Consider the following 72089-nt stretch of genomic DNA (forward strand, 5'->3'; position numbering starts at 1 on the left):
TGATATATGATCAAATATTTCATTTGGCTTTGAACCTAATATCATAAAGATATGATAGGATGTTGTTGGCAAGATTTGATAAGATTTGATTTGCAACAAATCCTCTTGTTTCTCCTTGTTGGTGCGCCCTTTTTGAAGGGATTTTGAGGATCAAAAATCTGATTGCATCATGAATCTCTTGATCACTACTTGTGCGCCTAATAGTATATATGTTCCTCCTAGGGTTTTGTAAAAGGCCTAAGCTATTCTCTCCTTATTCCTGCGCCACTTTTGTGAGGTTTTCTCTCTGAAAACTTCACTCTTCTAAACACTTTTACATAGTCTCCTTTCATCACACATTGAGTGCATAGCAAGCCTTATTGTGGTGATCAGCCGGCGGCTTTACTGGAAGGAGTTCCTGTATCTAGACGCGGGTGGTGTGGATCAACGTTAGAGGGTCTGAACCCTTCAAACCTACCTTGATCATCTTAAGTTTTCACGTACAAGGTATGACATACGTCTTAAAGTATGTATCTTGACATGCATGTGTATTCCGCTTGCGGAAATTTTTTTGTTTTTCCCTCTCACATGCTACGGCCTTCAAGGCCAATTCGAACTTTCACTCACCACGAGGAGATCTGCATAAGGCTATTTCTAAGGGTAAGACAACCCACCTAAAGATCCTCAAAGGGCTGTTTTCAGGGGAAGTCCTTACTGGCATTATGGCTTCAAGAGGGAACCTCAAGGGCTTTAGGTAATAACCACAAAGAGTTCCCCTTAGGGCTGGCACCAAGGAAGACCACACATCCGTCATACTAGTTACATTCATTGGACTGATCCAAGGACTATTCAATCCTATCTCATTTATCAGTCCCTGCCTTATCTCTCAACTATCAACAAAACCTCAATCCTAATCCTCAACCATTACTGCTATGCCTCTAGCATATATATGATTTTTAGCCAAAATGAGAAAGAAATCTTGATTAATCTTGGAGAAAAAGGGCTAGAATTACTATTAATTTGATAAATCTCAATCAAAGTTTGTGCAACTGATTTCCTTCTAATTTTGTAGGAAACAGGACAAAAAAAGGCACTTTTAGAAGTTCAGGCCAGAGTCCCACGCTAATAGCGTGAACATCCAGAGACATCCACGCTCATAGCGTGAAACTCACGCTAAGAGCGCCATATTGCGAAATCGCAGCACCGTGTTTTTAATAGGGTAGTTTTGGAAGATGAAAAGGAGAACTATAAAAAGGATGCTCAGCACAGAATTAGGTATACGGGACCTAAGGAGACCGTCGTGCGTCAGAAGGAGAGCTCCGGAGAGAAATTCTTATTCTTGTTCTTGTTCTTTTTTCTCTTTTACTTTATGTTTTTATGAATATTGGATTTTTGGCCATGATTATGTTTGGCTAGTTTATTTTTTATTGTAGTTAGGGTCACAAACCCTATGTGAACCCTTGTTACGACGGATTGGTTTATTTATACTTATTTATATAAAGTTCTTTATCTTTACCTTGTGCGAAATTTATATTTTCTTTATTAGAATTGATCAATCTGATAGTTGAGGATAGTTTGAGGGTTAGAACCCTAGATAGGAATATTGGGGTTTTCATCCTGAAAGGGGGTAGGATAACGGTTCGTATGCATGCTAGGAATAAATGTGTATTGAATTGCAGATGTTTGATTATCGTGTTCATTGCTTAATTCTCATGAGGGGTTGCTAAGGGATTAGGATTCCAATTGAGATTAAAGGGTTAAATTGCCAAGGGATTGAAATTTAACTAATTAATTTTAGATGATAATTATCTGAGTATTTATATAATTGAATATTTTTAAATCAATCCAAAGTAATAAGTGGAGATCATAAGGTGAGTGCGCTCTGGCTACAATGCTTTTCTCATTTTTATAAATCAAATCATTCTTGTTGTTATTTTTATTCTTCATCACAGAAAAATTACAAAAACAAGTCTTTATTTCAGTTCTCAATTTTACACAACTCGACATTATCTGTCACAAACAAACTCTTGTGAACTTTTCCATTCTTGAAAGGAATATTAATTGATATTCGACCCAATCCCTGTGAAGACGATACTCTACTTACTTTCTATATTACTTGTGCGATCGGTATACTTGCCGGGAAGCATCAATTACCTCATTCATTATTTTTATATTTATCAATTATTCCTCAATTACTCTTAAACAATCAAACTTCAATCAATAATCATTAGTCAATCAAAACATTTATCAATACATGAGCACACAATTACTATCATCATTACATATCACAACTCATAAACCATTCCTCCTCAACGGAGTATAGTGCAACATTCAAGGGGATCAACCCCAAAGTCCGAAGGTTTACCTTGCACTTGAACTTTCCTCAAAGCTTTCCTTTCCTCAATTGAATACAACCCCAAGGATTGGTCACTCCACTTGGTCCACTTGCTTCAATCCTAGCCATACAAGGGACACCATCAAACATACAACCAACCGAGGCTAACAATGCAAGAAAATTCTTAATTTCAAGCATAGATTTCTACAAATATCAAAGTATACTAAAATGAAAATTTAAACTCATTTCTCCCGTTTATTTATCATTCCTAACAAAATTTCCAAAAGAATTTAGCCTCAATCTTACTCAAACTCATAAAACCCACAAAAAATACTATTCATTGTCTTCAAACTCTACAAAACTCCATGAACACTAGGTTGGAGAAGTGTAAACTTACCACAATAGGTCACACAACCAAGAAATAGAGGTCTCCTAAGCTCCCATGGATGAAAACGTCCTCAAACTCCTCCAATGACCCAAATTTTTGAAATCTTTGGAAGAAGATATGTCTCTCCACAAAGCTTCCCACTCAAAACCAAGCTTGGATTCACAACGAGGGGAAGATTCTAAGTGATTTTGGCTTTGAAATGAGTTGATTTGGTTGGAAAATAAGGAAGTTAGGGTTTGAGGCTCAAAATGGTCTCTCCCTCTCTTTTCTCTCTAATGGTCGACGAAGAAGAAAAAGAATGAGGGAGTTTTGTGTTTTTGACACTTAACGTATGGTAGGTTGCATTAACTAGGTAAAAGCTTATCTATCTACTCACCTCCATTCACTACCAAACTTTACTCAATGAACTAGAATGTTATTCCAATCATATTTCTAACTTTACTTATACATTTTGGGTACTTTTTCCTACCCACATTTTTATCCCTTAATTCTCACTGACTGCACTTTTGACCTCAAACGTGCCCTTAACTCTTTAATTTTAGTCTCTTACTTAATTTTACCCACTTATACATGCTTAATTACAGGTAATTAATTAAATTCTTAAGTTAGGGGTATTACATCCAAATAATTTCAGTTTTACTTTCTAATTTCTTATATTTTGCTTCAATTTTAAATAACTTTTAAGTTTGAAAAAATGGATCAAATAGACTCTAAGGAGGTATTTGAATTAGGATTTTAAAAGATTATTTTGAGATAAAAATTCTTATAGATTTAAAAGACTATCTAGAATTGTAGTAATTTTAAAGACTTTTAAAAAATATTTTTTTTACAATCAAGATCGGTATCATTTTGAAATGAGATCAATATCAGCACAATTTAAAACAATTTGCTATGACTTAAATGACTTTAAATGCACAGGTTTATTCTAATTATAGTTTATATTTAAAAATGAAGTGATAACCAAAAAATAACAAGAAGCATAGAAATCACTACTTATACTTATGACATCACGTGTTTCTTGCAAGTTCTTATTTTCTCTAACTCAATAAATATTCAAAATGCAAAACTACATTGAAAAGTCAAAAAGAACTAGTTTACAAACAAACAAAAAAAGACAAAGAAAAGAACTATGCCAACATATTATCAAAGAAAGTTTAGGGTTGACAAAATAACAATGGTGAACTCAATAATGAACAATCTGAGAAAATCTAAAGAGAAATAGGAGAACCCAACATTAAAAGTAAAAAATACGTATGCCAAAAGATTCACAAAAAATAACCATGAATTTTAACAGTATAGTAGTACACTCGCTTAGATTCTATAGCAATGTTTCGCAACATTCCATGATAATTAACACAAGGGCCATTTTCTCTTCAAGCTAGTGTAACAACTCGTCGCCAAAGGTTAAACTCAGACATATGGCATTGATTATGAAGAAACTTTTGCCCTAGTTGCAAAGATTGAGAGTCTTATTGTTCCTTGATGCCCATTACAACTGGGGTATAAATCAACTTGATGTAAATAATACTTTTCTTAATGGTGAGTTAGAAGAAGAGGTTTACATGGAAATCCCGCCTGATTTTGACTCTACGGATGGAGAAAATAAAGTTTGTAGGTTAAAAAAGGTCTTGTATGGATTTAAAAATTCTCCTTGTGCCTGGTTTGGGAGATTTATAAGGTTATGATGACCTTATAATACAAACAGAGTCAAGGAGCCCACACATTTTTCTTTAAGCACTCCCAAGATGGGAAGCTCACTGTGCTCCTTGTGTATGTTGATGACATTATTATAACAGGTGAAGATATTATGGAGACATGTTCTACAAGCATGATTAGCTTCTGAAATTGAAATTAAAGATCTTGGGATATTGAGATATTTTCTAAGGATAGAGGTAGCTCATTCAAAGGAAGGAATCTTTATCAGTCAGATAAAATATCTCCTTGATCTTCTTAAAAGAAACAGGAAAACTTGGGTCTAAACACTCTTGTACTCCTCTTGAGCAAAATCACAATATGGGTTATGAAGAGGAGATCCCTCCAGTTGATAAAGGGTGATATCAACGACTAGTTAAGAGATTGATATATTTGGCTCATACTAGACTAGAACTAGCTTATGTTGTTAGTATTGTGAGTCAGTTCATGCATAATCCAAAAGAAAAACATATGCGAGTAGTGGAGAGAATTCTTCAGTATCTTAAAGCCACTCCTATTAAATGACTGTTATTCCGATGTGATGACAATCTCTCTTTAGAAGTTTATACTAATGTTGATTATGCTGGATTCGTGACTGATCATCGATATACCATTGGTTATTGTATGTTTCTTTGTGGTAACTTAGTGAAATGGAGGACTAAGAAACATGATGTGGTTGCCAGTTCAAGTGCAGAGGTTGAATTTCGAGTTATGGCTCTAGGTATTTGTGAATTATTGTTGTTGAAAATTATACTTGATGATCTCAAAATAAGATGTGAAGGAACTATGAAATTGCTTTGTGATAATAAATCTGTCATTTGTATAGCTCATAATTCAATTCACATGATTGAACTAAGCATATTCAGGTCGACCGCCATTTCATCAAAGAGAAACTTGACAGCATGTTGATCACTACTCCATACATTCCTTTTGGGCGTCAATTAGCTGATATTTTGGCGTATGGACTTCTCTTAGAAAGATTTCAAGAGCATACTAGCAGGCTGAGAATGATTAATATTTATTCCTCAGCTTGAAGAGAAATGTTGTAAATAATTGTAATTTAATATTTTATTTGTTTTTCTATTCTATAATCTTCTTTGGGCTTAGCCCAATAGGTTATTCAATCTCTTTAAATAGAGATCTTTTTTTACTATTCATATACAATTCAATTAATATAACCATTTTTTTCAACTATTAGAGATATAAAACTATTAATGTAGCTTCACTCATCAACTTAAGCTTTGGATTGAATTGATTCTTTACATTGTATCCGAGTCTCGGTGTCGCAGTTTCAATTCTCACTACTCCTCATTTAATTAATAATTAATTAAGTCTTGTGGAGTTTCTTAGCACAATTAGGCTGAGTCTGATGCATCATCCACCCTTCAAGTCGTATAAGGGAGAGTGTTAGAGAAATATAAAATCATTAATGTAATCTTGCCCACCAGTTTAATTTTGGGTTGAATTTAAACATTGTTAATTGCAATCTACATTGCTGTAATGGTAAAAATCTCAACAGTGCCTGCAATTACGTTTACAATTTAAACAATGTATTCTTTAATGCGAGAAATCTTCATCTGAATGATGATATCATTGGAGTGTTTATGAGATTCTTCCATTAAAGACCAATTTTCAATAAAACAAAGTAACTCAATCAACTAATGAAGCACTATTTCATATAAACTCGGGTACAAAATAAGCAATGAAGTGAAATATCACACTTAGCCCATCGAACCAATATTTTGTCCCGTGCTTCTTTCCCTTCCATTCCCTTTGTTTTAGAAAGCCAATCAATTTACTTTTTAGTGGATGTAAAGTTTTCCATTTGGATACCAAACTGGAGAATTGCCTTTGTAGAGGCTCCATCTTCTTTTAATGCACAAGCAGCAGCATCTTTTAGCTCTTCGATTCTTTTGCGAATCCCATTTCCTTTTTCACCCATCATTAGATCTTCTATCACCTTGGCAATTTCCTCTTTTTCCACTATGCCATTTTCATTAAATTTTGGCCTTAATGCCACTTTGAGGCCCTCGAATAACAAAACAGCATTAATTCTCTGCTCGGCAAACAATGGCAAAGTTATCATTGGCACTCCAAAAACAATGCTCTCAAGTGTTGAATTCCAGCCACAATGGGTTAGAAACCCACCAGTTGAAGTATGACTAAGGATTTGTGTTTGGGGTGCCCAAGAAGGAACAACTAGCCCTTGTCCTTTGGTTCTCTCCAAGAAACATTGTGGTAAAAACTGTAAAGGGTCATCATTTGTAGCGCCAAGGTAAGCTGCATTTGCTGAATCATTAGGTGCTCTCAAAACCCACAAGAATTTCTGACCACTCAACTCCAACCCCAAAGCAAGCTCATTGAGCTGTTCTTGAGACAGTGTGCCTCCACTTCCAAAGGACACATACAAAACCGAATTGGGTCTCTGGTTCTCCAACCATCTCATACACTCTGACCCATTTGATTCACTACTTGGCCCAGTTTGTATAATTGGTCCAACAAGATAAACAGGGGTTTTCTTATTGCCTCTGTTATGTTCCTGCAAGGTTTCTACAGTACCTCCCTCCATCTCTGAGAAGCTATTAACCAAGAAACCATCAGCAAGAGAAAACCTCTTGGAACGTTGAAGAATTAACTCATAAGCAAGAATAGATCGATCTTGAAAAAGCTCTGGTAGATCGTTGCCATGAATTGGTACACAACCTGGGATCTGTATAGCCTCCTTGTGATCTCTGTATTCACATGAAACTTCCTCATGCAATGTTGGCAAATACAAGAGCAGTGACAGTGCCATGGCAGAAAGAGGGAGGTATATGTAGGATAAAAGGTTGAACTCCTTTGCTATTTCTAGTGCTTCATTTGCAAAGGGATCAACAATTAAAGCAACCATTGGCGTGGATGAACACAGTGACCTTAACGCCTCGCGGAAATATGGCATGGATTGTGACACTGCAAGTTGGAGTTGCACTGGTGGGGCAACATCTTGTGGCAAGTCTTTTTTGTTCACCGGATGGAGGAAAGTGTAGTCTATGTTGGAAGGAAGAGATTCAAGGAAAGCAATGGTGGCAGGGACTGGTGTATCAATGGTGGGGAAGATGCACGTGACATGAAAGTGGGGATGGAGATGAACGAGTCTCTTGCAGAACTCAACAATGGATGCTTGGTGACTAAAAGCAGGTATTGAAATTGCTGCTATTTGAGTTGCTTTTGCCATGGAATGATGGAATCTCTATTGCTCTGTTCAGGTTTATGGTTTAGGAAGATAACTATATACACGTACAAAATTTCACTTATATTCAATTAATGTAAGCTTGTCGATTCGACTTGAGATTTTAGTTTTTTAATAGTAGCACATATTGACAGCTATTTGCACAGTTGGCTGTTGGGAACTTCAAATTTGCTTCCTCAGTGCTATATATTTATATCATGAATAAATTTTTGGTGCATCTATGTATTCAATTAGATATACTTTTTTTCTAAACAAATTTTTTATTTTAATGTGATGGAAAAATATATATTTCAAAAGTGGTGAAATTTTTTTCAAATATGAAAAAAAAATGTACTAAATTAGATATATCTAATTTTATCCCTATATCAGCATGGCACTTTCCTAATACAAATTAATTTCGGATATGTTAATAAGTCATAGGTTCATGTGTCCCACAATTTAATACATCATACAAAAAAAAATAGTAGAATGGTGGCTTGTGGCAATCCATACAAAATATATAAGACAAAAATATAGTTTTATTCAAAGTTGTGACCCTTTAAAAGAATAAAAATGAAGCACTCAGGCATCAACAGACACATGGAATATACGAGATGCCAAAATATGAAAGAGAAATTCTCATTACTTTTGGACTTTTGGACTATGTTGCACTGACACCAATACGGGGGACATGAGATACGATACGATACAATATTTTGACACGTTAATTTTAAAAAATGTTAAATTTTGACACGTTAAGACACGATTTGATATTATATAATCTTTTTAATTTATGTAGTATATATTATATTTAATATTTAATAATTTAAAAAAAATAAAGCTAAACTTATAATACCCATCAATTTTGCAAAGAAACATAAGATATCCCAAATATTTATATTAAACTCAATAAAATAGTAATTATAATACAATGAATCTAATAGTTAGAACTCAAAATGCAACGCAACTTATACTTTGAACCTTTTTTGAGTCTTTGCAACAAGTATTAGAGTGTCGAAAAATGTCAGACTATCGATGAATGTCAGAAAATGTAGAACGATATGTCAAAATTTTTGAATACGAGTGTTTCATAGCTTTTGAAGGCTTTGCTCCACTTGGGTGCTTAGACAATAAAAGTTTTTTTTTTTTTTTTTATAATATGAAAGCCAAAAAGCCCAAGACAGAATTACAAAGCAATCATACCGAAAAACTAACTGCTGATAGATCAGCTAACAAGTGTAAACTAACTCCTTGAGGTGTTTATTTTTTGGGCTATGCCCTCCTTGTTTACTTAAAAAAAAAAAAAAAAACTCCTTGAGGTGGTGCGTTTGAATATCAGCTAACAATAAAAGATTTTTATGTGCACCACTCAATGCGTAGCATTTTCCTCATGTGGAATGCTATTATTTAGCAATTTAATAACAACTGTAATCTTATAACTTAACTAATATTTTTAAAGGGTTAAATAAAGATTTTTTTTATTTTTTATTTTAACTTTAGAAGCACCTCAGTATTTCACAAACTTGTTTTTCCAAAATCAAAATAGAATTTAAAACTTTTCCCGTTTATACTGACGTTTGACGTCTAAAAGCTATTTCTGAAATAGTATTTTGGATTTCCAAAAAAAAATGAAAATAGTATTTTGGTTTGGGAAATCAGATTTTCATGTAAGGTGACGTCCAAATAATTTAATTTTAATTTTTTTAAGTTTCAATATTTAACTTTATTTTAAATAAACTCTTAAGCTAATAAAACTGACCATGTGGACAAGGTTAAGTCAACATTTAGAGTCTATTAGGACTTTTCAGTTTTAATCTTTAACTTTATTATGTGAATAGGTTTCTTTTCACTTAATTTTCCATTTTCTAAAAATCCTATCTGAACAAGTTTATAAAGGTGACAATATAAGCAGTTTTTATTAAGAAAAAAAAAATTGCTTGCGATAGTTAAAAAAAGAATAACCACGTTTTTTCTGAAATGAAAATAAGAAAACTTAAAAACAAAAAAAAAACACTAGGGTTGTGCATGACAATCATTCTATTCTCTGTTACTGTTTCTGAAAAGAAACAATTCTTTTCTATTTCTGCGCCTTGGAGTAGTTTCTGAGAAAAAAAAATTGTTTGATAACATATTCTATTTTTATTATAAGAATGAGAATTGCGTTTGACAACACAACAAATAATATAATAAAAAATAATTCCTCTTAAGCATAATTTATTTCGGATTATCACTTTCCTTTCCGAACGGTGGTAGTGGTGGAGGCGTACTGATGGTAATAGTAGTGACGACAATGGCTGCGGTGATGGTAGTGGTGGTAAGGGTGGTGGCGGTGGCGATGGCAGTGGCTGCGAAGATGGTGGTGGTGGTTGGTGACGGTAGTGGCTGTGGCGCTGGTCATGGTGGTGATGGCAGTGGCTGCAGCGATGGTAGTGATGATTAGTGACGGTGGTGGAAGTGGTGGCGTCGTGGTAGTGGCAATGGTGTGGTGATGACGATGGTGGTGGTTACGGTGATGGTAGTGATGGTGGCGGTGGTAATGACAGTGGTTGCGACGATGATAGTGGTGGTTAGTGACAGGGGTGTCGTGGCGGTGGAGATGATGGTAGTGGTGGTGGTGGTTACGATGATGGTAGTGGTGGAGGTGGCGGTAGTGGCGATGGCGGTGGTAATGGCAGTGGCTGCGACGATGGTAGTGGTGACGATGACGATGATGATAATGGTGGCGGTGGTGATGGTTATGGGTGGAGGTGGTGGTGATGACATCGTGGTGGTGGTGGCTGTGATGGTGGCGGTGGCACGATGGTGGTGGAGACGACGACATTGGTGGTATAACGACGACGACAGATGGTGGTTGTGGTCATGTCGGGATAATGGTGGTGATGATAATGATGATAATGGAGGAAAGTGATTGAGAGAAATAAATGTTTCTCATTTTGTGCACGGGAGCAAAAAAGCAGAAATTTTTTGATTCGTTTTCTCTTCCCCAGCATAAAAATTCAACCGGTTCATCCCAGGAACAAAAAAATAAATCGATTTTGTCATACGAGTTTTCTATCCATTTCTGTTCTCGGGAACAAAAATTAAAAAAAAAATTCATTCCGTGAAGATTGTCATGCACACCCTGGGAAACTGAAAATCAACTCTAAGAAATTTGTTTAACAGTTTTATATTATTTTACAACAAAAAGTCGGTTTGGAAATTTTTTTATTTATTCTTATGAACTTTCCTTATATTATTTATAGGGAAATCTATTTCTTATATTGCTACAAAAAAAATATGTTGTCTACCACCAATTATAATTATGTTCTCTTAAAAGTACATAGTTATGATATTAAAACTTTTTTTTATAGTTATAATATTAAAGCTATTTTTTTTTCTTTTTTCAGAAACTGTCGGCTAACATGAAGAGAAAAAATAAATTTCATATTATAACTATCTACTTCCTAGAGTACATAGTTATAATCGGTGGAAAAAGAAGATTTTTTTTATAACAACAGGAGAAAAAAGGACCCTTATTTATATACGAGACTAATTTTTGCTTGGCTATTAAGATTTCCACCCTCATTAATATTTTTTAATAGACTTTCGATAAAAGAGTTAAAATGCTAAGGGGTGCCGTGAAATGCTCAGATAAAAGGAAGACTAGTCCATGGTTTCTTAAGGATTGTGAGGCTCCCGACCACTTGGTATCAGAGCCTAACACCGTGTCATCCCAGATGACAGGCTGCCTGCCTGATGAAGCAGCTTTAAGGAAACTCTTTGAGTTTCTTCCAGAGAGAGGGTAAAGATAGTAATGATATTATATGAGGTGAGTGGGAGAGGAACTTCTCAAATCATGGATAACACAAACACTGAAAATACCAGCCTATTATATTACAATCTTCCCTGACCCTTCCTAAACACATTCCCTCAAAAATATCCTCAAATATAGAAAACCTCATAGAGTACTCTTATGTTCCTAAAGATGCAAAGATCCTTGAAACAGTACCACAGTTGCTCAGTCCTTATAATATTTTCGAAAGATAGAGATCTGTGTTTAAAAGTATCAGTATGTGGATTTCCACCAGGAGACCAACAATGAAAGAATATGTCCAGTCTTCCAGAATGGATCAGTGTGAACTACAAGCCACTTCTCAAGAATAGTATGTAGATCTGGAGATTCCTACTGATTTAATCACTCATTGGAGGTAAGAAGGCTATACTGCACTTCATTTTGGTGCTATAAGACTAATCCTTTCACTCCATGGAAGGAAAGGTCTACCAGTTACAGCTTGTATTGCTCTGCTAGATTCTAGCTTCATCCATTATGAAAACGCTGTCATTGGAACTGCACTGACGAATCTTCATGCGGGAAGCGTGGTTTTAACCATCTTTCCAAATTATAATGTGAGTCTGAAAGATAGAACTTTGCCAAAGAGGTTGAAAGTACATATTCAGCTCACAGCTGATCAAGTATCTAAGGCGTATGCAGCAACTCTTCACCATCAGATGATCTACATAGACTTCAAGATCATGTTATAGATCTTCCCAACCTGCCTAATAGCCACAGTGATGCTTTGTTTGTCATAGCAAAAAATCCAGAAGATAAACCTTCAATCATCCAAATTTCGAGAAAGATATCTCGAGAGGAACTGGCAGAATTGATTCCCTTAGAATGGCTGACTGATTATGAAAAGATTCATAAAGCCAGCAAGCCCATCCAATCCCATGAGGCAAGTTTCAGAAGATCGGTTGATGGAACTTTTAGAACAATTTTCAAGAAGCCTGATGCAGTAGCCAACAATTCTACTCTTCCAATCTTTCAATCTATGATGATATCTCTATGTTATACTGAAGATTAGATCCCTGTTTATGGGATAAGGCTAGATGGATCTCCCATCTTTACTGATCGTATTGATAGTCATTTCATATGGGATGTAGATCCTGATATGTGTGATCCATAGTGTGATTGTTGGAAGCACACTGGAGATACTTCAGATGAAGAAGAAGAAGAAGAAGAAAACACAAGGAGTCGTAGGTGTTACAAACCACCTCCTATTGTCCAATGAAGATCTGACCCAGATAATAGTCTATGGGTAGGTCTTAAGACATAGAAAAACCTGAACCTCTTTGGATCTATAAGAGAGGTTTAGAAATTCTAAGAGAACAAGGATTACTTCCACCAGAACCACCAAATGATCCTGAACTTTTGACCTGGTCACCAAAAAGTACCTTTTCAAGATGCCAGCCTGAACCTTTAGTATCTACCCAACCGATACCATGTATGATGTTTTCACAAAGTGATTTTCCTCCTTTGGAGAGATATACCAACCCAACCACCAAAATCACTACCAAACCTTTAATCACCCAAGGAGAAGTCCTTCCAGATGGGAAGTTAAAACAGTTAAGCCAAGCTGAAAAAGTACTCAATTGGCAGACTGAGAATGCTTATGCCTAGAATTTTATTATCAAGAAACTTGATGCTAAAGTTGAAAAGATTTATAATTAGATGGATACTGTTGAAGACCATCTGCAACATCTCTCAAAAATGATGAGTAAGCATTATGAGAAGAACATGCAACAAATTGCTCATCTTGAAGAAGAAGTCAGAAAGCTAGTTTTACTCCATAAGCCAACATGAGAGATATGGAGATAAGGAGGCTAAAGGCAGAAATTCAAGATCTAGAAAGAATTATTGAACAAAACATCAGATCTCAACAGAAACCAGAACCAGTGGAAAATTACAAACCTTTTTTTTTTTGGAAATATTCCATCGGTTCATCGCTTCGCGATTAGTCCGATTCGGGGCGGGTCCAGGATTAAGGCTTTAAACCTTTTTTTTCACCTTCTATGCCAAATTATTATTCTCCTTTCCAAAAATCACCAGAATTCTGGACTGACCCACATTCTCCAAAACCTTGGACTTTTCCAAGCAGCCAGCCTTATGACCAAAGAACCAGAAGAGAGAGCAGAGAAAGAGGAAAACAACCTTCTACTTATAGAAGACATTCATCTAGAACTAGAATGGAAACAACTCCTTCCTTGTCCTCAAACTCTACAGACCGTGTTGATAATCTCAACTCTTCACAAAGAACTTTTGAAACTTTAGACCTCAAAGACCAATTAGCCATAATCTAGACAGAACCTCAAGATACAGATGAATCCCAATCCTCTGAAACAACTAAATCCTCCTCAAATACTTAGAGTTCTAATTCCTCTGAGATCTCTTCCAAAGAAGCTTTTGAATTAAAATCAGATCATTAAACTCCTTCTGAAACCACATATGAAACCCCTGAAGAAGAACAATTCGATGAAGTGCCAGATTCCTCTAACCTCTCAGAAAAAGAATATGCTGACATTACTGGCATACTGAAGGCCAGAACTACAGAATCTAGAGTTGAGTCATACTATGATATCCCTGAATCTGAAACAGGAGATGTTACTAGCAGAAACCGTAGTAAGAAGTCAACTACTACAGGACCTTAGTTTACACTTGATGACATTTCTCCAAACCTATGGAGAAAAAGACTCTTAGAATTTGGGGCATGGATTGATCCAAAGCTTTTAGTTGCTGATGCTGATCCTTACAAAGTAATGGAAGAGTTCTGCTCTAGAATGATCGGTTCTCTCAAGGAATGGTATCATAACTTGGGAAGTGTCACACAAGACCAGCTTCACCAAGTTGGTACTACCTCTGGTATTGTAACACCCCGTATATATCCGGTAATGTTATCATAATATCGTATTAAGCTGCGCTTAATTAAAAATGCGGAATTACTTTTTCTTTTCAATTATGATGTCATTAACATTACCAACTTGCTTAATAATCAATTAATAAAACATTGCCTGTATGCAATTGTAATAAAACAGCTAACTGAAATACCTCATAGAATAAATAATATAAGTGTGACTCTAGTCACGGAACTACAACAATGAAGACCGGACCATCTAACAGTTATACAACTCCAATCTAAAAGTACTAACAGAGAGTGTCATGGACAATCCCCATGCTCACTCAAATAAGGCAACATGCCCAACATCAGTCTCAACAACAACATATCATAAATAGCGGAAAACATAAACAGCATCTAAATCCAGTCATGCTAACATATAAGCAGAAACAACAAAATCAGCTAAGCTCCGGCCTCCCGCCGCCTGAGGCATCAGTACCCATACTACCTGATCCTGAAATAAGCATTCCCCAAACGTGTGGTAAGATCTCTAATCTAGAAATCTCAGTAAGTCAGTGAGTCCTCAAGGATCTTCTACCCCAAGCTCACTTACATGTGCAATATAAGTTCAAAAGCAATTTATCATTTATCATTTCTAAAACAATGCAATGCAGCAGATAATCATGCCATGTGTGTCAATACTAATCTACTGGCCAGAGACAGTGCAGGTATACGTCTATCACCTACACACCGTGCAAGTACCAAATTGCATTCACCCCGGTACACCGTCTTGTATGGCGCTACATACTCAGGCTTCCCGTCAAGATGAAACAACACATGCATATTAAAAGCCATTACATGTAAATTTCAATCAACATATCAAATATCCAAAAGCATGTACACAGCATGCATAAACCATACCCCCATGGGACATGGTGGAACCACAACATGGCTAAACCGAGGACACGAAAGCTTACCTTGCAAGCTAACTCCAAAAGCCAAGAGTCCACAGCTCAAAGTCCAAACACAGCAGATTCACAATCTGTTATGGACCAACAATACATCAACAACATGCACCACAAGCATACAATATTAAGACAACACCTTTTCATTACGTTTTCAAGTCTTAAAGCTTCTAACAAAGCCACAAGCCCTTAATCCCATGATTCTGGCTTAATCCATTAAATACAGAAGTTCAACTTCATCAAACTAGGGTCCACAAACCCCCAATAGCCTACCCAACAACAAGTTATCATCTTATAACCTTAACATGCATCAAGCTTTCATTTTTAAGCATTAAACTCATGATTAAAGGTTGAAGATCATACCACAAGCTTAAACTCAGCAAGAATGACCCAAAGAGCTCACCAACAACCCTTCCAAGTACTGTTTCTACAGGTACACGAAAATGGACCAACAAGATGAGTCCTTTCCTCACCAAGGAAGCTACTTGGATCTCAAAACCACTAAGAACAAGATGAATCTCCTCCAAACTCTCCAACTCAGAACCAGAACCTCACAATAAACTCAGAAAGATGACTCTTTTCTGCTCACAAGACTCACACTCAGGTATTTCCCATTCACCCAAGGTGTTTTGGTGAGGAAACTAGAGGAAAATGTGGCAACTTGGCTGAGTTTCCAAGGAAACAAGGCAAGGCATGAAGGAGGATGGTCAGCAGCTCCAAGGCACCAACTTTCAAGTTCAAATGGCTGAGTATCAGCCTAGGTTAGTGTGCAAAAGTTGTATTTATAGCCCAAGCCACTTAAACACACAGTATTAACTTTAATTGCTACGCTTAGCATTTTAATCCCAAACTTTGGATTATGAAACTACATAATTTTCTAAGATTTATTATATTTTTCTTATAATTTTCTGAGCACTTTTCCGGTACGCGCTTTTCCAAGCCAGTACCGGTTTCCAGCACTAGTTCTCATTATCTGGACTTGAAACTCGTTTTGCAAGTCCTACATATTATTCTAGTAATTATCATGCACCTACATTAATTTTCTGGGGTACTTTTTCGGCACGCATTTATACCGACTAGCAGAACCGCTATCTGCACTTTTCTTCCGAAAAGCGACTTTCAGTATTCTTAATCACTTATTACGATTATTAAGCCTCATAAATAATTATTACGGTCAATTATGGAATCATTTCCTATTTTCTCGTAATTTATTAATTAAATACCTTAATTAACGGTGCGGGTTCTTACAGGTATGTTGGGAGTTCTCCATCAAGAATTCATTGGAGATGAAGATATTATAGATAAAAAATACAGGCAAGGATTTTTAAAAATGAAGTGTTGCTCTTTAAAGATTAAAGATCTAGAAATGAATTTTAAAAGAATGATGCAGAGATTCTACTTGTTTAAGGGGTATAATGATCCAAGCCTAAAGAACACCTATGTGGCTTCTCTTCCTAAAGAGATTCAACCAGAATTAAACAGTATGGTGATTGCTCAAGGCAAAGATTTCACAGACCTTACTATGTCAGATTCACCAACTGACTCTAGAAGCAATAGATAAGCTCTGTAAGTAGCACAAGTATATGACTGATATGATGAATCAGAGGTCAAAATATACTCAAGCTAGTAAGAATTCTTACCTGGAGATAAAATGTAAAGATGGCAACAACTGTGATTGCAAAACAAAGAAAAAGACTCATTTTAAGAAATTCAACCAGAAGCAGAAAGGTAAAAAATCCCAAAAACAATATAGATTCTTCAAGAAAAAGAAATTTTGTGGGAAGAACAAGGGGAAAAAAAATTTATTTGTAAGAAGAAAGGTCATTATGCAAAAACTGCCCCAACAAGTCAGATAAAGCAGTAAAGATGATAACTGCTTTAAACCTTGATGAAGGAGATGCAGAATCCTTTTATTCTGAACAAAGCACTGAAAATGAGGATACAGTCTTTGCACTACAAGACTCCTCTTCTGATTCAGAAATTTGTGATAGCGATGTTCCAGTTTTTGCAATAAATGAAATTTTTTATCTCAGTCCAGCTATACCAAAGCCTAGTGTAGAAGTTCACATTTTGTCATCCAAATTAAGCCATCCCAAAAAGGTGATTGCCTATATGGATATTGGTGCCCAAAGATCAATGATGGATCCTAAGATCTTACCTCCTAAAGCATGGAAGAAAGAGACAGCCTGCTTTGTAGCAGCTGATGGAAAGGTTTTCAGAACCTACTTGGTCACTAAGCAACCCATAGGGATAAGATTTTTCCCTGAATGTATTGTCTGGACCAGTGTTATTGGGACTCCTCTTCCCAATAATGATATTCTAATCGAAATGGATGTCTATACCAAAGCTCACAGACTTCAGATCCTTCCTTAAGGAATAAGGTTCAAAAGAGACTTCAAGTCTTATTCAGAAACCCTGAGATTGTATGCTCTCTCTGAAGCTCCTCCTAAACTAGAAGACATTAAAGAAAAACTGCAGCCTTTGTGTCCAGACAATCATGGAGGCTTCTCTCATCCTAAACCACTGTGAAAGAATGAAGATTTTTTCGTTCAACTTCCTTTCAAGCTCAATGAAGATATCAATCCAACCAAAGCAATTCATCCAGGAATGTCTCCCTCAGACCTTCAATTAGCAAGACAGGAATGCCAGGATCTCCTGAAGCAAAGGTTGATAGAACCTACTAGATCCCCTTGGGCATGTCAAGATTTTTATGTTGAGAAAAGATCAGAAAAAATTCGAGGCAAGAAAAGATTGGTGACTGATTATAAGCCTTTGAATCATTTCCTGCAATATGATAAATTTCCTATTCCAAAGGTTGATACTCTTCCTATCCTTTTTAAAGATGCTCACATCTTTTCCAAGTTTGATTTAAAATCAGGTTTCTGGAATCTTGTATTAGATCCTGCTAACAGATACAATACTGCTTTTTGTATTCCAAATGCACAGTACCAGTGGAGAGTTCTTCCATTTGGTCTCAAAGTCGTTCCTTCACTTTTCCAGCAAGCAATGACAAGAATTTTTTATCCAATCTTGGATACAATTCTTATTTATATTGATGATGTTCTTCCTTTTTCCAAAAATATGGAGGAACATAGGAAACTACTCAACAAGTTTGCAGAATTAAATAACAGATATGGAATCATGCTTGCTGAGAAAAAGATCCATATTGCTCAAACTGAAGTTGATTTTATGGGAATGCATTTTTCCAAAGGAATGTATCAGCCGCAACCACACCTTGCAGAAGAACTTACAAGCTTTCCTGATGAAAATCTCACTGTTAAACAGATTCAACAATTTTTAGGAATTGTTAATTATGTTAGAGATTTGATTCCTCATGCAGCCAAGTATACCAATCTCTTGTCAAAGATTTTAAGGAAAGATCATCCTCCTTAGAGTTCAGAACAGACCAAAGCAATCAAAGAAATAAAAAAGATTGCTCAAAATCTACCAGCCTTGAAGATTCCTAATACTGGTAAAAAAATTCTTCAAACAGATGCTAGTGATTATTTCTGGGGAGCTGTTTTAATAGAAGAGATTGATGACAAGAGATATTATTACGGACATGCAAGTGGTCAATTCACATATGCAGAACAATATTACCATACCACTTATAAAGAAGCATTGGCAATCAAAAATGGAATCAAGAAATTTGATTTCCATCTCCGTAGTCATAATTTTGAAGTCCAGATGGATAACTCATCTTTTCCAAAGATTTTGGAATTCAAAAACAAGATGCCACTAGACCCTCAAATCCTTAGGCTGAAAGATTGGTTTTCATGATATAATTTCACTGTAAAACATATCAAAGGAAGCCATAACACCATCCTTTATTTCCTATCCAGACCTAGAGTTCCTATTTAGGTCATCTCTAGTATATCTAGTGTTCCTTTTCCTTTAATACTCATGCACGAACCATTACCTAAGACAACCAAACACAAAAGAGACTATCCTCCAGAATTAAGACAACCTACCTCAGTTCACCAAATCCAACTGTTTGCAAAAGATTATTATTTTTATTACCTCTATGAAACCATGAGAACAAAAAATGTTACACCCTCAGCTTTTCATCCATAAATTCCTTACTTACAGGTGTTAGAAGTTTTTTGTGATGTAGATTTTGAAATTACAGAAAAACACTTTGGTGCATATGTGACACGAGCTGTCGAACTCGCACAAATTAATTAAATCAGGTTTATTAAAATTTTGTAGTAAAGCGTCAACCTGAGTCGTCTCTCAATGAACTTAATCGCTCAGTTATAAAAATAAAAATAAAAATAAAAATAAAAATAAAATGGAAACGAGATGAAAATGGAAACTAAATGAAACAAGAACTAAATGAAAACGGGAATAAAATAAAAACGGAAACCAAATAAAAATGGGAACTAAAAAAATAGAGAAAATAAGGAGAAACGAAAATTAAAGAAAAACGGAAACTAAAATGGGGGATTTTTAATATTATTGTAAATTTAAACGGAAATGAAAAGTAAATTAAAATTAAAATTAAAAAACAATCAAATTTAAAGAAACAATCCAAGAATAAGGATTTCAAGGATATCCATCATTGGACAAATAATTACCAAATCGTGGTTGACCCTAATCGAATTGGAATCCCTACATTCGCTGAGGAACCCCTCTCTAGACTATCGTCTAGCGTTTGGTCGAATAGGCGCGTCTACTCGCGCAATCACGGAGTATCAACTCGTTCGACTTAAGTTCATTGGGTTAATCAACCTAACCATTAAATCTAATGGTTAATGTCTTTCCTAAGAACGCAATCGCGCATCTCAGATTGAACACCCACAATCGCGCGATGTCAAACCGAGTTGGAAAGAGAAATGAATTTGGTTCAAAATGAGGCGCAGGTCCTTAGGATTCAACCATTGAATCCTCAACCCTTGGGTTGATTAAAGAAAAGATGAAAGAGAAAAGATGAAAATTCTATTGATTACAAAACTGTAAAATACAAATTCAAACGAAAGATTCTCACAAGGTCCCTACTCTCGCCCTACCCCTAATCAAGCTGGGGTTCGCGCTCTCCAAATCCAACCCAAAATAAAAGGAAATAAAACAGAATTAATGGCTCTGGGCCTCATGCACATTGGGTTCAAAATTATAACTTAAGTCCAAACGTCAAAATAAATTTCCAGCAAAACACGTCCATCTTGGGCTCAGGTTTCGACCATATATCCCTCCGAATTGGGCTTCGGTGGCTGAAATAGATATTGTAGCCCTTTCTGTTAGCTGCAAAACGAAACAAGAACGGAGTCAATTGGACATCTGTAGAGTGAGATATGGCCAAAATAAGAAAGTAGTGTAAATCTAGAAAATTATGACGAAAATCAATTAAACCCAATTAAAATCTATAATTCTGATTTGACCCAAAAGACCTTTATTTAATTCAAATAAATTGTAAAAATACCAACCAAGAGTAATAAATAAGTGTAACAAAATATGTGTTATCAATATGGTGTCTCACGGTAAATTACTCAGTCCCTTTTGCTCTTAAGGTACAAAGAACGTATGCGATTCTTATGACTCCTGACAATTCAGATTACTTTTTATGGACCTTGTTAGAATGGTTTTCTTCTTTGTCATGATGTAGAAAAGAATTTCACAAGATCATTCTATCCAAGGAACAAGAAGGTAAAACAAGAAGAGAGATTTCAAAGATCACTGCCATTTTTATCATCCACAGGCCATATTGGCAAAGGCCCGATGGACTCATATGGTCTCAAAATATTGCATATATATGGGGATATTTCAATGACTATCCATTAGATCCCTATTCCAAGACCGCTCTGTTAAAACATGTCAAAGAAGTTAATGGGTTTGAAGATCCAAAGTCCCAACCATTTCAGCCAAGCTCATCACATGGCCCAAGCTCCTCGCAAGGCCCAGATCCAATGCAGATTAAGTTGGTTTTTGACCCAGAGACCACTCAAGATCCGGATACTGATGTCATAGATCCGAATGCTGATGTCATGGCAGAAATAATTGAAGAAAAGGCCAAACCCGAAGAGCCTTGGTGGAAAGAGATGTACGGTGATGTCCACTCAAAAGAACGAAGGGCTCTAAATTTTTCCATTAGTATCGACACCACTGAAAATGAGCCAAGTTGAAAGACATGTGCATGGTTGTAATATAAAGTGTGTGCTAATAATTCAGATTTCTGAAAAGTTGTTTGTCGCTTGTATTACTATGTCTGGTGCAGTGTCCTTTGTAAAATTATTATGCTTGTTTTTATTATCGTTTCCTTCCCTATAAAAGGAAACCCTCAGAGTTTGTATAGGCAGGATGAGTTTGGAAAGAAATAAAACTTGTGTGCTTTTCCTATGAGTTTCTAAAGAGTTCTCTCTTCTCTCCGAAAATTTAATATAAAGTTTTTACTATAATTACTAATCTCTGGATGAAAAAGTTAGTATACTCTACTCTTGCCCTGCAAAGGGATCCTGTGTATTAGAAAATGGACTCTGAAATGATCCAGTATTATGGTCCTCTCATCATTAAGGATTCATGGATGATAGTCTCCGATAAAAGAGCTAAGAGGCTAAGGGGTGCCGTGAAATGCTCAAATAAAAAGAGACTAGTCCTTCATTTCTTAAGAATTGTGAGGCTCCTGACCACTTGGTAATTAATATTACTATACGGACAACTTAGTGCAAATAAACTTAGCACATATGTCTCCTAGGGAAATTTTTCGGTCTTTGAATAAACCCTAAAAAACGAATATCAATGTGTCAGCATCAAGACAAAAGCTAGGCTCTCAGGGAATTTATGCCCATGTCACAAAGTCAAAAAATGGACCACACATGAAGAGACGTGCAGAAACCAAATTTCCCCTGCTCGTAAGAATTGCAATGCAAGTCAAATGAAAACTGTGGAACAATTCAACTTCAAAACCAATTTAACAAATGTGTCGAGTGTCAAAGATACAATACATCTAAGTACCCAAAAAAAAAATTACAATACAGTACATCTATGAAACCATACTATAATGACACATCACCCTGACAAAGAAAGCAAATTACGAAAAACACACACGAAAGATAGCCAAGTAGAAAGATCCAAATCAAAAAAGAAATTAAGAAAATTTATTTTCCTAAATCCCCACCCAAATTTTCCCATTGGCTAGCCAACTTAGACAGAGTCCGTTTTGAAGAACCATCTTTCAGTGCATTAGAAGCAGAATCTTGTAAAACCTTCATTCTTTTGCGCATTCCTTTACCTTCTTCTCCGTCCATTAGACACTTTATCACCTTTGCAATTTCCTCCTTTTCCACTATGTCATCCTCGTTAACTTTTGGCCTTAGTGCCACTTTAAGGCCATCAGTTAATAATACTGCATTCATCCTCTGCTCTGCAAAGAGTGGCCATGTTATTAACGGCACTCCCTCTTGAATACTCTCCAAAATCGAATTCCAACCACAATGGCTTAGGAATCCACCAACTGAATTATGACTAAGTACTTGAACCTGAGGTGCCCATGAAGGCACAACCAAACCTTGCTCTCTGGTTCTTTCCAAAAACCCACTTGGTAAGAACTGCAAGGGATCCTCATTTGTAGCCCCAAGGTAAGCAGCACTAGGTAAGTTACTTGGTGCTCTCAAAACCCACAAGAACCTTTGACCACTCAATTCCAAACCCAAAGCTAGCTCATTGATTTGGTGTTGAGTGAGTGTTCCACCACTTCCAAAAGACACATGCAAAACAGAATTAGGCGGCTGGTTGTCCAACCATTTTAAACATTCAGATCGTTCAACCTCATTGGTTGTTGACCTTATTTGTGTAATGGGTCCAACAGCATAATAACTGATCTTTCCATTTCCCTCCCCTTCCAAAGCCCTTATAGTATCTGATTCCATTTCTAAGAAGCTGTTGATCAATATCCCATTAGCCAGAGACATTCCTTTGGCACGTTCAAGAAACAATTTGTAAGCTTGATGTGACCGAACATGTGCAGGGGCTGGAAGATCATGCCCAAGGAGTGGTACACAACCTGGTAACCTAATAGGTTCTGTTAGGTCTTTGTACTCACCAGAAACCTCCTCATCAAGTTTTGGCATATATAAGAACAGTGACAGTACCATAGCTGCACCTGGGAAGTAAATATAGGACATGGCGTTGAATTCCTTTGCAAAATCCAGTGCTTGGAATGCAAAAATATCTGCAACCAACGCAGCCAATGGTGCTTTTGAGCTCAAGGATTTCAGGGCCTCGTGTATTGATGGTAGAGACAGAGCAACAGTGAGTTGAATTAGGACTCCAGCGTATGCCCCTTTAGGTAACTCTTCTTCGTTAATTGGAGGAAGATAGATGGAGTTTAAGTTTGAAGGAAGATTTTCGAGGTAGGCTTTCGAGGATTCTTGGAGTGACCCAAGTGAGGGAATGATGCAACTTACATGAAAATTTGGGTGATGCTCAACAAGTCGCTTGGCAAACTCAACTATTGGGACTAGGTGGGAAAAACCAGGACTTGAAACAATAGCTATGTGAGTTGTTTTCGCCATTGAAACACGAATTTTAGATTATAGATGTTTTACCGTTCTCACAATTTCTTGAAAAGTTGTATATGTTTTGCTCTCTTTATATAATCCATTAAGGGTTTATATATACGGCGAACCATTTGCTTCTGGTTATTCAATTATTATACGCAATAGGGTTGGTATAAGAAGTAAAAGTTCTTTGCTCTTGTTTGTTTGAATATTGCTTGGACCAAACTTTCAAAGAGTAAAATCATGGTGACGTAAGGGCATATGCACCTAAACCAAATATCTATGCATACGCAGCTAAACCAAATATCTATTATATATTGTATTTGTATAATGGGATCTCAGGTAATTCATCTAACATCTGCCGCCCGATTTTGTCTTTCCACCCAGTTTGCTTTAGCAGGTGGCTTTCCTCTCTTTCTTTTGAGATCTAAATCATCTGTGTCCTGTTTATACTTTTATTTTATTTTATTTTGAGTTTATATATTAATAAACAGAATCTCTTTAATAATAATAATAAGTTTTAGGCAAGTAGCTTGTAGCAATTTTTATTTTTATTTTTTTTGCCTAATATAGTTGAACTAAGAGAGCCTTAGGAGTATGCACTCTTTATGTTAAGGTATAGTATAAATGATATGTAGTTTAAAAATATTTCAAATCAACACCAACAACAAATAACATATACTTTGATGGTTAGGGTCTATATATGAGGTGACTTCAGTCTTTTGGGATCTTTGAACTCACTCTTGCATTAATGTTATACACAATCTGGGCCTAACAGCTAGAGTTTAAAATACTCACAAAGAACTTACGGACTACTTGACTCACGAATAACTTACGGACTACTTGGTGGTGGAGTATTTTGGATGGAAGCAATGTTTTGGTTTGAATAATCATAAGGGAAACAATGTTTTGATTTTAATAATCTGTAGGGAAGCAATATTTCATTTTGAATAATCTGGAGAGAAGTAACGGATAGGGACAGGGGTATTTTGGAAAAAAATTTAATAAAATAATTTAATAAAAAATTATTTTTAACTCATAAGTATGAGACGGCCGGACGGCGGCGGCGGCGCTTTTGGTGGAAGGGTATTTTCGAGGGAAGCAATCTTCGGGTTTGAATAATCTGGACGAAAATAATGTTTCGGTTTGAATAATCTGGAGGGAAGCAATGGATAGGGACAGGGGTATTTTGGACAAAAAAGTAATAAAATAATTTAATAAAAAAAAATTTAAGACACAAGTACAAGCCGAACCGGCCGGACAACGGCGGGGGTGCACTTGGTGGAGGGGTATTGTGGAGGAAAGCAAAGTTTCGGTTTGAATATTCTGGAAGGAAGCAACGGATAGAGCCACATGTATGTTGGACAAAAAATTAATAAAATAATTTAATAAAAAATTATTTTTCACACACAAGTACGAGCCTAGACGGCCGGACAATGGCGGCAGTGCACTTGGTTGAGGGGTATTTTGGAAGGAAACAATGTTTCAGTTTGAATAATTTGTAGGGAAGCAATGTTATGGTTTGAATAATCTGGACGGAAGCAGTGTTTTGGTTTGAATAATATGGAGGGAAGCAACGTATAGGGATAGGTGTATTTTGGACAGCTAGATGGTGGTGGCGGCGCGCTTGGTGGAGGGGTATTTTGGAGGGAAGAAATGTTTGCGTTTGAATAATCTGAAGGGAAGCAATGTTTCAGTTTGAATAATCTGGAGGGAAGCAACGGATAGGGATAGGGGTATTTTGAACAAAAAAGTTAATAAAATAATTTATTAAAAAACAATTTTTAACTAAAAAGTAAATGCCGAACCGAGATGGCCGGATGGCGGCGGCAGCGCGCTTGGTGGAGGGATATTTTGGAGGGAAGCAATATTTTGGTTTGAATAATTTGGAGTGGAAAAATGTTTCGATTTGAATAATCTGGAAGGAAGCAACAGATAAGGACATGGGTATTTTGGACAAATAATTTAATAAAAAATATTTTTAACACACAAGTACAACCCGAGCCTAGTCGGCCGGACGACGGTGGCGGCGCGCTTGGTTGAGGGGTATTTTGGATGGAAGCAATGTTTCGGTTTGAATAATCTGTAAGGAAGCAATATTTCGGTTTGAATAATCTGGAGAAAAGAAACGGGTAGGGACGGGGGTATTTTGGACAAGTACGAGCCGAACCGGTTGGACAACGGCGGGGGCGCGCTTTGTGGAGGGTTATTTTGGAGGTAAGCAAAGTTTCAGTTTGAATAATCTGGAAGGAAGCAACGGATAGGGCCACAGGTATGTTGGACAAAAATTAATAAAATAATTCAATAAAAAATTCTTTTTCACACACAAGTACGAGCCTAGCCGGCCGGACAGTGGCGGCGATTCGCTTGGTTGAGGGGTATTTTGGAAGGAAACAATGTTTCGGTTTGGATAATTTGTAGGGAAGTAATGTTATTGTTTGAATAATCTGGAGGGAAGCAACAGATAGGGACAAGTGTATTTTGGACAAAAAATAATAAAATAATTTCATAAAAATTATTTTTATCACACAAGTACGAGCCGAGCCGGCCGGACAGCGGCGGCGGCGCCATTGGTGGAGGGGTATTTTCGTGGGAAGCAATATTTCGGATTGAATAATATGGAGGGAAGCAATGTTATGGTTTGAATAATCTGGAGGGAAGCAATGTTTCGGTTTGGATAATCTGAAGAGAATCAACAGATAAGGACAGCTTTATTTAGGACAAAAAATAATAAAATAATTTAATAAAAAAATTATTTTTAACTCACAAGTACGTCCCGAGCTGAGACAGCCGGACGGTGATGACAGCGCGCTTGGGGGAGGGGTATTTTGGAGGGAAGCAAGGTTTGGGTTTGAATAATCTGGAGGGAAGCAATGGATACAGACAGGTGTATTTTGGACAATAAATTAATAAAATAATTTAATAAAAAATTATTTTTAACACACAAGAACGAGCCGAGACGGCCGGACAGTGGCAACAGTGTTCTTGGTGGAGGGGTAGGAAGCAATGTTTTGGTTTGAATAATCATAAGGGAAACAATGTTTTGGTTTTAATAACCTGTAGGGAAGCAATATTTCATTTTGAATAATCTGGAAATGGATAAGGACAACGGTATTTTGGATATAAAATTAATAAAATAATTTAATAAAAAATTATTTTTAACACATAAGTACGAGACGGCTGGACGGCGGCGGCGGTGCTTTTGGTGGAAGGGTATTTTGGAAGGAAGCAATCATCGGGTTTGAATCATCTGGAGGAAAACAATGTTTCGGTTTGAATAATCTGGAGGGAAGCAATGTTATGGTTTGAATAATCTGAAAGGAAGCTATGTTTCGGTTTGAATAATCTGAAGGGAAGCAACGGATAAGGACAGGGGTATTTTGGACAAAAAATTAATAAAATAATTTAATATAAAAAAATTTAAGACACAAGTACGAGCCGATCCGGCCGTACAACGGCGGGGGTGCACTTGGTGGAGGGGTATTTTGGAGGAAAGCAAAGTTTCGGTTTGAATATTCTGGAAGGAAGCAACGGATAGAGCCACGGGTATGTTGGACAAAAAATTAATAAAATTATTTAATAAAAATTATTTTTCACACATAAGTACGAGCCTAGACGGCCGGACAATGGCGGCAGTGCACTTGGTTGAGGGGTATTTTGGAAGGAAACAATATTTTGGTTTGAATAATTTGTAGGGAAGCAATGTTATGGTTTGAATAATCTGGAGGGAAACAGTGTTTTGGTTTGAATAATCTGGAGGGAAGCAACGTATAGGGATAGGTGTATTTTGGACAGCTGGATGGTGGTGGCGGCGCGCTTGGTGGAGGGTTATTTTGGAGGTAAGCAATGTTTGCGTTTGAATAATCTGAAGGGAAGCAATGTTTCGGTTTGAATAATCTGGAGGGAAGCAACGAATAGGGACAGGGGTATTTTGAACAAAAAATTAATAAAATAATTTAATAAAAAATTATTTTTCACACACAAGTACGAGCCTAGACGGCCGGACAATGGCGGCAGTGCACTTGGTTGAGGGGTATTTTGGAAGGAAACAATGTTTCAGTTTGAATAATTTGTAGGGAAGCAATGTTATGGTTTGAATAATCTGGAGGGAAGCAGTGTATAGGGATAGGTGTATTTTGCACAGCTAGATGGTGGTGGCGACGCGCTTGGTGGAGGGGTATTTTGGAGGGAAGAAATGTTTGCATTTGAATAATCTGAAGGGAAGCAATGTTTCGGTTTGAATAATCTGGAGGGAAGCAACGGATAGGAATAGGGGTATTTTGAACAAAAAATTAATAAAATAATTTATTAAAAAACAATTTTTAACTAAAAAGTAAATGCCGAACCGAGATGGACGGACGGCGGTGGCAGCGCGCTTGGTGGAGGGATATTTTGGAGGGAAGCAATATTTTGGTTTGAATAATTTGAAGTGGAAAATTGTTTCGATTTGAATAATCTGGAAGGAAGCAACAGATAAGGACATGGGTATTTTGGACAAATAATTAATAAAATAATTTAATAAAAAATATTTTTAACACACAAGTACAACCCGAGCCTAGTCGGCCGGACGACGGTGGCGGCGCGCTTGGTTGAGGGGTATTTTGGATGGAAGCAATGTTTCGGTTTGAATAATCTGTAAGGAAGCAATATTTCGGTTTGAATAATCTGGAGAAAAGAAACGGGTAGGGACAGGGGTATTTTGGACAAAAACTTAATAAAACAATTTATTAAAAAATTATTTTTAACTCACAAGTACGAGCCGAGACGACCGGACGGCGACGGCGGTACTTTTCATTAAATTTGGAGGGGTATTTTGCAGGGAAGCAATCTTCAGGTTTGAATAATATGGAGGGAAGCAATGTTTCGGTTTGAATAATATGGAGGGAAGCAATGTTATGGTTTGAATAATCTGGAAGGAAGCTATGTTTCGGTTTGAAAAATCTCGAGGGAATAGGGACAGGGGTCTTTTGGACAAAAAAGTAATAAAATAACTTAATAAAAAATTATTTTTCTCACAGAAGTACGAGTCGAGCCGGCTGGACAGCGACGGCGACACCCTTGGTTGAGGGATATTTTCGTGGGAAGCAATGTTTCAGATTGAATAATATGGAGGGAAGCAATGTTATGGTTTGAATAATCTGGAGGGAAGCAATGTTTCGGTTTGGATAATCTGGAGAAAATCAACAGATAGGGACAGCTGTATTTTGGACAAAAAATTTAATAAAAAATTATTTTTAACTCACAAGTACGTCCTGAGCTGAGACAGTCAGACGGTGATGACGGCGCGCTTGGGGGAGGGGTATTTTGGAGGGAAGCAATGTTTGGGTTTGAATAATCTGGAGGGAAGCAACGTATAGGGATAGGTGTATTTTGGACAGCTGGATGGTGGTGGCGGCGCGCTTGGTGGAGGGTTATTTTGGAGGTAAGCAATGTTTGCGTTTGAATAATCTGAAGGGAAGCAATGTTTCGGTTTGAATAATCTGGAGGGAAGCAACGAATAGGGACAGGGGTATTTTGATCAAAAAATTAAAAAATAATTTATTAAAAAACTAACTTTAACTCAAAAGTAAATGCCGAACCAAGATGGCCGGATGGCGGCGGCAGCGCGCTTGGTGGAGGGATATTTTGGAGGGAAGCAATATTTTGGTTTGAATAATTTAAAGGGAAAAAATGTTTCGATTTGAATAATATGGAAGGAAGCAATAGATAAGGACATGAGTATTTTGGACAAATAATTATAAAAATAATTTAATAAAAAAATATTTTTAACACACAAGTACGACCCGAGCCTAGACGGCCGGACGACGGTGGCGGCGCGCTTGGTTGAGGGGTATTTTTGATGGAAGCAATGTTTCGGTTTGAATAATCTGTAAGGAAGCAATATTTCGGTTTGAATAATCTGGAAAGAAGAAACGGATAGGGCCAGGGGTATTTTGGACAAGAACTTAATAAAATAATTTTTTAAAAAATAATTTTTAACTCAAAAGTACGAGCCGAGACGACCGGATGGCGACGACGGTACTTTTGGTGGAGGCGTATTTTGCAGGGAAGCAATCTTCGGGTTTGAATAATCTGGAGGGAAACAATGTTTCGGTTTGAATAATCTGGAGGGAGGCAATGTTATGGTTTGAATAATCTGGACGGTAGCTATGTTTCGGTTTGAATAATTTGGAGGGAAGTAACAGATAGGGACAGGGGTCTTTTGGACCAAAAAGTAACAAAATAATTTTATAAAAAAAAATTTAAGACACAAGTACGACCGAATTGGCCGGACAACGGCGGGGGTGCACTTGGTGGAGGGGTATTTTGGAGGAAAGCAAAGTTTCGGTTTGAATATTCTGGAAGGAAGCAACGGATAAAGCCAGGGGTATGTTGGAAAAAAAAGTAATAAATTAATTAATAAATTTTTTTTTTCACACACAAGTACGAGCCTAGACGGCCGGACAATGCCGGCAGTGCAATTGGTTGAGGGGTATTTTGGAAGGAAACAATGTTTTGGTTTGAATAATTTGTAGGGAAGCAATGTTATGGTTTGAATAATCTGGAGGGAAGCAGTGTTTTGGTTTGAATAATCTGGAGGGAAGCATCGTATAGGGATAAGTGTATTTTGGACAGCTGGATGGTGGTGGTGGCGGCGCGCTTGGTGGAGAGGTATTTTGTAGGGAAGCAATGTTTGCGTTTGAATAATCTGAAGGTAAGCAATGTTTCAGTTTGAGTAATCTGGAGAGAAGCAACAGATAGGGACAGGGGTATTTTGAACAAAAAATTATAAAATAATTTATTAAAAACTATTTTTAACTCAAAAGTAATTGCCGAACCGAGATGGCCGGATGGCGCCGGCAGCGCGCTTGGGGAAGGGATATTTTTGGAGGGAAGCAATATTTTGGTTTGAATAATTTGGAGGGAAAAAATGTTTCGGTTTGAATAATCTAGAGGGAAGCAACGGATAGGGACAGGGGTCTTTTGGACCAAAAAGTAATAAAATAATTGAATAAAAATTATTTTTATCACACAAGTACGAGTCGAGCCGGCCGGACAGCGGCGACAGCGCCCTTGGTGGAGGGGTATTTTCGTGGGAAGCAATGTTTCGGATTGAATAATATGGAGGGAAGCAATGTTATGGTTTGAATAATCTGGAGGGAAGCAATGTCTCGGTTTGGATAATCTGGAGGGAATCAACGGATAGGGACAGCTGTATTTTGGACAAAAAATAATAAAATAATTTAATAAAAATTATTTTTAACTCACAAGTACGTCCCGAGCTGAGACAGTCGGACGGTGATGGCGGCGCGCTTGGGGAGGGGTATTTTGGAGGGAATCAATGTTTTGGTTTGAATAATCCGGAGGGAAGCAATGTTTGGGTTTGAATAATCTGGAGGGAAGCAACGGATACGGACAGGTGTATTTTGGACATAAAATTAATAAAATAATTTAATAAAAAATTATTTTTAACTCACAAGTACGAGCCGAGAAGGCCAGACGGCGGCGGCGACACTTTTAGTGGAAGGGTATTTTGCAGGGAAGCAATCTTCGGGTTTAAATAATTTGGAGGAAAACAATGATTCGGTTTGAATAATCTTGAGGGAAGCAATCTTATGGTTTGAATAATGTGGAGGGAAGCAATGTTTTGGTTTGAATAATCTGGAGGGAAGCAACGGATAGGGAGAAGGGTATTGTGGACAAAAAAGTAAAAAAATAATTTAATAAAAAATTCTTTTTAACACACAAGTACAAGCCGAACCGGTTGGACAACGGCAGGGGCGCGCTTGGTGGAGGGTTATTTTGGAGGTAAGCAAAGTTTCGGTTTGAATAATCTGGAAGGAAGCAACGGATAAGGCCACAGGTATGTTGGACAAAAAATTAATAAAATAATTCAATAAAAAATTCTTTTTCACACACAAGTACAAGCCTAGCCGGCCGGACAATGGCGGCGGATCGCTTAGTTGAGGGGTATTTTGGAAGGAAACAATGTTTCGGTTTGGATAATTTGTAGGGAAGCAATGTTATTGTTTGAATAATCTGGAGGGAAGCAATTTTTTGTTTGAATAATCTGGAGGGAAGCAACGGATAGGGACATGTGTATTTTGGACAAAAAATAATAAAATAATTTCATAAAAAATTATTTTTATCACTCAAGTACGAGCCGAGCCGGTCGGACAGCGGCGGCGGCGGCGTTTTTGGTGGAAGGATATTTTGGAGGGAAGTAATCTTCGGGCTTGAATAATCTTGAGGAAAACAATGTTTCGGTTTGAATAATCTGGAGGGAAGCAATATAATGGTTTGAATAATCTAAAAGGAAGCTATGTTTCAGTTTGAATAATCTGGAGGGAAGCAACGGATAGGGACATGGGTATTTTGGACAAAAAAGTAATAAAATAATTTAACAAAAAAAATTTAGGACACAAGTACGAGCTGAACCGGCCGGACAACGGCGGGGGTGCACTTGGTGGAAGGGTATTTTGGAGGAAAGCAAAGTTTCGGTTTGAATATTCTGGAAGGAACCAACGAATAGAGCCCCGGGTATTTTGGACAAAAAATTAATAAAATAATTTAATAAAAATTATTTTTCACACACAAGTACGAGCCTAGAGGGCCGGACAATGACGGCAGTGCACTTGGTTGAGGGGTATTTTGGAAGGAAACAATGTTTCGGTTTGAATAATTTGTAGGGAAGCAATGTTATGGTTTGAATAATCTGGAGGGAAGCAGTGTTTTGGTTTGAATAATCTGGAGGGAAGCAACGTATAGGGATAGGTGTATTTTGGACAGCTGGATGGTGGTGGCAGCGCGCTTGGTGGAGGGGTATTTTGGAGGGAAGCAATGTTTGCGTTTGATAAATCTAGAGGGAAGCAATGTTTCGGTTCGAATAATCTGGAGGGAAGCAAGGGATAAGGACAGGGGTATTTTGAACAAAAAATTAATAAGATAATTTATTAAAAACTATTTTTAACTCAAAATTAAATGCAGAGCCGAGATGGCCAGATGGCGGCGGCAGCCGCTGGGTGGAGGGATATTTTGGAGGGAAGCAATATTTTGGTTTGAATAATTTGGAGGGAAAAAATGTTTCGATTTGAATAATCTAGAAGGAAGCAACAGATAGGGACATGGGTATTTTGGACAAAAAATTAATAAAAAAATTTAATAAAAAAATATTTTTAACACACAAGTACGACCCGAGCCTAGACGGCTGGACGACGGTGGCGGCGCGCTTTGTTGACGGGTATTTTGGATGGACTCAATGTTTCGGTTTGAATAATCTGTAAGGAAGCAATATTTCGGTTTGAATAATCTGGAGAGAAGAAACGGATAGGGACAGGGGTATTTTGGACAAAAACTTAATAAAACAATTTATTAAAAAATTATTTTTAACTCACAAGTACGAGCCGAGACGACCGGACGGCGACGGCGGTACTTTTGGTGGAGGGGTATTTTGCAGGGAAGCAATCTTCAGGTTTGAATAATATGGAGGGAAGCAATGTTTCGGTTTGAATAATATGGAGGGAAGCAATGTTATGGTTTGAATAATCTGGAGGGAAGCTATGTTTCGGTTTGAAAAATCTCGAGGGAAGTAACGGATAGGGACAGGGGTCTTTTGGACAAAAAAGTAATAAAATAATTTAATAAAAAATTATTTTTCTCACAGAAGTACGAGTCGAGCCGGCTGGACAGCGACGGCGACACCCTTGGTTGAGGGATATTTTCGTGGGAAGCAATGTTTCAGATTGAATAATATGGAGGGAAGCAATGTTATGGTTTGAATAATCTGGAGGGAAGCAATGTTTCGGTTTGGATAATCTGGAGAAAATCAACAGATAGGGACAGCTGTATTTTGGACAAAAAATTTAATAAAAAATTATTTTTAACTCACAAGTACGTCCTGAGCTGAGACAGTCAGACGGTGATGACGGCGCGCTTGGGGGAGGGGTATTTTGGAGGGAAGCAATGTTTGGGTTTGAATAATCTGGAGGGAAGCAACGGATACGGACAGCTGTATTTTGGACAAAAAATAATAAAATAATTTAATAAAAAATTATTTTTAACTCCCAAGTACAACCCAAGCCTAGACGGCCGGATGACAGTGGCGGTGTGCTTAGTTGAGTGGTATTTTGGATGGAAGCAATGTTTCGGTTTGAATGATCTGTAAGGAAGCAATATTTTGGTTTGAATAATCTGGAGATAAGAAACGGATAGGGACAAGGGTATTTTGGACAAAAACTTAATAAAATAATGTATTAAAAAATTATTTTTCACTCACAAGTACGAGTTGAGACGACCGGACGGCAGCGGCGACACTTTTCGTGGAGTGGTATTTTGCAGGGAAGCAATCTTCGGGTTTGAATAATCTGGAGGGAAACAATGATTCGGTTTGAATAATGTTGAGGGAAGCAATCTTATGGTTTGAATAATCTGGAGGGAAGCAACGGATAGGGACAGGGGTCTTTTGGACAAAAAAGTAATAAAATAATTTAATAAAAAATTTGTTTTATCACACAAGTACGAGTCGAGCCGGTCGGACAGCGGCGGCGGCGCCCTTGGTGGAGGGGTATTTTCGTGGGAAGCAATGGTTCGGATTGAATAATATGGAGGGAAGCAATGAATTCCTTCCACGTCGGCAGACTTCAGCATGATTCTTTCCACAATTAGTACAAGTATTGGGACCCTGTCGTCCGGCAAATGATTGGGTATGTCTTTCCTTAGACCAGAAGTTATTACCTAGACTGTGTTCTAGAAGGCATGCTTTGACTGTATACCTCGCCTGCCTGAAACATGGAGACTCATAGGTATACTGTTGAGCTTGTCCTGAAAGAGCACAGGGCTAGGGTGATAAGCTGAAGGAATTCGTCAAGTCTCTGTGAGAGATTAGGTTATCTGTAAACAGGAGAAATCGGGATGACATTTACAGGGACTCGGGAATCTATGCATAGTGAAAGAGATCATGAGATGATCTGCCTATAGAGTCAGTAAATTGAAGATTCCCTATTTCGAATAAAGCTTACCCTAAACCGCAAGGGTTCATACGTTTCCTTACCCTAGGTCTAATGGGAAGGTAACCGAGACGAAAGGAGATACATATAGCAACCAAATATGTGTAATAGGATGATCAAGTCATTAATCTAACTGGCTCTGGGGCAACAAAGCATTGCTAGTGCTCTGCGTTGTCATTAGATAGGTTGTGGGCTTGTTGGGCCCAAGCCCGTTTATGTCAGTAGCTATGTTGGGCCTAATGGGTCACACAATAACACCTTATTGTCATGATGATATAGCATTAAAGGTATTGGGCCTAATAATGGTTGTTAGCCAAAGATGAAGTTTGGAAGCCCACCTAAGAGGGAGAGGGCGCATGGTATGGTTAATGGGCTTGGATGGTCCAAGACATTACTAATTAATTTAATTGGTTAAATTAATTATCAAATATTTAAATTTTGAATTTTCAATTTTCAATTTTTTGAATTCGAATTTTGAAATTCGAATTTTGCATTTGAATTTTGAATTTTGAATTTTGAATTTTGAATTTGAATTTTGAAATTTGAATTTGAATTTGAAATTTGAATTTAGAATTTAAATGTTTGAACGTTTGAATTTAAATGGTTGAATTTGAATTTGAATTGGCTATGAAAAGTTGTTTCATAACAAAAGGATAAAATAAGATCTTGTTGGAACAAATCCCTTATATCAAGAGAAGATCTATGGAGATCTCCAAGGGTTGATTTGGGGCGCCACTTTGGTTGCAGATGAGTGTCATCTTTTTCAAACAAACAAGCTCCAATCAGATTTGGTTGTTGAGAGAATCAGTGAGCTAGTTGGTTCAAACTTGAATGCAACAGCTCAAAGTATCTGTACCCCTTTTGGGGCTGAATGGGGCGCATGAATAGGATGGTCATATGATGACCATTAGTTTAGAATCTTGACTGGATAGAGACCTAGTCTCATGAGGATTCAAAGGTAGGTTTTTTGGAATTTTGAATTGCAACAACTCCACCTTTTTCTCCTCTCTTGTGCGCCACTTTCGTTGGTTTTTTAAGTTAAAATTCTGATTTGATTTCTCTCACTCTCTCACTCTCTTGTACGCATACTAGGGGTAAGTTCTCCTTAAGGTTTTCAGGAAAAAAAACCTAGCCAATTCTACTCCAATCCATTCCCACTCTTGTAAATTTTCATGCTGAAGACTTCACTCTTCTAAACACATTTACCTAGCCTCCTTCTTCACCTATTGAACGCATAACAAGCCTTTTGTGGTGGTCAATTGGTGGCTTGACAAGAAGAGTTCTTGCATCTTGACGTGGGTGGTGTGGATCAACGTTAGAGGGTTTGAACCCTTCAAACCTAACATTGTTCGTCTTGGAGTTTTGAACTCACAAACAAAGGTAACATCATACTGTCATAAAGCATGATTCTTGATTGCATGTGTGATTCCGCATAAGAAAAATTTTGTTTTTTCCTCTCACATGCTACGGCCTTCAAGGCCAGTTACTTACAAGTGGTATCAGAGCCCGGTCGCTTTACCATCGGCGGGTGATGGTACTTTGTTTGTGAAATTTATTTTCTCACGGTAAAAAATTCTTTAAAGAGGTTAAAGATAGATTCTTTGCATGTGAATATAAATTTCAATACTTTAAAATGTTAAAGATTGTCTTTTTATGAACTTTACTAATATGATTATAATGTTCATATATCTACGTGTATTCATGGTTCTGTTTCTTCATAATTCTTTGTGAAAGTTTTTAAAAGAAACATATTTTTATAAAAGGAATATGATTCTGCCATGAAGTGAATATTCAAATGCTTGGTTTTCTCCATGAATTGTTCATGATCATAGCATAAATTTTTGTGATAAAATTTCTTGTACATGTGATGTATGATTCGACCATATTGTGATATGGTAGTGTGTATGGTTTATTTTTTGTATTTTTTGAGAAAGAATTTAAAAGGGTTTGAATCATGTATAATGATACAAGATTCAGCCATTCTTGGAAAACTAGGAGTTTTTGAAATTTGATTATTGTTTTGATATTTTAATTGATAAATTATCAAAATATAAGTGAGAAAATATTTGTTATGATATTTGATATCTTGTGCTTGCAAAGTTGTTTATCCTTTCAGGTGCAAAGAGGAAGGGGATGGTCATGGTGCCCGAAATTTGAATTTCAAATTTTTAAATTAATGTGTAATTTTGCTCTATTAGAGGTGTAATTTGAATTTCGAATTTTGTAATTTTCATTTGTCCCTCCAAAGATGTTTTGGAGTTTCTTTAATTATTTGTAACTAGAAAAATTAGGCTAATGGCGTTTAGACGACAAGCAGTCGTGGCTTGAGAAGCAAGATGGACGAATGCGCGAGCACCATGCATATCTCAAATAAAAATGTTTTATATACTGTATGCTTTGTACGACTAGTATGCATGAGATAGTATATCGCGAATGTATGCTTATATGACTTAAGACGTCTAGTATGCATGAGTTGGACAAACTGCGTTTGTATGTATTATTATGCGTGTCCAATTACGACTAGTGTAATCCGATATATGTTTGACATAGGATACGACTAGCATGATAATTATACATATGTGTTTGATGAGACTTAATAAACCCTAAATAAAAGGAACCCTTAAAAGGAATAAATTATTATGCATGATTACCTCCCACCACCAATATTACTCAAACCTCCTCTAAATAGTGGTGCTCCACAACTCAGTTGGGACCCACTGTTTCGTTGAGTAAGAGTACTATTAGAAGTGTTAGACACTTAGGGTGCTGGTTAATGCTTAACTGAGGCATAAGTTGCAGGCCCAACCGGGCTTATGTGCATAGGGTAATAATGATAGGTTGGTTGCATGAGATGCACCACTAAGTGACAAGGAGTTGTCAACCTAATGTTAAGAGAGGGTATGAGATACTGTTGATAAGGATCAACCCATTATTTAAATTAATCTTGTGGTCACAGACGGGGGTTAAAATAGATAATCGCACTCTTAATCTCACTAAGATAAAATCTAAAAGTAGATTAACCCTAAGTCAAAAGGTAAGGGTCATTGACTTAGATAAAATAGTGGGAGGGGCAAATTATTTAAAGTCTTTAATAATTTGTTTTTTTACTACATGACGAAATATATTAATTAAATTATCTTTACATCTTTTCAGTTTTTAGTATGACTAATCCACTGTCACTGCGCTCAATACTCGATACGAACAAACTGACCGGTTCAAACTTTATGGACTGGTATCGGAACTTAAGAATTGTTCTTAGGGCCGAAAAAATAGCTTATGTCCTGGATGCTGCATTACCCGTAGCTCCTAGGGAAGGGGAAGATGGGTTCGCGGAATTTGATTTTGAGGCCCACAAACAGCACATGGATGACAATGTGTTGGTTGTCTGCATCATGTTGGCATCCATGTCACCTGAACTGCAAAAGCAGCATGAGCATATGGATGCTCCCTCTATTGTCTTACATCTCAAGGAGTTGTATGACATTAAAGGCAGGCATGAGAGGTATGAGGCCTCTAGAGAATTGTTCTCATGCAGGATGTCTGAGAACATGTCTGTGAGCAGTCATGTTCTTAAGATGATCGGGCTCATTAAGAAGCTAGGAAATCTAGGCTTCGTGATGGATGCCGAGCTAAGTAATGACTTAGTTCTGACCTCGCTTCCACCTTCCTTCAGTCAATTCATTATGAATTACAACATGCATGGGATGCTTGTGAGCTTGCCTGAATTGTTAAGCATTTTAACAACTGCTGAAGTGTCTATCAAGAAGGATAGGACACATGCTCTTCTGATTGGTGGGCCTAGCAAGGCCAAAGGTAAGGGCAAGGAGCTTGCAAAAGGCAACTCCCTTAAGCCCAAAGGAAAACCCAAGAAGAAGAAAGGAAAAAAGAAGGGTAAGAATGCATCCAAGGACAAAAGCGATGCTGAGTGCTTCCATTGTGGCAAGAAAGGCCATTGGAAGAGGAATTGTCCAGACTACCTGAAGAGTGTGAAGGACAAGAAGCATGGTGATGCTTCCGCCTCAGGTATTTACATGATTGAGATAAATTATTCTTGTGCTAATCTGACTTCATCGGTATTGGATACCGGTTGTGGTTCTCAAATTTGCAATTCGTTGTAGGTGCTTAAGAGCCCTAGGAGATTGGAGAAGAATGAGGTGGACCTCCGCGTTGGAAATGGAGCAAGAGTTGCTGCTCATGTTGTTGGAGATGCCGACCTCATTTTGCCTACGGGCCTTTTATTGCATTTGAATAATTGTCTTTATGATCCAAGCATTTCTAGAAACATTATTTCTATTTCTTGTTTAGAACAAGATGGTTTTACTTTTAGTATTAAGAATGGTACATTTTCTATCATTTCGAATGATATTGTTTATGGTACTGCTTCTTTAATAAATGGATTATATGTTCTGGAAATGGGAACTAAAGTGCTCAATATAGCTGTAAAACGACCTAGGACAAATAATCAATCTTATCTTTGGCATTGTAGACTAGGGCACATAAACGAAACAAGATTGTCTAGGATGCATGCAAATGGATACCTAGATTCCATGGATTTGGAATCCTATGGACAATGTGAATCTTGTCTAGTTGGAAAAATGACTTGTCACAAGCCCAAAGGGCTTGAGAGTCATAGGGCTAGTGAGTTATTAGAACTCATTCACACTGATGTTTGTGGGCCAATGTTTATAGAGGCTAGAGGAGGATACTCCTATTTCATTACCTTTACTGATGACAAATCAAGATTTGGGTACGTGTACCTAATGAGATATAAATCCGAAGCTTTTGAAAAATTCAAAGAGTTTAGGAATGAAGTAGAGAAACAGCGTGGCAAGATGATTAAGACATTGCGATCAGATCGTGGTGGTGAATATCTGAGCCATGAATTTCAGGATTGTCTGAGAGAAAATGGAATTCTCTCGCAGTTTACTGCACCTTACACACCACACCAAAATGGTGTCTCCGAAAAGAGAAACAGGACCTTGTTAGACATGGTCAGGTCTATGATGAGTGAGACTCAACTTCCAAAATCGTTTTGGGGATATGCCTTAGACACAGCGGCATACCTTCTAAATAGGGTACCATCTAAATCTGTTCATACCACTCCATATGAAATATGGAATGGTAAGAGGCCCAACCTGAGTTACCTCAGGGTATGGGGATCGCCAGCTTATGTCAAAGCGTTGGCATCAGACAAGCTTAGTGCTAAGAGTACTAAATGTCTTTTTGTGGGGTATCCCAAAGGTACTAAGGGATACTACTTTTACTCCATGGATGAACACAAGGTGTTTGTGTCAAAGAATGCTGAGTTCCTTGAGAAGGATTTGATCTCTCAAGGAGCCAATGGGAGTAAGATTGATCTTGAAGAAGTTCAAGAATCACATGAACAGATTGAGGAACCCGAGTCTGCTCCGCAGGCGACGTTCTCCAATGGAGAAGTAAACACACAACTCCGTAGGTCAACAAGGGTCATCCATCCACCTGAGAGGTATGGGTTTGTGATTGAGAATCATCAAACCGTCGAGGATGATGAACCAAGTAACTACGAAGAGGAAGTCAAGGATGTTGACTCTTCTAGATGGCTTGAAGCCATGGAATCTGAAATGGATTCGATGTATCAAAACAAGGTATGGACCTTGGTTCCTAAACCGCAAGGAATAGTTCCTATCGGTAACAAATGGGTCTTTAAGAGAAAGACTGATGCAGATGGCAACATTCAGACCTACAAAGCTAGGTTGGTTGCGAAAGGGTATTGTCAAAGACAAGGAGTTGACTATGATGAGACTTTCTCACTAGTTTCCATGATCAAATCTATTAGGATCATGCTTGCAATAGCAGCATATCACAACTATGAATTTGGCAAATGGATGTCAAGACCGCCTTCTTGAATGGGTTCTTGAAGGAGGAAGTGTACATGACACAACCTGAAGGCTTTGAAATCAAAGATCAGGAGCATATGATATGCAAACTACAAAGGTCGATATATGGGCTAAAGCAAGCATCAAGGAGTTGGAATATTCGTTTTGATGAAGTCGTTAAGAGTAACGGTTTTATCAAGAATGAGGATGAACCTTGTGTTTACAAGAAGGTTAGTGGGAGTAATGTCGTCTTTCTAGTACTTTATGTAGATGACATATTGTTAATAGGAAATGACATCCCCACATTACAAATAACGAAAGAGTGGCTTTCAAAAAGCTTCACCATGAAGGATTTGGGAGAAGCGGCCTTTATACTTGGTATAAAGATCTATAGAGATAGATCCAAGAGGCTGCTGGGTTTATCTCAATCCACGTATGTTGACAAGATGCTAAAGAGGTTTAGCATGGAAGGGTCGAAAAGGGGTTTTCTTCCCGTCAGTCATGGGGTACATCTTTCAAAGGCTATGTGTCCTAAGTCACAACTTGAGAAGGATCGCATGAGTGGAATTCCATACGCTTCGGCTATTGGATCCATCATGTATGTCATAATATGTACGAGACCAGATGTCTCGTATACTTTGACCATTACGAGTAGATACTAGTCTGACCCTAGAGAGGGTCACTGGACAACAGTCAAGACCATCCTTAAGTACTTAAGAAGAACTAAGGATGCGTTTCTGGTCTATGGTGGGGTTGATGAGCTTTCAGTGAAAGGGTTCACTGATGCCAGCTTTCAGAGTGACAAAGATCACTGCAAGTCACAGTCAGGGTTCGTATTCACCTTAAATGGTGGGGCAGTATCTTGGAAGAGTTCCAACCAGGAGACAACAGCAGATTCAACGATAGAAGCTGAATACATAGCTACTTCAGAAGCGGCTAAGGAGGCTGTGTGGATCAAGAAGTTCATATCTGAACTAAGGGTGGTTCCTAGCGTGGATGAGCCCATACAGTTGCTTTGCGACAACACTGGAGCCATTGCGCAGTCAAAGGAACCTAGGTCTCATCAAAGATCTAAGTGTGCTCCGAAGATATCACCTGATTAGAGAAATCATTGATAGAATGGATGTAAAGATGGATTATGTTCCCACAGATGATAACCTAGCCGATTCTCTAACAAAGGTTGTTTCTCAGAGAAAACATTATAGTCATTATGAGGCTTTGGGTATACGACTTAGGTCTTATTGGCTCTAGGCCAAGTGGGAGCTTGTTAGTATATGGGTGTCCTAGAGACAATCTTTTTGATTAAATAAGGACATTTGATGTAGACCTTTTTGTCGCAAATTAATAATAATCACTTTTTATCCTGTTTCATATTTAGTCTCGATATTATTGTTAATATATTATGAATAAACTGGATAAACTCCTTGGAATAAAATAGGTATCTCTTAAGTATTTGTGATGAGATCACGGTCATGAGGATTTAAGGATACCAGATATTTATTCCTAATTTTATGTTCCTAGTCTAGAGACACTGAGAATGGGGATCAGTGATCTTGGGTAAGACTAGCACGACTTATCTACTTGTATTTGGATGCAAGGTAAAGACCTCATGAGCTACAGATATGGAGATGTCTTAGCTAAAGTCATGGGTGGACCTATAAGGGTATGTAGCTCGCACTGAACAGACCCACAAAGAGACTCAATGAGGAAATCTCACAAAGAGTATCATTAGAGTAGTCTCTTTACATTTGGGTATGTCTTTCCTTAGACCAGAAGTTATTACCTATACTGTGTTCTAGAAGGCATGCTTTGATTGTATACCTCGTCTGCCTGAAACATGGAGACTCATAGGTATACTGTTGAGCTTGTCCTGAAAGAGCACAGGGCTAGGGTGTAAGCTGAAGGAATTCGTCAAGTCTCTATGAGAGATTAGGTTATCCGTAAACCGGAGAAATCGGGATGACATTTACAGGGACTCGGGAATCTATGCATAGTAAAAGAGATCATGAGATGATATGCCTTTAGAGTCAGTAAATTGAAGATTCCCAATTTCAAATAAAGCTTACCCTAAATCGCAAGGGTTGATACGTTTCCTTACCCTAGGTTTAATGGGAAGGTAACCGAGACGAAAGGAGATACATACGGCAACCAAATATGTGTAATAGGATGATCAAGTCATTAATCTAACTGGCTCTGGGGCAACAAAGCATTGCTAGTGCTCTGTGTTGTCATTAGATGGGTTGTGAGCTTGTTGGGCCCAAGCCCGTTTATGTCAGTAGCTATGTTGGGCCTAATGGGTCACACACTAACACCTTATTGTCATGATGATATAGCATTAAAGGTATTGGGCCTGATAATGGTTGTTAGCCCGAGATGAAGTTTGGAAGCCCACCTAAGAGGGAGAGGGCGCAAGGTATGGTTAATGGGCTTGGATGGTCCAAGACATTACTAATTAATTTAATTGGTTAAATTAATTATCAAATATTTAAATTTTGAATTTTGAATTTGAAATTTGAATTTTGAATTTTGAATTTGAATTTTGAAATTCGAATTTTGAGTTTGAAATTTGAAATTTGAGATTTGAATTTTGAATTTGAATTTTGAATTTTGAATTTTGAATTTGAAATTTGAATTTTGAATTTGAATTTTGAATTTTGAATTTGAATTTTGAATTTGAAATTTGAATTTGAATTTGAATTTGAAATTTGAATTTGAATTTAGAATTTTAATGTTTGAACGTTTGAATTTAAATGGTTGAATTCGAATTTGAATTGGCTATGAAAAGTTGTTTCATAACAAAAGGATAAGATGAGATCTTGTTGGAACAAATCCCTTGTATCAAGAGAAGATCTATGGAGATCTCCAGGGGCTGATTTGGGGCGCCACTTTGGTTGGAGATGAGTGTCATCTTTTTCAAACAAACAAGCTTCAATCAGATTTGGTTGTTGAGAGAATGAGTGAGCTAGTTGGTTCAAACTTGAATGCAACAGCTCAAAGTATCTGGACCCCTTTTGGGGCTGAATGGGGCGCATGAATAGGATGGTCATATGATGACCATTAGTTCAGAATCTTGACTAGATAGAGACCTAGTCTCATGAGGATTCAAAGGTAGGTTGTTGGGAATTTTGAATTGCAACAACTCCACCTTTTTCTCCTCTCTTGTGCGCCACTTTTATTGGTTTTTTAAGTGAAAATTCTGATTTGATTTCTCTCACTCTCTCACTCTCTTGTGCGCATACTAGGGGTAAGTTCTCCTTAAGGTTTTCAGAAAAAGACCTAGCCAATTCTACTCCAATCCATTCCCACTCTTGTGAAGTTTTCATGCTGAAGACTTCACTCTTCTAAACACATTTACCTAGCCTCCTTCTTCACCTATTGAGCGCATAGCAAGCCTCTTTGTGGTGGTCAATTGGTGGCTTGACAAGAAGAGTTCTTGCATCTTGACGTGGGTGATGTGGATCAACGTTAGAGGGTTTGAACCCTTCAAACCTAACACTGATTGTCTTGGAGTTTTGAACTCACAAACAAAGGTAACATCATACTGTCATAAAGCATGATTCTTGATTGCATGTGTAATTCCGCATAAGAAAATTTTTGTTTTTCCCTCTCACATGCTACGGCCTTCAAGGCCAGTTACTTACAATACGTTCAAATATATGCTCGATCATCTGCAGCCATCTTGCTGCAGCCTCAGGATTACCCCCACCTTCGAATGTAGGTGGCTGGAAGTTTCAGAAGTCTTTAAACCTCCGTCTGGCAATTTCCTCAGCATTGTCCTGCACCTGGGGTTGGTTAGGATTCTGATGCCGATATTCTCTGCACTCTTGACTTATGTTCTGGACAAAAGTGGCCAACCCCCCTACGGTAGGGATAAGGTCGTCAGGTGCATTACTAGATCTTCCCTGAGTAGAACCACGGGTACCTGCCATGTTTCTGCACTCACAATGCCACGAAATGAGCTGATCAGACTCACTGCAAGCTATTCATGACAGTAATCCCAAGTAGGTACTCTGGGTTCAAATCAGATAAGCTAATAATGCATATGTCCCTATCACAGTATAGTTCTAACAGTCTAATGTTAACAAATAATATATCTCAACAATTACACATCTTATCATACAGCAAACACAATTATTTAACAGTTAATTACAATCAGCAGACAATTCAGCAAGCAGCAAACAATTCAACAAGCAAACAGACACCATGAACCAAAACCGCTCTGATACCATTTAGTGTGACACCCTCCCCATATGCATCCAGGAGAGTTGTCTGCTAAGCGGATTAGAGTCATAATGTTATGAATAAATTCTGCAATTTCATTTTTAAGTCTCGTTAAAAATTTTGTATTCAAATCTGGTCAAAAGAAATTAAAACAGTGTGAAAACTTAGTGAAACACATGGCCTGCTGAAATAATCATTTTCCTGAAAAACCTGTCTTCGTGCAAAAATCATAATAAATCGTGCCTTCAGAATTTCATTGTAAAATTTATGTAATCAAAAACTAGATACGTGGGGCTTCGCACACATATAAATTATAAAGCTGCATTCAAAACCTTGAGAACTAGTTTTCGCAAAACGTTTCCAGAATTTTTCCAAAGTGCAAACCGACTATAAAAATCTTAAAACAGAAGCTAAATCATGCTTCCAACAGTAATCCAAACTTCCCAAAATATTACAATAATACAGTCATCCAACTGGCAAACAGTTAACATCCATAAGACAAGCAGACAACAGCAAAAATCCCAAACAGCAGCAGTAAACAGCAAATAAAACGTCGTCATATGCTTTTTCGTCCTCCTGCAATTTTATAAAAAGTGAGCCCCAAAAGAGGTGAGAAAAATCTCAGTAGTGTGATAGCAAAACCAGTAATGCAACAATATTAAACTAGGCACAGAATTCCAAAACAGTCGCATCAACATTTTAACTTATTCGATCAATTGTTTAACATATCATCATAGTGCGTATATAACGCCTTCATAAGGTACGTTCATAGCACTGTCGTGCACGTACTAACATACACAGTGGATATTCCATAATGGCTCCTCAAAGGTGAATTCCAACTGTGGCCTATGCGGACAGAAGCCAAGTGTCCCATACCCTGGTACCGAAGGGATGCCTATATGATGCGTGCTCAAACGTATGCTTACTTATATAAATATTCTTAGTCCATGAGCAGCATGAAATTCGTGCATGTATGCCATGATATGCTTCACACACAAAAAGAAACAGATGAATTATGATATACATATGTATGACTAGATCATCATTGTAATAGCATATATTTCATGTATTTTCTTAATACCAACCTCCTGCATAACATTTACTTCTCATAGCAGAATTTCCGTCATAATACGTTCAAAGACAGAATACATGTAATATATAACAGAATATGAATCCAAGGCACATGTGAGCAACAATTCACAATTCTATACACTAGCTAATAGTCACATTAGATAATGCCACCTAACACTTACCTCGCGTGCCACAAATAAATTACCAAACAGCAGCGAAATAGTCCACACACTAGAGTTTATGCGCACCTAAAAAGAAATGTAACAAGTCAGAATTATACGTCGCATTTTTCCTATACGTTGCATGACGTTTTCATCCCTCTAGACCCCTTTTTTTCCTATACGGTTTGCATGGTTCAAGCCCTAACAAATTCTGACTTCAGCTAATTTTTTTTGTCTACTCATAAACAGTGAAAAAATCCAACATTTCCCAAGCATACCAATTCGGGTTTCAACAAAACAAAAGGTTCATGACATTTTATTCACAAATTTAACTCTACAAGGCCATAGGTGCGCTAAGGGGGGTCTTTAAACAAGCTGTCCAACTACATCCTCCACATGCAAGGCTTAAAATACAACATAACCACACAAACAGTCCCACAATTCGTAAAAGAGCTATCTTCCGAGCTCACCGTTCGGGTCTCTTTTGCGTTTTCAATCCTAGGTCCAAGGATCCAATAGGGAAGAAACAAGAGAATGGGAATTAAGAAAACTAACTCCCTAAAGCATGCTGTAAACCGAAACAGAGAAGAGAGGAAGGAAGTTTGAAACCCGAGTTACCTTATTGCATGCACTTTCAGGGCTAAGATTAGAACAAGGAACAACACCTCAATCTTCTGATGCTTTTTTTTTTGTAAAAAAACAAGTCCAGCCCTTCAAGGTGCTGATTGTGCGCACAATGAGAAGGGAAGGAAGATGAAAGTCTAAATTTAATCTGAATGCAACGAAGAATTCTCTTATACTCCAAGACTTCGGACTCTAACTACATGCAAACAGAGAAACATTCCCATCAAAGCTGAGCGAAACGTGTATGAACGTGGAAGAGATGAATACCTTACCTTCTAGTTAGGTGGGTTTCGGCCAACAAAGAAAATGGAAGGAGAAGATGCTAAGTGTCTTGTGTTCTGCTCATGGAGCTCGCGGCTGGAAGGAAGTGGAAGATGCAAGAAAGTTTCCTTTGTGTTGTTTCCTAGGTATGTATACGGTCAAGGAAAGAGATGAGAGGATGATGAGTTTTTATTTCTTTGTGCTCCTTACAAACTCACGACTTTGGGAGGTTGAGAGGAGGAGAATGACGTTGGTTTTATTTTGGAGAGGAAGGCCAGAATTTCTATTGTTCTTTTCCACCTAATGTGCGCACAAGGGATGGAGGGATAAGGATTGTGAATGCTGAATCAAAATGACACCATTCAAAATTCTTCTTGGTCTCATTGGCTGCAAGTAGTTGGCAAGGCTGACTGGGTTTAGTTAGTCTCACAAGCAATCAGCTTGTTGTTCATCATTCTAGGCGCACAAGGAATGAAGGTGAGATGGCTGAGTGCCTAACCTACTAACCACTAAAAACACATGCATTCTGATGCATGTCCTTTCCCTTGATTCAGCGCATAGGAGAGTGTAGGATAGAGAAAGATTTTTTGTCCAATAAGATGACATGCAAACTGCCCCACTCCTCCCTCATTGGTTGCATGAATGAAAAGCTGATTGGGCTTGACTAATGCCACAAGAATTCAGTTTGCTTTCTGCCCACAAAGCGCATGGGACTAGGTAGAACCAAGTGGCTGAATTTTGCCATTTGTAGATCCCTAACAAATCATGAACTGCCTTGAAGGACTCCTAAAATAAGGTGAGGATGGATAGGATATTGGGCTGAAGTTAAGTCCCACAAAAGACTCATGGGTCGTCGGCCATTGAGGGATATTGGGTCCAAAATATAAACCCAATGGTTCTACTATTTTATGAATTAGCCCACTAACTTGCTAACTATCACTTAGGTATTGGTAGGCTTTCTATAGGTTACATTTAAATTGTTCCTATATTTCTTTTTCTTTTTTTTTTAAAACAAGAGTTTCAACGTCTAAATACATGCCCACTCCAATTGTACTTCAAATAATTCCCTAAATTTATTTAATTCCACTCTAGGGAAAATAGCTATATAATTTGAAGACAAGGCATGTATAAACATATAATTTGAATTTAACACACGCTTCCATATTCCTTATAGCAATACATATATTTTTCCTAATTATGTGGGATGTTACAGCTTCCCTCCAAATTATTCAAACCGAAACATTGCTTCCTACCAAAATACCCCTTGTAACGCCCGACCGTTTAAAGAATCAATGACAATCCCCACGTACTAACACGAGACTTTTTAATGTACTTTTTTCTCACTCGCACACTTCTTGAGAAAACTTCCTAGGAGGTCACCCATCCCAGAATTGCGCCAAGTCAAGCACGCTAAGCAATTCGAGTCGAATTGGCCGACAGCAGCGACAACACGCTTGGAGGAGGGGTATTTTGGAGGGAAGCAATGTTTCGATTTGAATAATTTGGAGGGAAGCAATGTTATGGTTTCAATAATGTGGACGGAAGAAATGTTTCGGTTTGAATAATCTGGGGGGAAGCAACGGATAGGGACAAGGGTATTTTGGTCAAAATTAATAAAATAATTTAATAAAAAATTGTTTTTAACTAACAAGTACGAGCCGAACCGAGACGGCCGAACGGCGGTGGCGGTGCGCTTGGTGGAGGGGTATTTTTGGTAACTCGTAACGGTAAAACTCCATAGTTAAGCGTGCTTGACTTGGAGCAATTCTGGGATGGGTGACCTCCTAGGAAGTTTTCCCAAGAAATGTGCGAGTGTGGAAAAAGCACACTGAAAAGTCTTATGTTAGTATGTAGGGATTATCATTGATTCTTGAAGCGGCCGGGCGTTACAAGGGGTATTTTGGAGGGAAGTAAGGTTTCAGTTTGAATAATTTCAAGGGAAGCAATGTTATTGTTTGAATAATCTAGAGAGAAGCGATGTTTCGATTTGAATAATCTGGAGGGAAGCAACGGATAGAGACAGGGGTATTTTAGACAAAAAATTATTTTTAACTCACAAGTACGAGCCGATCCGAGCCGAGATGGCCGGCAACTGCTGCAGCGCGCTTGGTGAAGGGGTATTTTGGAGGGAAGCAATGTTTCGGTTTGAATAATTTGGAGGGAAGCAATGTTATAGTTTGAATAATGTGGAGGGAAGCAATTTTTTGGTTTGAATAATCGGGAGGGAAGAAACGGATAGGGACAGGGGTATTTTGGGCAAAAATTATTAAAATAATTTAATAAAAAATTATTTTTAACAAACAAGTATGAGCCGAGCCGAGACAACCGGACGACGGCGTGCTTGGTGAGAGGTATTTTCGGTAGTCCGTAACGGTAGAACTTTGTAGTTAAGCATGTTTGACTTGGAGCAATTCTGGGATGGGTGACCTCCTGGGATGTTTTTACAGTAAGTGTGTGAGTGAGGAAAAAGCACACTAAAAAGTCTCGTGTTAGTATGTGCGGATTGTCATTAATTCTTGAAGCGACCGAGCATTACAAGGGGTATTTTGGAGGGAAGCAATGTTTCGGTTAGAATAATTTGGTGGGAAGCAATGTTATGGTTTGAATAATCTGGAGGGAAGCGATGTTTCAGTTTGAATAATCTGGAAGGAAGCGACATATAGGGACAGGGGTATTTTGGACAAAAAATTAATAAAATAATTTAATAAAAAATTATTTTTAATTCACAAGTACGACCCAAGCTGAGATGGCCGGCAGCTGCAGCAGCGAGCTTGGTGGAGGGTTATTTTGTAGGGAAGCAATGTTTCGGCTTGAATAATTTGGAAGGAAGCAATGTTATGGTTTGATGAATGTGGAGGGAAGGAATGTTTCAGTTTGAATAATCTGGAGGGAAGCAATGGATAGAGACAGGGGTATTCTGGTCAAAAAATTAATAAATTAATTTAATAAAAAAATTATTTTTAACTAACAAGTAGGAGCCGAGCCGAGACGGCCGGACGGCGGCGGCGCGCTTGATGGAGGGGTATTTTGGAGTAGGAATGAGCATGGGTCGACCCGAACCGGTTTTATTGAAGAACCGGTTCAGTTCTTTGAACCGGTTTTTTATAAAAAATGAAACTGGTTCGAACCGGTTCGACCCGAACCGTTTATGAACTAGTTTCAAATCGGTTTCGAACTAGAACCACTTCCAAACCGGTTTTCAAGAAGATTTTTTTTCTTTTTTCCAACTTTTTGCACTGTGCCAAAGAAGAATTAGATTGCTGAGATGCTTCATATCTTTTTATAAAAGTATTAGACAATTTACACCTTAAGGTTGCAAACTGGGGTCTTTCTTATTTTGTCAAATGCACAATTTCCAGAAGCTAGATGATTGGATAACTAAACTTGCTGAACAGAAGAAGACACATGAATTTAATAATTAATATATGGTACGAAAGAATCAAGACATTGCGGACTGCAGTTAAGTAAAATATAAAAGAAAAGACTCAATTAATTGAGCTATATGAATATAAAAATCCTAACATGTGAACCGGTAACAGAATATGCTAAAAATCTGTCTTATTATTTGTCACAGAATATAATCAGCAAATAAATATCAAGGCCATGGAATATAATTCAGTTTCCAAACGGGTTAACCACCAAAATTTGTGTATTTGCTTTTCACAGAATATAGATCTTTATAGAATCGAGGATCAAATAGATATCAAGGCCATGGAATCTCCAATTGCACACCAAAATACCCTATGATATTGTATTCAAGTTTCCTCACAGCAGCATCTGAAGAGCTTCACTGTAGCCTTCACAGTTTGCACTGCGACAATTTTCCATCTTCATTATCATCAGCCTGCACAAACAGAACCAACAATTAAAAAATGCTGCTGAGGATGAATTAGGCTACAATATTTTGAATTATAGTGAATAAAATTTTACATAAGGGTAACAAATGTTTAAGTGGAAAAAGAAAAAATCATATATAAGCTACATACAAGATGAAATTCAAGCTTAGCATTACAGATGCAAAATCAGTGTTGCTAGCAGAGAACTATATCAGACAGGGAAAAAAGTAAATGAAATCCCTTCTTTCATGGATCACTATCCATGTGCTCCAAGGTAACAAAATAGAGGCAAAGAAAAGAAATCCAAAGACAGAATATAAATCCAAAGACAAGAAATCCAAACTCAATAATCAATCAATATCAAGGGCAACCGAGGTCGAACAGGTAGCATCTTGTTGGGAAACCATCTCTGCAAAAAAAAAATGGACATATGCATTGTTCTGGGTTAACCTTCAAAATAGATGTGGTTAGCAGATGATCATGTAAGAAGTCTCACCATTCAAAATCAGTGCAGTGGGGTTTGCCCTTAATTAATCATAGGCAGATTGTTTGACAAGAAATAAGTTCATTATTCTGGACATATGCATGCGTAAACAAACAAGCACGTGAAGAAAGATAGAAAAATCCTCATTTCATAAAAGAACTCAGTAGAATGCCACTCTTTCAAAAGCTTTAAAGATAGTAATCAAATTCAAAGAATAATATTACTCGATCAAATTTCAGCACAACCTGTGAAATGAAAGATTAATGGCAAATTTAATCTAAAAAGGTAGAGACTTGAGCCCTTGGAAATGCCACTATATTAGGATATTAATAACAAGTATACTCTAACATAATTAACTAAGTCCCAAAAAAAATACTGATACATAGGAATAGCTGTTAAATTAAAAAGTAACAAAATAAAACCAGGAGCTTAGGTGATAATGACAAAGCAGCTACTTACTGTGAGCTTAGTAAGTCCTTGAACTCCTTCTAAGCTTTCTAATTTGTTTTCTACAACAGATAGCCACTTCAAATTAACACATGATCTCAACCCCTGGTGTAGCATGTAAAAACAAACAAATCAGAAATGCCCAAACCTTTTTTTAATCTTTAAAAAAAAAAAAGAGCTAAGAAACAAAGTACCTCAAGTGAAGTGAGATTGTTGAGCTTGAGGTCAAGCTTTTCCCAGTGAAGTGAAGTGAGATCTCACAATTAGTAATTTTCACAGAGACCAAGTTGGGGCAATTTTTGGCTATAAGTTCAAGGTCCTCAATTCTGACATTGGCAATATCTGTCAAGTAAAAATTCAGTGCCTTGAGAACTGTATTATTCAAAGCAAGCTCATGCAGCCAGCCACCATGATTTTTGTTTTTTTTTCTAAGCAACTAGTTCTCTATTTTCGATGGTTTTCCAGAGGAAACAAAAGGAATGAATGAAAAAAGGGTTTCGATCGAAAACGCAAAATGGAAGGAAAAGATTCTATTTTTATGATCGAATTTACCTGCGAATAAAGATGAATACAATTCTGAACATGCAAGTTATTGAAAACGCTATGTCATTCTTTTGAAAAGTTATTCGAATTTACCTGCGAATAAAGATGAATACAATTTCTAGGATCGAATTATAAATTATGAACAAATAAGAAACTCCACCTTAGGTCTTTCTAGCAAGTTATTGAAAAGAAAGTTTACAGAGACAATTTTGAAATAGAATCATTACCCCAATATGGCTTTTAGAAAAAAGGGAAATGGAAAAGGAAAAATAACAGAGACAATTTTGATGCAAAAACAATGGTAGTCGGCAAATGTAATCATCAACATCCTTATTTTATTTTTCAAAACATTGAATATTTTCTTCAAAATTCTCTGAAGGTGAAACAATTGCTCACATTCAATTAATATTTCAAGATTCCAGCATAATCGTCTGAAGGTTTGCTTACCCCACCTTATTCAGTGAAACCATCTTAAGAAACTCCACCTTAGGTCTTTCTAGCAAGTTATTGAAAAGAAAGTTCACAGCAGAACCAGTTTCTCATTCTTTTAATGACACCATTTAATAAAAATCTCGAGTCAATCATTTATTTTGAAGAGTAAATGATTGATACACAATATATATATATTAAATTGTTAGGCACTAAAAATAAAAAATAAAAAATCTTCAGAGAATCTAATACCATCTTCACTGGGGAAACACAAACATAATAAATAATCTCGGTCATAATTTTTTGAATCCTTATTAATTTTTTACCCTAAATAAAATAAAATATTAGTATTATTTTATAAAAATGAAAAAAAATCAATTATCAAATCATGAGTTAGGATAATAATGTTCAAAAAACCCTTTGCTAGAAACAGAACTCATCCATTCTGATAAACAGAATTCATCTCACATCATCATGAAAATGTAGCTTCAGGAAAGCTAAAAGCTTTAATGTCAACATCAGTAGCAATGACTTGAAAAAAATTACCTCCGAGGTGAGAATGATCTTGAACGTGAGCGTGCAGACCTATGAATTGGAGAGCGACTGCAGGAAGGTCTTCAAAGGAGACAAATATCAATAGCCAATGAAGGTCTTCGAATCGTATTGGAAAGGCAAATGCAAAGAGATTAAAAGTGAAAACCATTCTGAAGGAAAATAAACCCTACTTGTTCAGAAATCGAAACCCCCCAAATTTTAATAATTAATACATAGATCCCTAAATCAGTTTAAGAAGTGCATAACGAAAACAAGCGAAAATCTGAACGGAAATAAAACAACTCACCACAACGAACTACTTCAGATGGCAACAATGACGAGGTTTAAAGTCAAAGATGAAGGGAGTGGAGAGCTAGAGTAAGCAATGCACCGGTTACAAATAAATTTCGAGATTGGCTTCGTCGAAAAAATTAGGGTTCTACACTTCTACTTCCATGATTTGGGAATTTGGCCGAGAGAATTGATTTAGGTTCATAATTGGTCGAGAGACTTCGTAAGTAAAAATTTGGTTCAGGTTTTAATTTAGAAGTGGTTCGTAATTGGTTGGTTTTAAAATACTAATTTGAAAAAATCGGTTCTTTTTATTTAATGCGGGTCGGTTCCATAACCGGTTATGGTGCACCGGTTATAGTGCAAAATCCTATTTTGGAGGGAAGCAAGGTATCGATTTGAATAATTTGGAGGGAATCAATGTTTCGGTTTGAATAGTCTAGAGGGAAGCAATATTTCAGTTTGAATAATCTAGAGGGAAGCGATGTTTTTGTTTGAATAATCTTGAGGGAAGAAACGAATAGGGAGAAGGGTATTCTGGCCAAAAAATAATAAATTAATTTAATAAAAAAATTATTTTTAACTAACAAGTACGAGCCGTGCAGAGACGGCCGGAAGGCCGCGGCGGCGCGCTTGGTGCAGGGTTATTTTGGACGGATGAAATATTTTGGTTTGAATAATCTTAAGGAAAACAATGTTTTGGTTTTAATAATCTGTAGGGAAGCTATATTTCGCTTTGAATAATCTGGAGAGGAGCATCGGATAGGGACAGGGGTATTTTGGGAAAAAAATTATTTTTAACTCACAGGTACGAGCCGAGACGGCCGGACGACGGCGGCGGTACTTTTGGAGGGAAGCAATCTTTGGGTTTGAATAATCTGGAAGGAAACAATGTTTCGGTTTGAATAATCTGGAGGGAAACAATGTTATGGTTTGAATAATCTTGAAGGAAGCTATGTTTCGGTTTGAATAATCTGGAAGGAAGCTATGTTTCGGTTTGAATAATCTAGAGGGAAGCAATGGATAGGGACAAGGGTATTTTGGACAAAAAGTAAAAAAAAATTAATATAAAAATTTTTAACACACAAGTACGAGCCGAACTGGTCGAACAACGGCGGGGGCGCGCTTGGTGGAGGGGTATTTTGGAGGGAAGCAATGTTTCAGTTTGAATAATCTAGAAGGAAGCAACGGATAGGGCCAAGGGTATGTTGGACAAAAAATTAATAAAATAATTTAATAAAAAATTATTTTTCACACACAAGTACGAGCCTAGCTGGCCGAATAGTGGCGGCGGTGCGCTTGGTTGAGGGGTATTTTGAAAGGACGCAATGTTTCGGTTTGAGTAATTTGTAGGGAAGCGATGTTATGGTTTGAACAATGTGGAGGGAAGCAATGTTTTGGTTTGAATAATCTGGAGGGAAGCAACAGATAGGGACAGGTTTATTTTGGACAAAAAATAATAAAATAATTTAATAAAAAATTATTTTTAACTCACAAGTACGACCCGAGCTGAGACAGCTGGACAGTGGTGGCGGCGCGCCTTGTGGAGGGGTATTTTGGAGGGAAGCAATGTGTGGGTTTGAATAATCTAGAGGGAAGCAATATTTGAGTTTGAATAATCTGGAAGGAAGCAACGGATAGGGACAGGGGTATTTTGGACAAAAAATTAATAAAATGATTTAATAAAAAATTATTTTTAACTCACAAGTAAGAGCCAAATCGAGATGGCCTGATGGCGGCGGCAGCGCGCTTGGTGGAGGGGTATTTTGGAGGGAAGCAATGTTTCAGATTGAATATGTAACACCCGTAGTATTCTGGTTGTTAACATACATGATATTTGGCATACATAGTGAAAGACTTTATTTTAAAAGAATAATAAAATATTTTACAAAAATAATAGTAAACTTTTTCCAAAACCTTTTATGAAAACATTTCTAAAAACGTTCACGTGAGATACTGCGAAAGCGTAAATCTAATAATACATCTACTAATTAATCCCATGAGCCAGTATTAGTGGTCATTGACCATCAAGATATGACATCAAGTGTCCTTCCTGACGGAGTCTCACGGACAGCATAACAGCTGTATTTCGGATAATTGGGAACATGGTCCCACACATACAGTTAACCTGATTAATACAATAATTTAAACAGATAGCTTGCAAGTCCCACACGGACTACAATCCCCTCAATGGGTCAATACAAACAATAACGCTCCATGCCAAAATTAATTGAATACATGCATCAAGTCTATATTAATTCAAAGTATAAAAGCATCAGTAAATCATCCATGGCTCTAAGGATACAATCATGAGCCTAAATAAATACATACAATAATCTCCATAAAATAATTAAGCATGGGAACAAGTCTACATGCCAACATCAAGTCTAAACATTATATAAAATCATCAGTTGCATCATCAACCACTCCAATGCGGGGGCATTGCCCCTAGAAGCATCACCACTACTTTGGGTACCTGAAATGATGTCCCCAAATCGGGTGAGATAACCACATCTCAGTAAGCTCAAGGTTCATAAAGGATCCTCTAACCCCTGAGCCCACTTCCTGCATGACAAGTTAGATATAAAGCATATAATACAGACATACAGCATAAACATAGCATCATCATATCATCCTTGTGTAACCCCAGGGTCAAAGCCATAGACGGTTACACATGTGTGACTTCCAGGGTCAAGCCATAGACAGTCAACACAACCTCAATATAAAATAGCTTCCAGAGTCAAGTCATAGGCAGCCTACATACCATGATCACTAGCCAGGATCCTCATAACATATATCATCAGTGCATCAGCATAACATCAAGACCATATAACATCTATATGAATGTGAATGAATGCACATATACATCATACCATATACTCTCATATAATACAACTGTAATGCCCACCATCATGGTGGGGCCACAAGAGAGAGGAGTCAACTAGAACTAGGAGCTTACCTCAGGGAGCTTAGCACAAGCCCACACTCCAATATATTACGTATGCTCCAACAAAATCCTCAAGTGCACAGTTCTCTAGGTACACCTAGAGTAGGAACCATTCACATCATTAATTACATATTCATTAATTAATTCAAATCCACGACTTAATCATTTAATGATTCCACTTTTCATACTCATATGCCAATAATATGTCCATTAGAAGTCTAGACCAATTATTACTTATTACATATTTTAGTGCATTATTACAAGCCACCTTAATCTTCGATTACTTACATAGCTTAGAATCACATGCAAGGCTCACATAGATAACTTAGATTATTTTCAACTCCTCCAAGTCATATATATGATTATTATAAGTTACTAAGGATTCCCCTAAGCCCACTTAGCTTAAATATCACTTTACGGTTTTCCCATAACTGTATATGCTTCTGTTTTTTAGTCACTGAGTGCAACTCACTTGTTATAAAATTCTCATCTTTTATTATGTTAATCCAAACGCAATTACCTTTCCAACAAGGTATCACATGCCTCATTTGGAGTTCCTTAGCTCCGGTTATCACCATTTGAAGTTGGACAAACAAAGCTGTTTGCCAACTCCGAACAGGGCCCTAAACATCCATTACCATTTCTGAGATTCTGGAAAATCTACTATACCAATTACTCCCAAATTTTTATTTAGAAAACTAGACACCTTTAGCTTTAATTCGAAATATTATGAGCCTAATTTGAGTAAGAAAAGAGGGATAAACAATTCGTGGAAGTTGCAGCCATGTACAGCCCCTGCACATGGCCTCCCTGTGCAGTCTTCACTCAAACGAACATACAAAATGTAATACATCTTCAATTGATACCAAATTTTGACACCACATAGCTAACATCTCAAGCTTAAATTTGATATAAGGAAAATCCCTATATGACTTATGTGGAGGGAGATATTCTCTCCCTAATTTATCCTAAAAAATTGGTTACTTAGCCTTAAATGTGTTTAGTTAACAAACCTTAATTACTTTTGATTATAAATCCTAATTCACCTTAATTCTTTAATTTTTCTATTATTAAGGCACATTATGAAATCTCCTTAGTCCCATTATGTCATGATACTTAAATTTTACTAATTACTTAATTAGTGTACCTAAACCTTACTTTAATCATATTTTAGAGTTAGATCCTTAATTACTTTTGTTAATTAATCCTACCCTTAATTAATCCCTTAATTCATCATCCCCTTAATTTTAACACAACTAAACCCTTATATACTTTATGGGGCAGAATTGATGGGCTATTTTAATTATGTTTTTAGCCATTATTAATCATGATTAATGAGTTTTACTTAGAATTTAACACCTAGTTAATCTTTCTAATCATTTTTCCACACTTAACAACTTAATCAAATTTTTTTGTCATCAAATCTTATTATTACATGACATGGCTGAAATCATCAAGGGTCCATATAGGGTTCATGTTCATCTTTTTACATGAACAACACACAAAGGTCCAAAGGTGGCACCTTTACTCATCAAATCGATGATTCCATGGTTCAAAACACACACACCCTTAAAGATATTCATCAAACCATTACTTTAAAAAATTTTAAACAACATTCTCCTCATGAACATATCAAAACCGAGGCACTCAACAAGAAAAAGGGAGGCTTTTTGGTTCATATTTCCCAAATGGAAGCTTACATCTTCAAGGTTCCTCTTTTAGCTCAAGTCTCCACCTTTTTCCACCAAAAACCCTCCTTTAAGCAAGAACAAACCTTCATGAACATTCTCATGAGTTAGAGCTCAAGAACAGAAGAAGAAAAGATGAGATTTTTCATAATAAAAAAATCAAGAGAACTTACCCACAAATCACAAGAATCAAACAACCAAATGTGGTTCTTCAAGAGAGCTCAAGAACACAACTCCATGGCCCTTGGAGCTTCAAAAACCATGTCTGTACATGAAGGAAATGACCACAAAATTTGTTTCACACCATGAAAATGGTATGGTTGTGAAGAGGAGAGTGAGGGGAACAATCTTTGTGAATGAGGTTTAGTGATCTGGAGAGGTTTTGGAGGAGAAATCTTAGAGAGAAGTGAGAGCAAAGTTTGAAAATCAAATTTTAGAGAGAGAATTGAGAAGAGGGGGGCTGATTCATAATGAGGGGGAAGGGGAAGGGTGCCCTAATTAGGGGTGCCATGTCACTAAGTGACCATTCGTCCTTTAGTGAGACCCAGTGTAATTTTTAATTGATCCGTCATCAAAAATTTTACCCAGAAACTCCCAAGAATCTAACTTTAAGTACTTAACATTAATTTTGTCTAATTATCATGTTCATAACTTAAAAATTTGATTAGTCAATCACAGATCCACTAACAGTTGTTTAATTGCACTGTAGTCTTTACCGGTGTTCTTAATTGTACCCGGATTCCATAATCTTCTTAAATTTAACAATTTTGGTCTAGTTATTACTTTTTAGGCATATATTGGTCTTTATTTCTATTTTCTCATCTTTTTCCCATTTCGGGATTCTACCGGCTGCTGCTACAGCAGTACAAAATACCCGGCAGAAGTGACTTTTCAAAAATACCCCAATATGGGTATCAATCTTCATCAAATCATATCCTAACATCATTCATGATGTTTATATCATTAGATTAGTTCTCTAACTATAATTTGCTAACTTGGAGCTATTCTACTAACTGTTACTGCGTCAACAGTCAAAATTAACAAATAAAAATTTATCTGTGCAAAATACCCTCAATATGGGTATCAAAATTCTTAAAATCTCATCCTCATTCTATTTATGACCATAAGGTCCTCATTATAACCCTCTAATTTAAAAGTCATATAACTAGGGTTATTATAGAATAATATGGAGGGAAACAATGTTATGGTTTGAATAATCTGGAGGAAAGCAATGTTTCGATTTGGATAATCTGGAGGGAAGCAACAGATAGGGACAAGTATATTTTGGACAATAAATAATAAAATAATTTAATAAAAAATTATTTTTAACTCACAAGTACGACCCGAGCTGAGACAGCTGGACGGTGGTGGCGGCAAGCTTGGTGGAGGGGTATTTTGGATGGAAGCAATGTTTGGGTTTGAATAATCTAGAGGGAAGCAACAGATAGGGACATGGGTATTTTGGACAAAAAATTAATAAAATAATTTAATAAAAAAAAAAATTAACTCAGAAGTAAGAGCCGAACCGAGATGGTCGGATGGCGGCGGCGACGCGCTTGGTGGAAGGTTATTTTCGAGGGAAGCAATGTTTAGGTTTTAATAATTTTGAGGGAAACAATGTTTCGGTTTGAATAATCTGGAGGGAAGCAACGGATAGGGACAAGGGTATTTTGGACAAAAAATTAATAAAGTAATTTAATAAAAACATTGTTTTTAACTCACAAGTACAAGCCGAGCCGAGATGGCCGGCAGCTGCGGCAGTGTAAGAACCCGCACCGTTAAATAAGGAATTTAATTGATTAATTATGAGAAATTAAGAAATAATTCCATAATTGACCCTAATAATTATTAGGAGGCTTAAATAAATATAGTAAGTGATATAGAATGCTGAAAGTCATTTTTCTGACGAAAAGTGCAGATACCGGTTCTGTTAGTCGGTATAAATGCGTACCGATAAAGTATCCCGGAAAATTATAATAAGTGAATGAATATTACTATAATAATATATAAGACTTGTAAAACGAATTTCAAGTTAAAATAATAAGAACTGGTGTCATAACTGATATTGGCTACGGAAAAGCGCGTACTGGAAATGTGCTTCGAAAAATAAAATAAAAATATGATAATTCTTGTAAAATTGAGTAGGTTAAGAATCCTGAGTTTGGGATTAAAATGCTAAGCGTAGCAATTAACGATAACACCGTGTGTTTAATTCTTAAACCGCTATATATACATTAGTTGGCTCAAAACCCTAGGCCATAACAGATTTCCTACATGAGTTTCTTCTGAACCTTGAGCCTCCAAGCTGCCACCTTGCTCTCCTCCATGAAAACTCAACAAAGAACCACCTTTTCTCTTTGAATCTTCTTCTAAATGTGCTAAACACTTTGGTGTGAGCTTAGTGAGGGAGAGAGGCACCTTTTTCTGAGTTTTGGGTTCTATATATTGGTGGCTAGGTGCTGACTTTATAGTGTGGGTGGTGGAAGCCTTGGTCTTGACATTTTGAGCTTCAAAGTGTCACCTTTGTGAAGAAAAGAGTCATCTTGTTGTGGCCCTTTGGTTGCTGCACAGTGGAGTGGTGTAGGAAGCTCCATTTCCCTGCCATTTTCTGTTTTGAGAAGCTTGGTAAACATACTCAACCTTTGATCATGAGTTATTGGTTAAAAATGGAACCTTGATGCATGTAATGGATTAAATATGATAACTTAATGTAATACCCCATGTATACTCGGAATATTAACATTACATCGTATTAAGCGGTGCTTAATTAAAAATGCGGAATATTCTTTTTCTTTTCAATTATGACTTAATTATCAATTACCAACTTGATTACTTAATCAATTTCATAAAATATCGCCTGTATGTAAATTGAAATAAGACATCTACTGAAATACCTCAATATATAAATGAAGTGTGTATCTAAATCACGGCATTACATGTCGTAATCCGGACAATATCCTGATACATTATTACAACTCCAAAGACTCAAGACATAATCAAGACATAACAATACTATGTGTCATGGACAATCCCCATGCTCACCAAATAAACATAGTAAATAACCAGTCTCAACATAAAACTCCATAAACATAACTGAAGCTAAAAGCATATAAACAGCATGCAAATCCAGCATCCAATCATGGCAGCATAATATAACAGCAATCTAACTCAGCTCCGGCCTCTTGCCGCCTGAGGTCTCAACATTATCTGACCCTGAAATAGGCATTCCCCAAACGTGGGGTGAGATCTCTAAACAAGAAATCTCAGTAAGACAAGGGGTCCTCAAGGATCTTCCACCCCAAGCTCACTTATATGTGCAATATAAGTTCAAAAAGCATTTATATCATTATCAGTTCCAAAACTATGTAGTGCAACAGATATCTATGGCATGTGTGTAATCAGTATCTACTGGCCAGAGAAATGTAGGAATACGTCTATTCCCTACATGTAGTACAAGGAACACCGCTTGCACCTCACCCACAACCTCACCCTCTTGTATATTCTACATACTCAGGCTTACCGTATAGGTGGAACACCTCCATGCATATCAACAAGGCACTAACATACAATAGCTCAACAGCATTTCCAAAATATCAAAAGCATGTACACAACATGCATATAACCATATCCCCATGGGACATGGTGGAACCACAACATGGCTAAACCGAGGACACGAAAGCTTACCTCTAAGCTAGCTATCCAATGCCACAAGCTCAAAGTCCAATCACAGCAGATCACAATCTGATATGGACCAAATATAAATCAATAAACATGTACCACATGCATACAAATTAAAGACAACACTTTTTCATTACGTTTTAATGTCTTAAAGCTTCTAACAAAGCCACAAGCCCTTAATCACATGATTCTGGCTTAATCAATTAAATACAGCAGTTCAACTTCATCAATCTAGGGTCCACAAACCCCCAATAGCCTACTGTACACACAACACAGCTACTGTTCTGCGAAATCCCAGAATATCTGGATATTCCTCGGGACCATATCCGGATATGCAATATCCGGATATCTCACTGTCCATATCCGGATATGCAATATCCGAATATACAGATTCACATATCCAGATATCCAATATCCAGATATCCCAAAACCCCATATCCGGATATTCCACGGGCAGATATCCGGATACTTCACGACAGAATGCAGTTTCTGCATTTTCGTGAAGATATCCCTTAAAGGTTCCCTTTTTACCGAATTTAAACACCTAATCATGCATTTCTAGGTGTGTTAAGCCTTGCCCAACAACAAGTTATCATCTTATAACCTTAACATGCATCAAGCTTCCATTTTTAAGCCTTAAAACTCAAGTTAAAGGTTGGTGATCATACCACAGATCAAAAACAGAGGATGGAGATGCTCTTCAAGCTCAACACAGCCCCTCAAATCTGACTCAAGGAAGATGCACGAAAATGAACAAGAAGGTAGGTCTTTCACTCAACAAGAAGGCATCTTGGAGCATAAAAATGCCAACAAAAGGTCACACCCCTCAAGAAAAGCAAACACAGCTCTTCAAACTCCCTCACACAGGTTCTCTAACTCAGAAACAACACCACAATGCAGTTCCAAGGCCAACCCTCACCCTCACCAAGTGTTTAAATGGAAGAACAAGCATCAAAGGTGAATGCTTGCTCAAGAAATGGAAGGGAAAGCAATGGAACAGTGCATAAGGTGCAAGTCAGCCACCAAGTCACGTAGACAAATCTGAGTGCCTAGGGTATAGGGCCAAGTGTGCCTATTTATAGTGATTTAACACATAAACGCACAGTATTAATTTTAATTGCTACGCTTAGCATTTTAATCCCAAACTTTGGATTAAGAAACTACATAATTTTCTAAGATTTATCATATTTTTATTATATTTTTCTGAGCACCTTTCCGGTACGCGCTTTTCAAAGCCAGTACCGATTTCTAGCACCAGTTCCCATTATTTGGACTTGAAACTCGTTTTACAAGTCCTACATATTATTCTAGTAATTATCATGCACTTATATTAATTTTCCGGGATACTTTTTCGGTACGCATTTATACCGACTAGCAGAACCGGTATCTGCACTTTTCTTCCGAAAAGCGACTTTCAGCATTCTTAATCACTTACCATAATTATTAAAGCCTCTTAATAATTATTAGGGTCAATTATGGAATCATTTCCTAATTTTGCATAATTAATTAATTAAATACCTTAATTAACGGTGCGGGTTCTTACATTCACCCCATCTTTTTAGGATTTTGACCTCAAAATCAGAAACATACCTGATCGAAACTCGGGGTACTGCCGGAGAAGCTCGTCCTCACGCTCCCAAGTACACTCCTCAGGAGTTCTTCCGGTCCACTGCACCTTGACCATAGGAATGATCTTGCTCCTCAGCTGCTTCTCGCCACGATCGAGAATTCTGAGTGGTCCGACGGGAGTCTTCAGGTTCTCCCGAACCTCCACATCATCCGGTTGCACCACGTGCGAAGGATCTGCTATGTACTTCCGAAGCTGAGACACGTGAAACACGTTATGGATGTTAGTCAGGTTCGGAGGCAAGGCAAGCCGGTAGGAAACAGGTCCTACTCTACCAAGGATCTGGTATGGGCCAATATATCGCAGGCTCAGCTTCCTCACTCCGAGTGCCCGACCAACACCGGTGACAGGTGAAAGTCTCAGAAACACGTGCTCACCCTCACTGAACTCCAGCGGACGATGCTTGACATCATAGTAGCTCTTCTGGCGATTCTGCGCCTGCTTCAACTTTTCACGAATCATCTGGATCTGCAAGGTGGTATCTTGGACAAAGTCCAAGCCAAAAATCTCCTTGTCCCCAACCTCAGACCAACAAGTAGGAGTCCGACACCTCCTACCATATAGTGCTTTGTAGGGCGCTATGCCCAGGCTAGCATGAAAGCTGTTGTTGTAAGAAAACTCTACCAGCGGAAGGTACCTATCCCATGCCGAGCCCTGCTCCAACGTGCAAGCTCGCAACATGTCCTCCAAGGTCTGGATGGTCCTCTCAGTCTGTCCATCAGTCTGAGGGTGATAGGCAGTACTCAATCTCAACTGTGTACCAAAAGCCTCCTGCAGCGCCTCCCAGAACCGAGATGTGAACTTCGGGTCCCTATCACTAATGATACTCTCGGGCACCCCGTGAAGCCACACAATCTCGTGGACATAAAGCTTGGCCAACTGCTCTGTAGTGAAGCTCACCTTCACTGGAAGAAAATGGGCAGTCTTCGTCAGTCTGTCCACAATGACCCAAATAGAGTCACAACCTGCCTGAGTCTTTGGCAATCCCACCACGAAGTCCATGGAAATACCTTCCCACTTCCACTATGGTACTTCAAGAGGTTGAAGTTCACCAGACGGTCTCTGATGCACAATCTTCACCTTCTGGAAAACCAAACACTTGGACACAAAGATAGTAACATCTTTCTTCATACCCAGCCACCAGAAGTTCTTCTTCAAGTCTTGATACATCTTAGTAGCACCAGGGTGGATAGAAAACTGACCCTTATGGCCCTCTGCCATAACCTCTTCAGTCAACGGACCTCGAGGAACTACAATCCTCTGCTGAAACAAAAGCAATCCATCATCATTCCAAGACACACCATCTTGGTTCTTCACATAATCCAGACACTCTCTCTGAACTTCTGCCTCTTTAATCTTTTCTAGCAGCTCGTTCACAATATCTGATGCTTCCAACTCGAGAAGTACACTCTCACACGGAGCGGTCACTGCCAATTTTCAGAAATTCTCAACCACATCAAAGTTACCAAGTAACAAACTGGATGAACTACTGGATTTCCGACTCAAGGCATCAGCTACCACATTGGCCTTGCCAGGATGATACCTTAGCTAGAAGTCGTAGTCCTTTATGAACTCCATCCATCTCCTCTTCCTCATGTTCAACTCCTTCTGGTCGAACAGATACATCAAACTCTTGTGGTCATGAACACCACAAACCTCAAACCAAAAAGATAATGCCTCCATATCTTGAAAGCAAACACAATAGCAGCCAACTCCAAGTCACGAGTAGAGTAGTTCTCCTCATGAGGTTTCAACTGCCTCGAAGCATAGGCAATCACTTTGCCCAACTGCATCAACACACAACCTAGCCCCTTCCCGGAGGCGTCGGTGTAAAGCTCAATCTCAAGCGCAGGATCAGTAAGGACCAACACAGGAGCAGTAGTCAGTCTCTTCTTCAACTCCTGAAAATAGACCTCACACTCGTGAGTCCACACAAATGGAGTCTCCTTCCGAGTAAGGCGAGTCAATGGCAAAACCATGGTGGAGAATCCCTTGATGAACCTCCGATAGTAACCTGCCAAACCCAGAAAGCTCCTAACTTCCGTAACTGTCTTGGGTCTCTCCCAATCCAGTACTAGGGTTGGCAAAATGGGCCAACCCGGCTCGACCCGGCCCAACCCGCATTCAGCCCGAAAAAAATGGGTCGGGTTGGCTCGAAAAAAAAAACGAGCCAGAAAACTCAACCCGGCTCGACCCGAGCCGGGTTAGGGTTGGCTCGCGAGTTGGCTCTATAATCAGCTCGTGGGTTGGCTCGTAAAAAAGCTCACGGGTTGGCTCAAAAAAAGCTCGCGAGTTAGCTCGAAATGATGCTAGTGGGTTGGCTCGCGGGTTGGTTAGCTCAAAATATTGGCTCGCGGGTTGGCTCAAAAAAATTAATTTTTATGGTTTGTTCTCCTGTATAAAATTATTGTATTTTGCAGTCCAACTACAAGTAGAGTAGTTTACAAAATCCAAAAACATTAAATGAAACACAAACCACTCCACGAATCACAGGAGTCAGTTATCATGATTTTCTGAATTACTCTAATGCACGATAACCATAAAACGTATATAAAGCCAAAAAATAAAAAATAAAAGAAATCCATTATTTATTTCAACGATAAGCATCTAGAATCAAAAGCCAATCATGAAAAAAAAGGACCTGCAAAAGCGACCAATATAGTAAAGTCCATCAGTGGAGAATCCATCAGTAAAGTCCATTGTATTTTATTAAAAAAAAAAGAGTAACCCGCGAGCTGGCTCGTTCAACCCGCGAGCTGGCTCGTTTGAGCCCGGGTTGGCTCGGGTCGGGCTAAATCGAGCTGGCAGCTCATTTTTGCCAACCCAACCCGGCTCGTTTTGTGCGGGTTACGAGCCAACCCGACGGGTTGGCTCATTTTTGCCACCCCTATCCAGTACGGCCTCAATCTTGTTCGGATCCACTGCAACTCCCTCAGCAAAAATAACATGCCCAAGAAACTTCACAGACTTGAGCCAGAACTCACATTTGGAAGGCTTCGCATACAGCTTCTTCTCCTTTAGCACTTGCAGAACAGTTCTCAAATGCCCCACATGCTCTTCCTCCGTCTTGGAGTAAATCAAAATGTCGTCAATGAAGATGATCACAAACTGATCCAGGTACGGCTGGAAAATCTGGTTCATGTAATCCATGAACACAGCAGGTGCATCGGTGAGACCGAACGGAATCACCAAGTACTCAAAATGACCATATCTCGAGCGAAATGCTGTCTTCGGGGCATCCTCCGGCTTCACCCGAATCTGATGGTATCCGGACCGGAGATCAATCTTGGAATACACACAAGCACCCCTGAGCTGATCCAACAGATCATCAATCCGAGGAAGGGGATACTTGTTCTTGATTGTCACCTTGTTCAGCTGCTTGTAGTCGGTGCACAATCGCATTGTCCCGTCCTTCTTCTTCACAAAGATAACCGGTGCTCCCCAAGGAGACACACTCGGTGTAATGAAATCTTTCGCTGAAAGATCCTTAATATGCTTCTTCAGCTCTGCCAACTCCGGTGGGGACATCCGGTATGGAGCTAAAGAAATCGGCCCCACACCAGGCAACAGATCTATGGAGAACTCTATCTCCCTCTGTGGCGGAAACTCAGGAATCTCCTCAGGAAACACCTCGAGGAATTCCCTCACCACAGGAATACCAGTGATATCCTCCTGTGTACCACTCACCAAACCTCCCAACATAACATAACCAAATGCCCCTGCTCTCAAGGCTCTCCTAGCCTGTAGTAACGAAATGTACGTCGAGGAACTGGCTGTGGAATCACACGGAGACAACACTACACGCTTGGCACAACAGTCAATCATCACACAATTTCTGGACAGCCAATCCATGCCCAGAATAACCTCCAAGTTGGCCATCGGTAACCCTATCAGATCCACCGAGAACTCACGGCCATCCTACTGAAACGCCACATCGCGATGAACAGTGGTAGCATCACATCTTTCTCCGGTGGCGGTGGTCACCCGCAGCGGTGGAGAAAGCACAGACATGGGCAACTCCAGCCCCACAGCAATCGGGGTTGCAACAAAAGAATGCGTAGCCCCAGAGTCAAACAAAACATCAACAGCTGATGTACCAATCGTAACAGTACCTCTGACAAGGTTCAGAGCTCGATCCGACTGCTGACGATCCAGAGTATAAACTCTCCCAGAAGATGGTGGCACTGCCGGTGCCGAAGTAGGTGGAAAGGGAACCATCTGAAGTGGCACTGCCTGCACTATAGTAGCCCTCGCCGTCGCCGACGGACAGTCTCTGGAGAAATGGCCCTCCTTGCCACACTGAAAGCAAATCAACTGGCCGGTAGAGCACGACCCAAAATGAGTCTTCTCGCATCCAGAACACCTGGGAGCAGGAGGTCTCGCTGCACTCCCCGGAGCACAAGTCCTCTTGAACTGACTCGGCGCCTGCCGAGCTGCTACTGTTTACCATTGCCCTTGTTCCCAAACTTCCTGTCTCGCCAAGAAGTGGAACTACCAGCTGCAACCTTCGTCGCCTCAGCAACCTTGGCCTTCTTGGCCTTACACGAGCTGTAGTAATCTTCAATATCACGACACTGCTGAACCAGTGTCCCAAAATCTCTAGAAGAAGAACCAGCTAGGTAACCAGCAATATCCTCACTAAGTCCCCTGCGGAACTTAGCAGCCAGAAATGTAGGAGTAGGCCTCGCCATCCTGAAGTGTGCAAACTTCACCAACTGGTTGAACTTGGCCAGGTACTCGTCCACGGACAACGAGCCCTGAACCAATCTGTCAAACTCTCCCTGCTGCCTCTCCTGAGCGTCATATGGAAAGTACTGACCCAAGAAGAAATCCTCGAACAAAGGCCAAGTCATCACATGACCCTGCATCTCGTAGACATGAGAAAGGTTTGTCCACCACTCATGGGCATCGCCCTCCAGCATGTTAGTATTTGGGTGTCCTAGAGACAATCTTATGATTAAATAAGGACAGAGATGTAGACTTTTTTAATATTGTTGCAAATAAATAAAAGCACTCTTTATCTTGTCTCATAATTCTGTCTCGATATTAATGTTAATATATTATGAATAACTTGATAAACCCCGTGGATTCAAATAGGTATCTCTTGAGTATCTGTGATGAGATCACAATCATGAGGATTCAAGAATACCAGATGTTTATTCCTAATTTTATGTTCCTAGTCTAGAGATACTGAGAATGAGGTCAGTAATCTCGGGTAAGACTAGCACGACTTATCTACTTGTATATGGATAAAAGGTATAGACCTCATGTGCTACAGATATGGAGATGTCTTAGCTAAAGTCGTGGGTGGACCTATAAGGGTATAGCTCGCAGTGAACGGACCCACAAAGAGACTCTATGAGGAAATCTCACAGATAGTATCATTAGAGTAGTCTCTTCATATTTGGGTATGTCTTTCCTTAGACCAAAAGTTATCACTTAGACTGTGTTCTAGAAGGCATGCTTTGACTGTATACCTCGTCTGCCTGAAACATGGAGACTCCTAGGTATGCTCTTGGGCTTGTCCTGATAGGGCACAGGGCTAGGGTGATAAGCTGAAGGAATTCGTCAAATCTCTGTGAGAGATTAGGTTATCCTTAAACCGGAGAAATCAGGATGACATTTACAGTGGCTCGGGAATCTATGCATAGTAAAAGAGATCATAAGATGATCCTCCTTTAGAGTCAGTAAATTGAAGACTCCTTATTTCATATAAAGCTAACCCTAAACCGCAAGGGTTGATGCGTTTCCTTACCCTAGGTTTTATGGGAAGGTAACCGAGACGAAGGGACAAACATACGGCAACCAAATATGTTTAATAGGATGATCAAATCATTAATCTAACTAGTTCTGGGGCAACAAAGCATTGCTAGTGCTTTGTGTTGTCAATAGATGGGTTGTGGGCTTATTGGGCCCAAGCCCATTTATGTCAGTGGCTAAGTTGGACCTAATGGGTCACACACAAACACCTAATTGTCTAGATGCTCTAGCATTAAAGATATTGGGCCTAATAATAGTTATTAGCCCAAGAAGTTGTTTGGAACTCCACCTAAAGGGGTGGAGGGCGCATGGATCATTGTAATGGGCTTGGATAGTCCAAGACATTACTAATTAATTTAATTAGTTAAATTAATTATCAAACATTTAAATTTTGAATTTTGGAATTCGAAATTTGAATTTTGAAATTTTGAATTTTGAATTGGAATTTCGAAATTCGAATTTTGAATTTGAAATTTGAAATTTGAAATTTGAATTTCGAATTAGAATTTTGAAATTTGAATTTTGAAATTTGAACTTTGAATTTGAATTTTGAATTTGAATTTTTGAACACTTGAATTTGAATATTTGAATGTTTGAATTCAAATATTTGAATTCGAATTTGAATTGCCTATGAAAGGTTGTTTCATAACAAAAGGATAAGATGAGATCTTGTTGGAACAAATCACTAGTATCATGAGAGAATCTTTTGGACATAATCCAAGGCTATATATGGCGCTGATTTGGGCTGTTGGTGAGCAAGATTTGCTCATCAAAATTAGCTCCAGAAGATTCAGTCAGTTGGGAGAAAATCTGAGTGAGTTGATTCAAATTTGAATGCAACTACTCAGATGTATCTGGTCACCTTTTTGGGCTATATGGGGCGCACCATATAGCTGATCTTACGAAGATTTCTGATCAGAATTTTGAATAGGTTTTGAACCAATTCTCAAGAGAATATTCCAGGAGCTTGTTAGCAATTTTTGAAATTAAACAGCTCCACTTCTCTCTCTCCAATCTGGCGCCTAATGATCAGATTTTTGGGAGAAAAATCTGATTGGTATTTTATTTTAAATGCTCTCCTCTTATGCGCCTTAGTGGTTAGTTGTTCCTCCAAGGGGTTTTTTCTGAAAAGCCTAGCCTATTCTCTCTTCTCTCCTGCGCCACTTGTGAAGCTTTCACATTGAGAGCTGCACTCTTTCAAACACTTTCACCTAGCCTCCATCTTCATACATAGAGCGCCTAGCAAGCCTCTTTGTGGTGATCATCCGGTGGCTTCACAAGAAGGAGTTCTTGCACCTAGACGAGTGGGTGGTGTGGATCAACGTTAGAGGGTCTGAACCCTTCAGACCTGCCTTGATCATCTGGTGATTTCACGAACAAGGTAACATCATGCTTTCCTAAAGCATGATCTTCATGTGCATGTATATTCTGCAAAGAAAAATTTTGTTTTTCCCTCTTGCATGCATCGGCCTTCAAGGCCATTTCGAACTTTCAAGTGGTATCAGAGCCCGGTTGCTTTACCATCGACGGGTGATGGTACCTTGTTTGTGATCATATTTTTCACGGTTAAAATCTCTTTAAAGGTTAAAGATTCAATTTTTTATGAATGGATTCTAATTTACAATACTTTAAACGGTTAAAGTTTTCGTTTTTATGAACATGTTATTTCGAATGCCATGTTCATGCATCCATTCATATGCATGGTTTTCTTTTTCTTTATAAAAGTTTTAAAAGGAAGCACCTTTTTGAAGGGTGGAGTTCGACCATGAAAGGTGTTTTGAACACCTTGATTGTTTTCTTTTTTTTCTCTCCATGAATTGTTTCATGAGCATGCAATAAAATTTTTTGAAAATTAATCTCATATACATGAGTATATGGTTCGGCCATTAAGTGTTGATGGCTATATGCATGATTTAATTTTGTGTTCTTTGAGAAAGAGTCAACAAAATTAGAATTATATTAATTGTTATATAATTCGGCCAATTGAAAAATTAAGAAAAGTTTTAAATTTTAAATATTAAATATGTTTTGATAATTAATTGTTAAATATCAAGACATACGTGAAAAATATATATTATGTGATAATATTTTGTACTTGTGAGTTATCTAACATTTCAGGTGCAAAAGAGGAAGGGGATGATCATAGTGCCCGGAATTTGAAAATTTTCAAATTTTAAATTAATGTGTAATTTTGGGCTCTTTTAAAAGAGATGTAATTTGAATTTTGTAATTTAAATTTTGTATTTTAAATTTTGTCCCTCCAAGATGTTTTGGAGTTTCTTTAATTTTAATTAGAGAAATTAGGCTAGTGGCGTATAGACGACAAGAAGCCGTAGCTTGAGAAGCAAGATGGACAAAAGATCGAGCACCATGACTATCTCAAAATAAAATTGTTTTATTTGCTTGTATGTTATTATACGACTAGTATGCATGAGATAGAGTATCGCGATATGTATGCTTTATGGCTTATGACGTCTAGTATGCATGAGTTGGACTAAATCGCGTTTGTATGATTATTATGCAAGTCCAATTGCGACTAGTTTAAACCGTTAGATGTATGACATAGGTTACGACTAGCATGATAATATATTAATGCATTTGATGAGACTTAATAAACCCTTAATAAAATGAACCCTTAAAAGGAATAAAATTATTGAGCGCATGATTACCTCCCACCACCAATATTACTCAAACCTCCTCTAAATAGTGGTGCTCTACAACCCAGTTGGGACCCACTGTTTCGTTGAGTAAGAGTAGTATTAGAAGTGTAAGACACTTGGGGTGCTGGTTAGTGCTTAACTGAGACATGAGCTGCAGGCTCAGCCGGGCTTATGTGCTTAGGGTAATAGTGCTAGGTTGGTTGCATGAGATGCACCACTAAGTGACAAGGAGTTGTCAACCTAATGTTAAGAAAGGGTATAAGATACCATTGATAAAG

General features: G+C 37.9%; 2 protein-coding genes and 1 long non-coding RNA gene across 6 annotated transcripts; all 3 read right to left on the reverse strand.

The window, feature by feature from the left end:
• Positions 1–6189: 6189 nt before the first annotated feature.
• LOC133292075 (hydroquinone glucosyltransferase-like) lies at positions 6190–7608 on the reverse strand. The gene has a single exon (XM_061490454.1). It carries the CDS (start codon positions 7606–7608, stop codon positions 6190–6192), a length of 1419 nt encoding a protein of 472 aa, XP_061346438.1.
• Positions 7609–22133: 14525 nt separating this feature from the next.
• LOC133292073 (hydroquinone glucosyltransferase-like) lies at positions 22134–23827 on the reverse strand. The gene has a single exon (XM_061490453.1). The coding sequence runs from the start codon at positions 23722–23724 to the stop codon at positions 22309–22311; it is 1416 nt and encodes a 471-aa protein (XP_061346437.1). The 5' UTR covers positions 23725–23827; the 3' UTR covers positions 22134–22308.
• Positions 23828–50421: 26594 nt separating this feature from the next.
• LOC133292074 (uncharacterized) lies at positions 50422–53686 on the reverse strand. Of its 4 annotated transcripts, none has more exons than XR_009748865.1 (6): positions 53468–53686; positions 53173–53241; positions 52207–52290; positions 51849–51996; positions 51667–51759; positions 50422–50731 (listed from the first exon to the last, which is right to left on the reverse strand). It is a non-coding gene; the product is annotated as an uncharacterized LOC133292074 (long non-coding RNA). The 4 variants fall into 4 exon arrangements; XR_009748864.1 differs by having other exon boundaries at positions 53173–53277; XR_009748866.1 differs by lacking the exon at positions 52207–52290.
• Positions 53687–72089: the final 18403 nt, after the last annotated feature.

This window comes from Gastrolobium bilobum, unplaced genomic scaffold, assembly GCF_033153095.1.
Source record: "Gastrolobium bilobum isolate Gb01-03AN ecotype WA unplaced genomic scaffold, APGP_CSIRO_Gbil_v1 utg60720, whole genome shotgun sequence".
Classification (NCBI taxonomy): domain Eukaryota; kingdom Viridiplantae; phylum Streptophyta; class Magnoliopsida; order Fabales; family Fabaceae; genus Gastrolobium; species Gastrolobium bilobum.

Coding starts and splice junctions, on each gene's coding strand:
- LOC133292075 (XM_061490454.1), bottom strand. CDS start 7,608: ATGGCAAAAGCAACTCAAATAGCAGCAATTTCAATACCTGCTTTTAGT.
- LOC133292073 (XM_061490453.1), bottom strand. CDS start 23,724: ATGGCGAAAACAACTCACATAGCTATTGTTTCAAGTCCTGGTTTTTCC.